This window comes from Sceloporus occidentalis, unplaced genomic scaffold (assembly GCF_023333645.1).
Source record: "Sceloporus occidentalis isolate IW3139 unplaced genomic scaffold, rSceOcc1.0.p SCAF_112, whole genome shotgun sequence".
Classification (NCBI taxonomy): domain Eukaryota; kingdom Metazoa; phylum Chordata; class Lepidosauria; order Squamata; family Phrynosomatidae; genus Sceloporus; species Sceloporus occidentalis.
The window spans coordinates 1,248,000-1,320,088 of record NW_028317092.1 but is presented as its reverse complement, the minus strand read 5'-3'; the positions used below and the strand labels follow the sequence as shown (position 1 = coordinate 1,320,088).

Genomic DNA, 72,089 nt, shown 5'->3' with positions numbered 1-72,089 from the left:
GCTTGAGATGGTTGTGTGTGTGAAAATCCCAGTAGATCAGCAGTTTTTGAAATACTCAGACCAGCAGGCCTAACACCAAGAACCATGCCACGTTCAAAGTCACTTAAATCCCCCATTCTGATGCTTGGTTTGAACTTCAGCAAGTTGTCTTGACCACGTCTACATGCCTAAATGCATTGAGTTGCTGCCATGTGATTGGCTGATTAGCTATTTGTGTTAACAAGCCATTGAACAGGTGTATCTAATAAAGTGGCCAGTGAGAGTATATACACACGTTGTCTAAAGCAGATTCTGTAACCCTGACAACAATTCTAGTGAGGAAGGTACTGCAGCCTTTTGTGTGTATTGCATGTAAAGATAAGGTAAGAATATTAATCAGTGACTGGATAGACTGACTTGACCTATTCTCTTTCATTAAAAGCAATGAAATAGGTGACCAACTTGTGCACATTGTACACAAAGCCAATAAGTGACTTAAGAGCCCAATTAATTTTAAACAAGCCCGATAAACCTAATTGATATTTCCCAGTTTAAATATGCCACACACACGAGAGCTACAGACATGGACCAACAGGTCCGGACTGGCCATCTGACACAAAGGGCAAAAGCCAGGTCAGTCGTGGCAGATAGGGCTACATACTTATCAATGTTGCCGCTCTAACAGCAAATCAGGTCCTGCAGTCTGTTGCTGCATGCTACAAATGTAAAAAAAAAAAAATGTAACGTGCTGCTACATTTGTGTGCAGCCTGTGACCACATGTACATCATTTGGTGGCCAATGGTCCTAAAGTGTCAGGGCTCTGTGCGCTGATTTAGGGCCACAGACATGAATATATGTATACAATAATGACATATGTTTTAGAGCAGTCAAATGTTAAAAACCATCTCATCAGACATGTGTTAATCTGCATTGCTGCAGTGTGCATAAATTCCACTTTGACCTCTTAGCTAATCTGCATTCACTCAGAGGCTCTCTTTCCCTGATAGATTTGCTGTGTATGTATGTGTGTGTGTGTGTGTGTGTGTTTCCCCTGCTTCTCCTTGCCTTTTTTTTTCCTCCAATCCCTCTGCTTTCTCTTAGCTTTCAGAAGCAGTGCGGGCGCTCAAGCTGTCAGACACTGGATCTGCTGCCTCAATACACGTAAAACGGATCTCATTTCTTAAATATTAATTCTTCCAGCCTGGCGGAATGTATCAGTACAGTCAATGTACCTGGTAGGGGGTGGGGAGGGGGGCACGACGGGACTATTCCATTTGCAACAAAGAGAACGGTGGAGGGGGGAAATCGGAGATGTGTTCGCCAAAGAAGCCAAATTTTGGAAAAAATACCTTATTCCATGTACCATTTTTACACCACAAAATGATCGTGTGGATACTCCTGCTTTTCTCCATCATCCAATGGTAAGGTCGCCGTGCTACATTTAATTATTGTTTGCATTGTATATGCGAGAATGTGTGTGCGATCTTGTGTGTCTGTGTGTATTAAGGGTATATGTATATATAAATACATGTGTATGTAATTTGTTATTTTCAGATTCCATGTTGCACAGTGTGTAGTTTTAGAATCCAGTGTCAATGGCATTTTGGGGATTTTTTTTTTAGACGTCTAGGATCATTTTCACCCTAAAACAATATCCGTTTATTCATTCATTACGTGTCAATGCAGTGGGCACATTTAATGAAGGATCATGAAAGCCCCAGGTGGAAAAATATCACAGCTGCATATGGGGGGAAAAAATGGGATCCTTGCCTTAGACATAGTCTTTCACATCATAGCTTTTTCATATCATTCGGTTGTTTACCGTGATGAAAAAAAAAAGGAATTTGCAACCGATTCGTATCTAGTCTATTGGAAACGTACGGGGGAAACGGAATGAGCGATTCAGCACCTTGGATACGGTACCTGATTCCACTAGAAATGATGGGATACGTTCACATTTCTCTCGTGTAATTCTACAACCAGTTATGCACTGTGTGTATTTTTTTTTGTAATATACTTTGTTTTCTATAGAAAATGAAGCTGCACACATCTAGCTTTGAATTGTGCCTCATTATTTCCCACACCTATTCCGTGTGGCTGGATGCAGTAATGATGCTGATGCTGAAGCAGCCCTCCTTAGTGAATCACTATGGAGGGAGAAACACTTGAATAGGCAGAATATGCCATGGAGAATGATTGCACTGCTAGGCCATACATAAGCTGATCTCAGCTTTTGTTTATTAACGCTGACCTTTTTTTTATTTTTGCATATGCTCGGTGGACGTATGTCTCACATTTATTTTGACAATATATTGATGAAGAATTGGAGTGATCGCATTTTCTTTAGCAAACCATTAAGCACTGCCATGTTGAAATGTGCTCGCTACGGATATGAGAACACAATTTCCAGTGGGTTTCCAGTGGTTGTGTCTGTTTCTGCAATGATCCCTGGGATATCTGGCTTGCATTTGAAATCATCACCAACATAGAGCACTGTGTCCTATACGCAAGAGCAATAAATAAAATAATAAATAATAATCATTTTAAGAATGTAATAATTATGCTGAATTTAAGGACACACTTGTAGAATATAGTTTGTGTAGCACTATTGTATCACTATGGACATGTCACAAAGCTGATTAAGTTTGTAAACTTTTACAGTTTTTAGCGGTGCTGTCTCAATTTCCCATTAATGTATTAGTATTTAAGGTAACACCGGTTCTGAATTGAAAAGGCTTTTAAACTATAAAAAGGTAATATTTCATTGCTATTTTAATTGAAGTAGTGCATTATAAACTATAGGCAGGGTTGTAGACATTTACTACAACCTATGGGATTGCTTAGGCCTGCAGTAGGTAGCTGTAGGTAAAGGGAACTGATTTATTTATCACATTGATATTGTATCCGCTACAGAATGCCTAGTCATAAATCTATGCACCACAGAGATATAGACACACATTTATAGACTCCCCGTCTTCTTCTGGGGCACTGGCTTCTAAAACAAATATTTTTTACAAATATACATTTTGCTATCCTTAAGTTTTTATGCTTTAACGTTTGAAATATGTAATTAACAAAATTAAGAAAGAAAGGCACTGTTTATTTTTGTTGTTGCGCGCAAACGAACAAATCTGTAGTGTATTTCAGTAAAAAGGTGTATATTTTTTCCCCCTTATTTTCCAAATTATAGCTTTGTGGTGCAGATGTACCCAGACTGGCCATCCGACACACTGGGCAAATACCTGAGCCACTGTTCGACAGCGCCCCAAACTCAAGGGGCAGATAGAGTCCTGTAGTATGCGGCAACCAGTTGGATACTCCCAGCTGCCCTTTACAGGAGCATAAAAATGCTATGTACGACCTTAACCCCTTGGCGACCAAGGAAGTAGGGGATATATCACAAAAACATCTGGTCCTTAAGGACCAAAGACGGATGCCCTAGTTCATGGTAATTTTGCACTGGCAGGGCTAAATTTCTTCCAGGAGAATGAGATATAAGGCTTCCAAATGATAGCCTGGTCTCTCCTCTAACAGCTGGGGCCAAAATTTGTGGCCCCAAACTGTCAGATTGAGTGTAATGCTGCTCAATTAGTGTGGCATTACATTCAGCAGGGATTTAAATGCCTGAACTGGAGTTCGGGTAATTCATTTTGGCAACGTCATTGCTGACTTCGGGGAATCCCAGTAATGGGGCAGGGACTTGCACGGTTTGTAGAGACCCCAGTTGAGTACCCTGCCATTGTAACTAACTGATCGCATACTGTGCTTCCTCCCTATGACAGAGCTGCCACATGGCTTCCTACTTTGCAATCAAAGGGGTCCCTGTAGTATTCCACCGGCTGAGAGAGGGAAACTCCAGAGGGGGAACTTTGCTGTACAGGGGATCCCTACAGGGAACCCCCAGTGACATCACAAGAGTTCCCCTGTGCTAATAGAGATCCCTGGGATCATAAAAGATGCCAAAGTGGATCTCTATATAGAGAACAGTGTAAACATATAAAAAAGGTAAAAGCATATTTTAAAAAAAGGTAAACAAAATTCTCTCATAACTATCCCTATCACAAGTTGAAAAAATTCCATCCCCTACAATGCTCCCCAGTTCTCTCAAGTAAATAAAATACATATAATAAAAAATGCCAAGTACAGATACTATTTTTATTTATATACTTTCTTGTCTAGAATATCAGCATGTGGTGATACATTAAACCTCTTTTTTTCTCTTTTCTGAGAAAAGGTCGCATCAGTTATACATTGGTTCAATGTATAATTAAATGATTCACACACTGCTTGTAATTACAATATGTGGCTGCCATTTGCATTAATCCTTGATTTAAAAAAATGTAAACATTATAAATATAAAATTAAATTTAGCTATCTATATTTCAGATCTTCACATAAAATGTACAGTACATAATCCATATATTGACCCCATTATGTAACAGCGTTAGCCTTCTCTCAACTAACCTGAATGTAGTTATTTGATATTTAAAATAAACAGTTGATTCCCCATATATGTTTTTACTTAATCTGTGACAGTACACGATGCTATGTAATATTTGTAATAATCCATCAACAACATCTAAGTGTTCTTGATGCCATTCTTTCAATTAAGGAGGTAACCTATGTGACCTATTTGGTTCCAATGTCAGTTATAGATTCTACTATCTAAGGTTCATTGGCTTGAGATTTGCAGAGCTGTTAGGAAATCAGTAAACAATAAATTAACAGTTGTTATAATCTCAACCCCAGTGCAAAACATGTTTAAAATAAATCATGGAATGAATATTGTCATAATAGCTGTATTCAAAAAAGATGTCTGCTTCCATCAGATGCCTCTAGACAGCCAGATATGGTGTGCTAGTGCTTTACATATGTCCAGGGCATATAGTTATACACATATTGAAAGGGTTATTTCCTACTGTTAACCATCAGTGCTAGGGTATCTGATAATGTTGGCTTTAATTTAAAGCAGCAAGACAGTAACTACTTGGCTGACATTTTTATCAGGAAAATAAAAACATAGCTCTTTCCAAGTTCCAGCTAAACTGTTAGTACACTCTTTAAATAACTAATAATTGTTAATATTTCTATAGTTTCATATACAGTAGCTACCAAACCTTTGGGTGCGCTATGTACAAAATGTAAGGTAATAAAATTTATATTTCACTAAGATTATTTGTGATTGTGTTGCACCACTGCCCAGCTCCCAAGGTGCAGGAGTTTTCAGAAAGATTCTGTTATTTAAATCTTGGTACTAAGTGTTAACATGTAAGTGGGTTAAATCCAGAAAACTTACATAAGGACAATATTACCCATTCAGCTATGAAATTTTAAAAACTATTTTTATACTAGAAACTGGAACACAAGGTCTCAATGGCAAACATTTCACAGATGGAGAATAAGAATATGTTAACGTAAATTTCTTTTATTTAAAGGGGACAGAGGGTTCTTGCTTTTGTTCCGGTCTTTGTTCACTTAGGATTGTATTTTCCGAATTAGATTTTTAGCTATTTATAATTGTATCCTAAGAAAAAAATGAGCCGACATGGCTGATGGAAAAGTATGGCAGAAAACAAGCAACTAGTTATTATGTTTTGAATAATTCCCAGAATGAGATTCTAAAGCAAATGAACGTTACAACAGTGAGGTAAAAACCGATAATCAGGACAACAGAATGCTTCTATTGCAGTAAGAGCTCCGCTGACTCTGTATACTGCATAGTTAAGTCAGCAAAATCTCTTCAAATGGATCAGGAATTTTGCATTATCAAGGGCCAGCTCAGCTCTTCTTGCTGGAGGAACTTGCCAGTGCCTTTCATTTTGAATAGTGAAAACCAGTAAGTTAAAACCATACCTACGCTGCAAACTCTCATGACAAATCTCTCTTTAGTGAATAGGCTAGAGTTCCTTTATTTAAATGCTGTAGAAACATGTCAAAATACCACATTAACATACAGTGAAGGAAAATATTATTTGATCCCCTGTCAAAGATCTCACTGTCAAAGAGATGACCAGTCTATAATTTTAATGGTAGGTTTATTTGAACAGTGAGAGACAGAATAACAACAAAAAAATCCAGAATAATGCATTTCAAATAAGTTATAAATTGATTTGAAATAAGTATTTGACCCCTTTGCAAAACATGGCTTAGTACTTGGTGGCAAAACCCTTCTTGACAATCACGGAGGTCAGACGTTTCTTGTAGCTGGCCACCAGGTTTGCACACACATCTCGGGAGGGATTTTGTCCCACTCCTCTTTGCAGATCCTCTCCAAGTCATTAAGGTTTAGAGGCTGACGTTTGACAACTTGAACCTTCAACTCCCTCCGCAGATTTTCTATGGGATTAAGGTCTGGTCTAGGCCACTCCAGGACCTTAATGTGCCTCTTCTTGAGCCACTCCCTTGTTGCCTTGGCCGTGTGTATTGGGTCATTGTCATGCTGGAATACCCATCCCACCCAAGATTTGACAGTGAAGTTGTCCCTTAGCAGAAAAACACCTCCAAAGCATAATGTTTCCACCTCCATGTGTGATGTCGGGGATGGTGTTCTTGGGGTCATAGGTAGCATTCCTCCTCCAAACACGGCGAGTTGAGTTGATTCCAAAGAGCTCGATTTCTCTCTCATCTGACCACAACTTCTCGGAATCATTCAGATTTTCATTGGCAAACTTCAGACGGGCCTGTACATGTCCTTTAAGAAAGTGCTTCTAATTTCAGCTTGTTACCTGTATAAAAGACACCTGGGAGCCAGACATTTTGCTAATTGATAGGGGATCAAATACTTATTTCACCAAGTAAAATGCAAATCAATTTATAACTTATTTGAAATGCGTTATTTTTTGTTGTTATTCTGTTTCTCACTGTTCAAATAAACCTACCAATGAAAATCATAGACTAATCATGTCTTTGTCAGTGGTCAAATGAACAAAATCAGCAGGAGATCAAATAATTTTTTCTTTACTGTACACCTATGTCTCACTTTCACCCCTAAATTATTGACCATAAAACTGTTGGGCAAACTATAATCAAAGTTTTGTAAAACCTGCATTACATTTTCTAAAAACATCTAAACATTTAAGAGTATAGTCTACAAAAATAGAAGCAGGTGGGTGAAACATAATGATCATTAAATTCTATCACAGTTCCAGAAAACATTAACTTCATATAAAACAGCATAGCCCATGAAAGTTTATATAAGAATGTCAGGAATATTTGGGCATACAAATTATGATGGCCTCTAAATTGTGCATCACGAGAAATTGGAAAAGTATGGGAAACTGCACTTCTCAGATCCAACTCCAAGGCAGAATGAAAAGGGAATGAAGTAGAGGACTACGTTGAAAGTTTCGAGTCCCTTAGATTGACCGTGAGCATTAAGAACTAAGAAAACATAAATTTGTTAAGTGGCTTGAATAGATAATATGATATTTATTTGATGAGCCTGACCTTCCTTGAGAATCTTCCTCCTGTCAAGCAAAGGAATAGATTTTCTACAATGACCCGTTGTACTCTTAGCTTTCCAATCCTGTAAAATGTTTGATGGGGTGACTAACTGCTACCTATCAGTTTTATCTCTTAATTTACAGTATCTGCATGTAAATCAGCATGTAATATTGTTGATAAACATCCTATATGGACACCTCTGTTTGTATGTCTATGCTATTAAAAGAAATATATAAAAATTAATATTATCTAATAAATGACGTATGTAAATTAGTAGTGTGTATGAATGGAAATGGGTTTTGGTGTTGTAATTTGCCTACAAGTACCGTATTGGCCCGAATATAGGCTGCACTTTTTCCCCCCACTTTAAGTCTTTAAAGTGGGGGTGCGGCCTATATTCGGGGACATGCAGTCCCGTGCGCCGGGCAGGCAGAGGGGTTAGGATACAGATCCCCCGCAGCGGTGCAGGGGACATGTATCCTACTCTCTGATACGCTCAGACAGCCTCCCCTGCCGGCACTTTCCACGAGGGAAGTACCGGCACGAGAGGTTGTCTAAGCGCATCGCCGGTGAACGCCCCCCCCGGACTTACCAGAGCAGACTCCCGAGTGTCTTGCGGGGCCGGCGGAAGACATCTACGCAATACAACTTCCGGTGCCGGCACTTCCGCTGAGTGCCGGCACCGGGAGTTGCATACGCGATTTGCATAGATGTCCCCCTTCGGCCCCGCAAGACACCCGGGAGTCTGCTCTCGTAAGTCGGGGGGAGGACAGAGTGGCAGCATATCTCGGTGGGGGGGAAAGAGGACAGAGTGGCAGCATATCTCGGGAGGGGAGGACAGAGTGGCAGCATATCTCGGGGGGGACAGAGTGGCAGCATATCTCGGGGGGGAGGACAGTGGCAGCATATCTCGGGGGGGGAGAGGACAGAGTGGCAGCATGTTTTTTGGGTGCGGCCTATATACGAGGGCGGCCTATATCCGAGCCAATACGGTATATACTATAATTAATTACGTCATGTTTTTCACAGGACCACTGTTACAACCATTAAAAATGGTGTACTTAAGTTGTGACCAAATAAAAAGTGGTCAGCGGCCTCAAATATGCACACATGGGACAAATATAGGATGTGCGCTGCTATTAGTATTAAAGCCTTAATCATTTTAATATCAAAAATATTAATAGTCTATAAATATGATTTTTTAGATTTTATTTTTTTTAATACACCCCTAGCATCATGTGTTGACAAGTTACCATAAACATTTATGTAAAACATGCCTTATGTTTTAACATTAACTTAAACAAGCAATTGAGCACTTATGCATGTATTGTTAATTATTCAACTTTACTAACTAAATATGGATATTATTTTTAACAGAGTATAGGCTTCCTTTTTAGTCTTATTAAGGCCATGGCTCACTATAGGGCTTAAAGGGAAAAGCCTCATTGGGCCATAGGGTCTGGAAGGTCTACCGGGACGCGGCCAGGAGTACCCACTGATGTCAGCGGGCTGTCCCGTTGACGTCGGGGGCAGTTCCCATGTATGGCTATAAATGGCAATATCATTTTTTTGTCCAAACTTATTAATTGGAGTTCGCCAGTATCTGACACTTTCTGAGTGCTACTACAAAAAATCCTGGTGAGCAGGGTTGCCATTTTGGGTAATAATGACTAATAAATACTCAAAAGAAAGCAAGAATTGAGTGCATACACAGGGATTTAAATAACACCTATCTAAGGCATAGCATAAATATTGGAGAATATATGACCATATGTTGCTTAGCCCACCACTACAAATTTGCCAAACTTGGGATGCTCTGACGTAATGGTGGGCTTAACAATATATGGTCTTATAGTGTGACAGAATTCCCAATATTTATTCCTTAGATATGTGTTTTTGAATGGTATTCATTGGTTATACACTGTATTTTTGTATGCTCGACATAAATTGAACATTCTGTATGATCTTCTCAAATATAGACTGTAGACTGTATATAGACTGTATGCTTTTCATACTCCCAACCTACTGTATGCTATGTACAGATTTAGCTTCCTTTATAGTCTGCAAAAACTGGGGTGTCTGTTATTCTCTGCTAAGACCTGATCTTCTGTATGCAATCAATCACTACTAAAGATTGAAATCTCCATTAAAACCCAGCAGTGGCAGTTTGCAAACAATTGGGGCAGGAATGAGATATTCATAAAAATTATAGTCTTTGACAAAAGCTTTTATTTACATTATTTATTGAGACTCAAGAGCCTTCATCTTAGTATGTATGTTCTTCACTTAGAGTTTCTATTGTTTTTCTCTTTGTGGTCTGCAGTCCCTTATGCTTAATGGCCTTGATGACATCAGAATTAAAAGCTTTTTTATTGGTGCAAAATTCCCACTATTTGCTAAATCTAGGCCATTGTACAGATCTAAATACCAGCTGTTATCCAGATGTAGTATGTCAAAGTGATAAGCTTACAATCATCTAATGCATTAAATTCTTACAGAGCAGAGAAGCCATTTTATATAATGTTACCAAGCACAAAATGCATTAGCTACTTTCATGCTGGCTTTGGAAGGGTTAAATTGGTTACTACAGACAAAAATCTTACAATGGACGCTTTCACTGATGCTGTCACTTGAAATATACTCATTAAAACGAACAAATATTGTAATTTAGTAAACACTTCTATAAGACTGCCTTACAAGGTGAAGTACTGTAGGTTAAAGAGACATTCTTATTTAGACTATTAGTTTATCTAAGCAGGAATAATTTTACATACTAATGTAGGTTAAAAAAAAAAACACAAGTACATCAAGTTCAACCACACTCGGGGGACTGAGACCATCAACCCCCAGGCAACAAAAAGTCATGGCCCCCCATGGTGACGCCATTTCCTTAGCCATGCCCTATGTGGTTTTCATAGTCCATCTCAAAAATATAATTCTTATTAAATACTGTGTATTGAATAATATGGGCCGCTATTGAGAAATACAACAATATTGCACAAGTAATCTTAAATACATAAATATATAAATACAGAAACTCAATATAAAAAAATACAAAAGTAAATATATTTACTATCACTGTACACAAAAACTAAAAAAGAAATGCAAAGGCTCTTGAAAACATACTAAAAATTTGACACAAAGTAGGTCTTATCAAACAACCAGACTAAATGAGTGTGATTCCCGCATTAACTTTGAAGAAGCTGTGGAGTACAACGAAACATGTAAGGTATTACAGAGGACTCTATTCATTGTGTACCCTGTGAGTGGTGGTCTCTGTGAATACTGGGTCCTGATTTCTTCCTTCCGACGAACTGAAGGTGGTATCCGAGAACTTCTGGAGCAGTGCCACAGGTTTTTATGATGTTTTATATGACTGGGCACTTGAGCCGGTCACAGTGCCTCACCTGGATGTAAGTGTATATAATAAAGTGTGCAGATGAATTCATCTGCAGGTCTATGCTATATATTTTTTTTCTTTCTCCAAATATTATTAATTTTGTTTATCCATTTAAAGTGGAATTTCTCTAATTTTTTATGGTCTTTCAAAATAGAAATGTTTTATCAAATATGAGTCCCTCAACTATTATAAATATGAATGTTTCCCCTAAAACTTGAAGAACAGTAGATTGGTTTGGCTTATGTTTTGGCATACAAGTTATAGATGGAGCAAAGAGCTGAGTTCAAGGGGTAAGTGGACTGAATTCTCTTCAATAACTCACATTGAAGTGATTTCCAATTGTGCATTACTGGATCAACGAACTATTACTAATCATGTCTTTATGATCAGTTATAATCGTGTAAATTATTTGCTGAAAAAATTCTGAGGCTCCCCTGACTTTTTGGCTTTGTGTTTTTTGACCGGGCTTCTGAATTAATCCTTTGGACTTTGTCAACCCTTGGGGCTCAACCCCTGCAATTAGGAACCTCCCTGTTATTACCAGCCATCACATTCTAGGGGAAGTTTGTGACAGATTTATTGATGTTTCATGTGTCAAAATATAACAGACAAGATTATTTCCTTAAGTGTCAGACTTGTTTACACAGTATAGTAGTAATTTAAGGGTTATTCTCAAAAAATATTTTTCCACACATGATTATGCCTTTGTATAAAGCCATAGTAGCACAATTTGCTATGGAATACACTCATTGTGATACAAACAAATGTTTAACTTCATTTTAGGTTAGTATATGTCCCTAGAATAAAGAACAGCCCCTTTAGCAAATATCTGTATTGAAAAATATTTTTTTTCCACTAGCAATAAGGTATTTAAAGCTCATGAGATTCAATATAAGTTTACACTAATATTGGCATCATATAACAGGAAGAACTTCAGCCTGACCAAATCATCCATGGTTAACATCAATAAAACAAAGCCTGGCATCTAGAGCAGTGTTAATTAGCTGCAAAAGGTCTGCAGAAATAGCTGGTTAATCAGCCCACATTTTTTAAACCTAAAATAGAACAGTTGATAAAGATAGAAACAGATTTTCAGCAAACATTTAGTTCTGCAAAAGTGACTCAGTACGTAGCAAACTCTGGTTTTTACCGATATATAAAGGCTTATATATTTTTTTGTAATGGTACAAAAACGTAATGTACAAATGTTATTTTCTGTGTGAAAATACAATCAATGTATTTTAGTCGATGACAAAATGAAGTGGAAATTGATTTGATGAGAATTCAGTTAGTGCTAAATTTGTATCCAAGATGCCTCCTAAGGGCAAGCATTAAAATATGAGCATCTTCAACTGGTCTCCAGCAATGATAGATAAAATATATCACTATAGGCAAATACATTTTTGTTATGTATAATGGATTAATGTTTTAATTTTATTGAGACATAAAGCACATGTTACACAGTAAATTTGATAATGATTTAGATACCATCTAAAGAAGAAACCTCCAAGGGTACCAAAAATGGATGTTACTATTTTTTCTTTGTTGGCCCATTAAGAGGTCAATATTGACCAAAGACTCTGTCCACTCTTGTGCACAAATACACTATAATAATAATTTTTTAAGACACATTAATATAATACATATATTATTTATACATCTACCCATACTCCATTCCTCGTTTAACTTGTCAGATCTACATTATATTTTTAAAAATTAGTATACATTATTTTTTGGCATACTGTCAAGACCAAATTTTATATATGAAAACCCTAAGCTCTTTGCACAGAGGTTTGCACAATTGTAGGAACGTAAGTGTTTTTTACTCAGCATATCTTCAGACAGAAAAGATTAAATGATACCAGTATTTTATCTTGGGGTTGATGTTTGTTGAGGAAAAGTTGCCCGAATTGCTTTTAAATCTTAGCAAAAGCTGCGGGGGTGCAGGTGGGACATATAGTGGGCAAATGCCTGGTAGGCTGGTGCTACCCATGCTTATCCAGGATGCAGTCACACGCTACAAAAGTGTGGGGTATGGCCATAGGCAATTAATTTAGGTGGCCACTGTCCTTAAAGTGCTGGGGCCAATTTGTTTTGCTCTACTTTGGTACTATTGGGCTGGAACTCAGGGAGAGAGTAGAAAGACATAAAGAGTGAGCACATCAGGTATACTTCAAACCCAATCGCTTTCTGTTAGACTTGTGTGCAATGGTATCTGTAATGAACAGGAACGTACAGTGATGCTGGTATGTATTTGCAAATGAACTAAGGCTGTGGACAGTTTTCTTCCAGTCTGTTGTTTGTGTTATTATTTCCAGATGGTGAGGAGAAGCAAGTTCTTTTCTAAGCTGACATGTGGGTTTTAGGAATTTGATTATTTTAAATGACAACCTGGTTTTAGGAAAACTAAACTTTTACTTAACAAGAAACTCTAATATTATTCCAAAAATTCAATTTTAAAAGTGAAAAAAAATGTACATGTTGTCACGCACAGCGTAAGATAGAACCTGTAATCAGGTAGAACAGCGTGTGCAAGTCCAAATAGACAGATACCAGAGTCCAGTACAGAATAGCCAATGAGCAAGCCAAGGTCAGGAAGCCAGAAGTCAGGATCGTTGCAGGGTAAGCCGAGGTCAGGAAGCCAGAGGTCAGAATCGTCGTGAGGAAAGCCAGAGTCAAACACCAGGGAATCGGTAACAGGAACAAGCCGGGTCGGTAACGGGAAATCAACAGGAACGCGTACTGAGAAGACACTATGCAAGATAGGTACAACCATCAGAAGGCAAAGCTGGAAGGTTTCTGAGGCTCTTAAATAGGAAGAGGAAGTCTGGACCTCAATTAGTGTTTTCCCGCCATAATTTCAAAATCCCGTTATGTCACTTCCGGTCCGCGGCCATCTTGGGATTGGCGAGGTCTCAAATTCTTAAAAAGACCTGTAGTACCGGCTGGCGCCACTAGGTGGCATGAGGAACGAGTACACGCGGCAGGTCCGGACCGGTTTCCAATAGACGGCGGCCGCCGTGTGGAGCTGCGGGGTCTTCCCCGTCCTCGCGGCGGCAGAAGCTGTCTTGCGGAGGAGGGAGGTCTTCCTCTCCTCCGCGGCGGCTGAAGCTGCTGTGGCAGGGCGGGGGGTCTCCCCCTTCTCCGTGGAGGTCGCTGCGGCAAGGTGGGGGGTCTCCCCCTCCTCCGTGGCGGCTGATGCCGTTGCGGTGAAGCCGGCGGTCTCCCTCCTCTCCGCAGCGGCTGAAGATCCGCGGACCCAGAGGAACCGGCAGCCAGGTACGTAACAGTACCCCCCCTCGAAGGGGCGACCACCGGGCGACCCCTGGCAAGACCCACACGTCTCCTAGCGAGGAAGGCACGTACCAGACGGGGGGCGTTGAGACGAGCGGCGGGAACCCAGGAACGACTCTCTGGACCAAGTCCTCTCCAGTGAATCAAGTACTGTACACTCCCTTGTTGTCTGCGAGTAGCCAAAATCATTTGAGGACAACGTCGAGGGGAATCTGCGACAGAGGTGCCCGCCGGTGGTGGTCTAACGGTGGTAAAACGATTGCACACCAGAGGTTTCAGGAGGGAGACGTGGAAAACTCGAGGAATCCGGAGTGTTCGGGGTAACAGGAGTTCATAGGCTACCGGATTGATCCGGCGAATTATAGGGAAGGGACCAATGAAACGCGGAGCCAACTTCATAGATGGCACCCTTAGCTTGAGGTATCTGGTGGATAACCAAACCCTGTCTCCAGGCAAATAAGCAGGAGGGCGGGAACGTTTCTTATTAGCTTGAAGTTCCTGTCGCCTGCCCGCGAGTCGTAGTGTCTCTTGTACAGACGACCAAGTAGCCCGGATGGCAACCAGCCTTTCTTGTAGGGCCGGAACCGTAGAGACGGGAAATGCCCCAGGGAAAGGCTGAGGGTGAAAACCGTATAGGCAGTAGAAGGAGGATACCCCTGTAGACTCCTGCACGGAGTTGTTACGGGCAAATTCAGCAAAGGGTAGTAGATCAACCCAGTTGTCTTGGTGGTTGTTAATGAACAGGCGTAGATATTGCTCCAGATGCTGGTTAGCCCTTTCAGCTGCCCCATTAGATTGGGGATGGTATGCAGACGAGAAGGCCAGAGTAATGCCCAAGGCTTTGGTGAATTCACGCCAGAAGCGTGCTATGAACTGTGAGCCTCGGTCTGAAACAATCTCGGTAGGTAGTCCATGGAGCCGGACGATCTCGCGTATGAAGACATCAGCCAATGTAGCAGCAGAAGGTAATTTCTTCAATGGAATCATGTGAGCCATTTTGGAAAAACGATCCACCACCATGAGTATGACTGTATGCCCTCTGGAGTTAGGCAAGTCGACAATGAAATCCATAGCAATGTGTGTCCATGGTGCTGAGGGAAGTGGCAGAGGGCGGAGCAACCCGGCAGGCGCTCTCCTGGAGGACTTGTTAGCTGCACACTTAGTACAGGATCGGACAAACAACACCACGTCCTTGGCCCAACCTGGCCACCAAAAAGTTCTGGAAACGAGATCCCTCGTGCGTGTAACCCCCGGGTGTCCTGCCGTTCTGGAGCCATGGGACAAACGGAGAACACGAGACCTAAAACGAACCGGAACGAACAGCTTGCCCGTAGGTAGAGATCCCGGAGCTTGAGACTGTAACCTGGCAATACGATCCACGAGAGGAGTGAGACAGGTGAGGTGGGTAGCAGCCAAGACCTTTGTTGTGGGTACAATACTCTCGGGTTCGTGATTCTCCTCATCAGGAAAGGTATGCATCCGCGAGAGTGCGTCGGCCTTGGCATTCTTGGACCCCGGGCGGTAGGTCAATACGAAGGGAAACCGGGACAGGAACAGGGACCACCTGGCTTGTCGAGGGTTCAGACATTTCGCGGACTCTATATATTGTAAGTTCTTATGGTCTGTCAGGATCAAGGTAGGAACTTGTACACCCTCCAGAAGATGTCGCCACTCCTCTAAGGCCAAAATGACAGCCAAGAGTTCCTTGTTGCCGATATCGTAATTTCTCTCTGCCGGAGAAAATCTCCTAGAAAAGTAACCGCATGGGTGTAGTGGCCCACTGTAGGAGGCTCGTTGAGAGAGGATAGCCCCCACCCCAGTCTCCGATGCATCTACCTCCAGGACAAAAGGTAGTAGGGGATCCGGATGTCGGAGCACAGGAGCTGTGGTGAACCTCTCCCTTAACTGATTGAATGCAGAAACCGCGGCCGGCGGCCATACCATCGTGTCAGCCCCTCTCTTAGTGAGAGCCGTTAGGGGCGCCGCGATCTTAGAATAGTCTCTGATAAAACGCCTGTAGTAGTTGGCAAACCCCAAAAAGCGTTGTAGTGGTTTCAGACCCACAGGTTGCGGCCAGTCTCTGATAGCACGTACTTTAGCAGGGTCCATTTCAAACCCCTCCGGGGTAATGACGTACCCTAAGAATAGCACCTTGCAAACCTCGAACTCGCACTTCTCCAGCTTGGCGTAGAGCCCGTGTTGCCGTAACCGGTCTAGTACTTGAGCGACTTGCGTGCGATGGGTGGAAAGGTCTGAGGAGTAAATCAAGATGTCATCCAGATATACTACGACGAACTGTTGCAGAAAATCCCTGAGGCAATCGTTAATGAACTCCTGGAAGACAGCTGGGGCATTGCATAGCCCGAACGGCATAACCGTGTATTCATAATGTCCTGATCGTGTGTTAAATGCCGTCTTCCATTCATCGTCCTCGCGAATTCGAACAAGGTTGTAAGCACCCCGCAGATCCAGCTTAGTATAGATAGTAGCTCCACGCAGTCTGTCGAAGAGCTCGGAAATTAAAGGAATGGGGTACGTGTTGCGTCTGGTGATTCTGTTCAATCCTCTGTAATCGATGCAAGGGCGAAGTCCCCCATCCTTCTTTTTGACAAAAAAAAACCCCGCTCCAGCGGGTGACGTGGAGCGGCGAATAAATCCCCGACGAAGATTCTCCTCAATATACTCTTCCATTGCTTTAGTCTCTGGGACCGAAAGTGGATAGGTCCGACCCCTGGGTGGCATGGTACCAGGGAGTAGATCAATGGGACAGTCATACGGTCGGTGTGGAGGTAATTTCTCCGCCTCCTTCTTGTTGAACACATCCGCGAAACAACGATACTGATCTGGCAGCACTGAGGTTCCAATGGAGCTTAGTGTCACAGGAACAGTCTTTACAGGTGAGAGGCAGTGGTCCATACAAGTGCTGCTCCAAGCCGTAATCTGGTTCGTAAACCAATCAATCGTAGGGTTGTGATTGCGCAACCATGGGAACCCCAAAATAATCGGAACAGAAGGAGAGCTGATGACCAATAACTGTACTGACTCGCTGTGAACCACTCCTACCAAGAGGGTAAGAGGCGATGTGTGAAGAGTGATGTGCTCCTGAAGGAGCGGTCTCCCGTCGATAGCCTCCACAGACAACGGGTTGGGTAAGGGAAGGGTGGGAACCAGGAACCGTTTACAAAAATCAGAGTCAATAAAGTTGCCGGCGGCGCCGGAATCCAGGAAGGCCACGGTGTCCACGGAGCCCCTAGCCCAGACTATACGAACCGGAACTGTCATACGGGTGATTTTGGTTTCAGGGGATGGTCGAATCACACCTATAGTAGGTCCCCTCAGCCTACCTAGGTGCGAGCGTTTCCCGGCCTCTTAGAACAGCTCCTCAGGAAATGCCCCGAAAGGCCGCAATACAGGCATAACCCCTCCCTTCTTCTCCTGCTCCTCTCCTGTTCCGTGAGTCTAGCCGCCCCTAGCTGCATGGGTTCCTCCACGGAGTCAGGCATAGTGGACGGGGACGGAGCTTGAGAAAACTGACGTACGGTGTCCCTCGTTCCTCTCTCCTGTCGTCTCAGTCTCTCCCGTTGAGTTTGTCTTTCACGAAGACGCAAATCCACCTGGGAGACGTACTGAATTACCGCATCCAGATCCGAAGGAAGATCTCTAGCCGCAATCTCATCCTTGAGGGATTCGGATAGTCCATTAAGAAATGCGGCGACTAGTGCCTCGTTGGTCCAGTTGACCTCAGCCATCAGGGTACGGCATTCAATAGAATACTCCTGGAGAGAACGGGAACCTTGGCGGATGGAGAACAGTGATGCGGATGCCGTACTCCTCCTTCCAGGAACGTCAAACACCGAGCGCAGGGTTGAGACAAACTCAGAGTAGGACCGAACCGGAGGAGCATTTCTTTCCCAAAGTGGAGAGGCCCAAGCCAGTGCCTTGTCAGTGAGCAAAGAAATTACATAGCCCACCTTGGCCCGTTCAGTAGGGAAGGCATAAGGCGAAAGTTCAAAATGGATCTCACACTGATTCAGGAACCCTCTGCATGCTGCAGGCTCGCCACCATAACGTTGAGGAGGAGGTAGATGAGCAGGTACAGAGTGGACCGGTTCCGGTGGGGGTGGATGAACCGCAATTGCCTGAGGACCTTGTAGTGCTGGGTCGGTGCGTTGCAATAACGTCTGGAGAGCTTGGGCAAACTGATCCAGACGGTGGTCCATCCCATCCAAACGATCCTCCGTGGAGCTCTGCTGTCCCACCGATGCAGGTCTCATGTTGGCCTTCTGATTCTGTCACGCACAGCGTAAGATAGAACCTGTAATCAGGTAGAACAGCGTGTGCAAGTCCAAATAGACAGATACCAGAGTCCAGTACAGAATAGCCAATGAGCAAGCCAAGGTCAGGAAGCCAGAAGTCAGGATCGTTGCAGGGTAAGCCGAGGTCAGGAAGCCAGAGGTCAGAATCGTCGTGAGGAAAGCCAGAGTCAAACACCAGGGAATCGGTAACAGGAACAAGCCGGGTCGGTAACGGGAAATCAACAGGAACGCGTACTGAGAAGACACTATGCAAGATAGGTACAACCATCAGAAGGCAAAGCTGGAAGGTTTCTGAGGCTCTTAAATAGGAAGAGGAAGTCTGGACCTCAATTAGTGTTTTCCCGCCATAATTTCAAAATCCCGTTATGTCACTTCCGGTCCGCGGCCATCTTGGGATTGGCGAGGTCTCAAATTCTTAAAAAGACCTGTAGTACCGGCTGGCGCCACTAGGTGGCATGAGGAACGAGTACACGCGGCAGGTCCGGACCGGTTTCCAATAGACGGCGGCCGCCGTGTGGAGCTGCGGGGTCTTCCCCGTCCTCGCGGCGGCAGAAGCTGTCTTGCGGAGGAGGGAGGTCTTCCTCTCCTCCGCGGCGGCTGAAGCTGCTGTGGCAGGGCGGGGGGTCTCCCCCTTCTCCGTGGAGGTCGCTGCGGCAAGGTGGGGGGTCTCCCCCTCCTCCGTGGCGGCTGATGCCGTTGCGGTGAAGCCGGCGGTCTCCCTCCTCTCCGCAGCGGCTGAAGATCCGCGGACCCAGAGGAACCGGCAGCCAGGTACGTAACACATGTATATCTTAACATGCAAATAAAAGTTTAAAATTGCTACACAAAATAATTATTTTATACTGTAAGTATTCATCTGAAAGTGAATAATGTTAAATATAGGGTGACGGTAGCCTAAAAACTATTACATTCAGTGAATTTGTCAATTATTTTTTTACACCGCAGGCCTAGTGTGACCTATAAACCTAGCAGTTTATGCGTAAAGCTACTGAAACTAAGTATGACACAAAGGTTTTAATTATCTTTTATTATGTTACATGTTATCCTATTGTTGTGGTCGTGGCCTGTTTTATGCAAAATTATGCTAATATTTAAATACACAATTTAGACAAAACACATCTAACAATACAACAATAAATTTGATTCAGGAATACAGTTAAACTATGTAAAGACAAATACCAACAGATGTTATGATATATAATGATATACTTTATTAATACCTCTAGCGGTAAAAACAATATATCGAAAAAGGTTACCATAACAAAGTTACAGACAGTCAACAATTATATTCTAATAACATTGTAATAACATATGTACTTAACTTCAGAGAGTATCAGCATATCAAATGACTCCTTTGGTGTTCAGTTTCCAAAATGGCTCTAGATACCAGGATCATATAGAAGACTTTAAAGGATTCTTTCAGTAGTTGTTTTCTAATTCTTAGTTACAATACTAGGCACGTAACTAGTCCTAGCTTCTTGGCACTTAACTAGCCCAAGATGGAAGAGCAGCTTTCTATTTCATACTTTTTCTCTGGCAAACTTTCACAGCTCCCTTAGCTTCTGCCATGCTGCTTCCTTCCTGTCCTTCCAGTCTCCTCTGCTCCTCGCCCTTCTTCCTGTTGTTCCTGATATCCCATTGTTCCTGGCATAGCCCACATGGCTTTTCATGTAGGTAGCCATTATCTATGGTCTTAGATAAACAATAGATGTACACATCACTCACTCTCTAGTGCTACCTGGTGGTAGAGGTAAGGCACTTCTTAAACAATAGAACTAATTGGTATTGTGATGTATGCCACAGTTAGGGGAGTGGTTTATCCAAAGGGAGATACAGATATTGCGTCTGTGACGTGAATCACTAATAATGGACAATGCAATCCATGTCCACAACACCTATTAACGTGCATTAAACAGAATATGCAAGAATATTATACCTCTGTGCAAAACATTATGCCTTAATTAAAATGTGACTTATTAAGAAATATGAAGAATCACAAAATTTAAAAAGGAGCAGCTCCATTTCAGCTACAGAGAAAGTACATTTTACTTGCGCTAGAAAGAGGCACCAAAAGTAGCCTCATTACAATGTACTAATACATTTGAGACCCATATAAGCTATTTTGTCCACACGCACAGCAGATAACAAGAGATCATTTATTATGATTAGAGATACTGTGCCTAAATAAAAAAAAGGACATTCCTCCCAGAATTGTTTTTGTTTTATAAAGTATGCAGTCAGAACAAATGTAAGACTTAATACCAAAGGCAAATTAAAATACACTTAAGTCATTATAGGGATGTCTACAACGTTTCTCTTCTGAATTAAAAAATATGTAAACCTTCCAATAAGATAAAGATAGGGTCACAAGGGTCCCGATTCAATCAGTCATAAAACCTATGTCTAAATGTATACTCACTAGTTAGCAATTAAACTTCTAGGAGGTAAAATAAAATAAAAAATATTGCCATAAAATATTTCTAAATCCTTGTTAATTAATGTTTTTAAAAGTTATTAGTCAAATATGGGACAAAACATCTCGATGTCCCTTACTAGGCTTACATTCATCACCCCACTTCATACATTGGAATTACTGATCCCTGGTCTACTTATATCTCATTGGACTCGACCTAATTTTAGGATTCTGAGCGATCTTCACACTGACAATATCTTGTCCTCCTTTACACATATCTCTTCCACACATGGCATCCCACATCATGATTTCTTTAAATACCTACAAATTGGCCACCTGCTTCACTCACTTCCGAATTCAATCTCTCACAACTCCCGTGACCTCCATTCAGTGAGTTCCTTATGTAATCTGGCCCCAAGGTTTACAGGGGCGATTTCGATTTGGTATTCTCTGTTAATTTCTCACTTTTCTACCTGCAAACTTCCCCATATGACAGCATGGGAAAAAGAATTACATCTTAAGTTCCCACTGGCTTGAGTCAGAGGATATGATGAGAGGGGTGTCCCACTGCACTAATAATCCTGAATTACAAAAAAGCTTAGCTATTGCTGGTACCTCACTCCTGTTCGACTGTCTTTTATGCTAAGGTCCCAGTCTAGGCTCTGTTGGAGAGGTTGCGGACAAGACGGTTCTATGGTTCACATGTGGTGGAGCTGTCCAGTACTGAAACCACTTCCTTTCGTCCTATTTTTCACCTTGAATTTGATTTTCTCCCTGAAATTGTCCATGTTTCCGGACCCTATCCCTAACCCTGTGAGGAAATTAATTATACATATTTTTTTTGGCAACTAAATTATGTATAGCCAGGAAATGGAAAAGTACATCTCCTCCTAGTTACACTGAAGTTGTCTCTACTCATTGACGATGATTCGTTCCACCCCCTTGGCTCATAGCTATGTGCAGAGAGTGGTGCCGCACCTGACCGGCGCCTGCCATTCCCATTTGTTATCTATGCATGCTTGTTACTGACCGAACATGTTTTTCCATGCCATATGGTTAATTTTGCACTGTTTCGGCAAAATACGATGTATTGCTGCTACATGTCTAGATGAGACTAGCTATTTTCCCCACTCGTATTATTTTGTTTTCTTTTCTTTTTGTGTTACAAATTGTTTTTTCGAAGAAAAAAAAAAACCTCTCAGATCTGAGCTCTCACCAAGCTACTATATTCCTCTCTGCTTGGCATTCACAAGGTAACCTAATGATCTTTTATTGTGGTAACCACCTTCTGAGCTCCCTACCTCCATTTTACACGATTGAGGTCATGCTTTTTCAGCTCACCATACCTATGTTTTTTTCTTTTGTCTGTATCACATGACACCTCTAACTGCCAGTTTGATACTGTATCCATTTGTTCTCAGTGTTGTAACATTGTTGGAGTATGTTTATGTACATCACTTTATTACCTACTTTTTCCATACATGGTGTTTACTTTACATATGAGCTGTGTCTCGGATCTGAATAAAAAAATGTAATCATAAAAAAAAAACTATTAGTCTATTAGAAAACACAGTAATTATGTAAAGATTTTAAAATTATAATTTCAATTACATTTACTTATACCGATTGGTGAGGATTATATGATTTCACCAACATTAAAAGGTTTACATTTCGACATCAGGCATGCGAGTATCATATATTTGCCCCTAATATTGTTGACTAATGTAGAATTCAACTATTTATGGGCTTTTTGCCACAGAAGTGTCACTTCTCAATAAATTTAACCACATTAAATTTAATTAATTGAATTACCTGCTGCAAGTGTATATCTTTTAAGCTGCATAAATCCATGTTGTTTTTCATTTTGCAACCTAACCATTATTTAAAAAAAGCTTATAGTCATATATTACGAGCTGGGTTTTTTTGTTTGGATTTTTACAACAGCACTATGTATGAAAAATACCAGGATATTCAGGCAAGATGCTACAACTTGTTCAGGAAAACGTTTAATAAAAGATATGTAAATATATCTTAAACCATAGAGAAAATGCTGAAATGAAATCCTGCCTCTTTTTAAATGCTTTTACTTCCATACTCATGTTATATGATGCTAATCATATATGTTTTCTATCAAATATACAATATATGTAAGGCTAAAGAAAAGGCCAACGAGTTCCAGGCATCTCACCTGCCAATAAAACAGGACCGGAGAGGCGGGTGCAGCAGAAATGAAGTCTCCCTTCTGTCACACAATAAATAAATGTAGGCCAAGCAGATAAGCAGCGCAGTCACTGTTATCTGCTTGGCCTTCATTTATTAATATATGTAAGGCTGTCCGTTTAAAAGGGAATCTTATGTTTAGTTTATACGTGAAATATTTTTCCAGATTAAAAAAAGTTGATATTTTTTTGATGAAGCCCCTCCATAAACATGTTATGTGCACTATATAGTTTTATATAATAATTGCATAAGCGAAATATTTAGGAAAAATATTCCAGCTGTGAATCATACATGAATATAATTGAAATATATTCTTTTTTTGGCATTTTCTCCACAAAACCGGTTTTTAGAAGTATCTAAGTATCTCTTTTTTTAGGTAGCATACGTAAAGAAGTAACCATTCACTCATTCTTCCAATTTTCATATGAAATGTGATAGAATCCTTTTATATGACAAATAATAAATAAGGCTTTTGTGCATTGGCAAATACAGTTTTTTCTGGCCTTTAATTTACTGATTAAATCAAGAACATAGAACAGTACATATTCTTTACCTGTCAATATGTTTATTAAGAACAAGCAAATATTGAGAAAATGAATTGATGTGTCAAATGTGAGGTAATGATCTTTTTGATATTGTTATAATTTAAGTAAAGACAGATAATATCATGATTAATTAAATCTTCAGATAATTATAAAGCAAATTAAAAAAAATGTTTTAGCACAAAATATTTAATTCCCACAGACACATTGCAATGTCATACGTGTGAATGTAATTAGTAATATTAATTGATATATTATTGTCATTCCTTCTATTGGAAGTCATACATTATAAGTTATTAACCTTTTTTTGATTATTTTGATTAGTCTAATTGTTAAGAACAACAGGGTATTTTCTGAATTTCTGATGTTTTCTGCTGTATTATAAGCCAAAGAACAAAAAAAATGACATTATATTTGTTCTTTGTACAGAAATACATTAAGGCCCAGCAAGAAAATGCTGGCATGACAAGAATCATAGAACAAAATATAATTTAAGCTGCATTAATATGCAAACCTTACTTCATATTAATTATTAAATAGAAAGGTTTGCCTGTTGGAAATGGGGTTTGTGGTGAGAATGTCATACGGATTCTAATATTTTTTAAGTGCTATAAAGCAAACGTAACCTACCATTTGTATTTTCAATCACAGCAGGTGTATTGTTAGGTGGCAGAACAAGAAATGTAACTGTGGAAAATGATAAAATGCAAATATGGTCTTTATCCATTTGGTTTAGCCATGGAGTAGAATTGGTAAATGGTTCTTTGAGACATCCACTACATACAATTTCCCTTATTTATATAGTATGTAAATAATTATGTATTGAAAATGTACTGCTCTTGTTAGAAATTAATCCTGGGGCCCATATAAAAATCTAATTTTTATTTCAAATGCCACTTATGGATTTATAATGATGAATATTGTGTATTTTACTCATAGATATTCTGACCAAACATTTTATATTAATCAGCAAATGCCTTGGGTGCCATTCTACATGTTAAGCAGTTATTCTGTGTTTTTTCAGTCAATAATCTCTAGTCAGTCACTAGACAATATTAAACACATACCTGTTACTCACCTGTCCTCGGTTCCTACGTTGCCGCAACAGCCGCCGCGGAGGAGAGGGAGACCCCCCTCCAACGCACGGTCACCTCCACAGCAGCCACCACGGAGGAGAGGGAGACCCCCCCTCCAACGCACGGCCACCTCCACAGCAGCCGCCACGGAGGAGAGGGAGACCCCCCTCCACCGCACGGCCACTTCCGCTGATGTCCTCCGAGGTGCCGCGCAGGAGAGGCAGACCTCCAGGTTCACGGCGTCCGGCTACTGCGCTCGCGCGCCCTCTAGTGGAGAACTCCCTAACTGCAGGCCTTTATGAAGGGAGACTTCGCCACACTCAAAATGGTCGCGATTCACGGACACCGGAAGTGATGTCATGAGGGGCTGATGGGAGATTCTGACTTCCTCCGCGGTTCTCCATTTAAACCCCTCAGACCTGTTACACCTTGCCTTCTGATGGTCGTCTATGCCTTGTGCTAGCACCCAGATAGCGTTTACTGTCCTGATTCCTGTGTTTGACCTCGGCTCGCCTGACTACGTTGATTTCCTGTATCCTGACCTCGGCTTGTTTATCGTTTATCCTGATCTCCTGAATCCTGACCTCGGCTACGTTTATCGGCTATCCTGCTCTCCGGAATCCTGACCTCGGCTTGTCTGAACTTGTTCTGTCTTGGAGTCCTACCTGACTACAGTGTCTCCTATTTACTTGTACGTGACAGAATCTGAAGGCCATCATGAGACCTGCTTCGGTGGGACTTCAAGGTCCGTGTGAGGCTCGGCTGGATGAGATGGATCATCGTCTGGATCAGTTTACCCAGGCATTCCAGATCCTCCTTCAGCGCACTGATCCCGGATTACCAGCGCATTCTCCAGTAGTAGAATCTCCCATCAGCCCCTCATGACATCACTTCCGGTGTCCGTGAATCGCGACCATTTTGAGTGTGGCGAAGTCTCCCTTCATAAAGGCCTGCAGTTAGGGAGTTCGCCACTAGAGGGCGCGCGAGCGCAGTAGCCGGACGCCGTGAACCAGGAGGTCTGCCTCTCCTGCGCGGCACCTTGGAGGACGTCAGCGGAAGTGGCCGTGCGGTGGAGGGGGTCTCCCTCTCCCTCGTGGCGGCTGCTGCGCAGGTGGCCGAGCGTTGGAGGGGGGTCTCCCTCTCCTCCGTGGCGGCTGCTGTGGAGGTGGCCGTGCGTTGGAGGGGGGTCTCCCTCTCCTCCGTGGTGGCTGCTGTGGAGGTGGCCGCGCGTTGGAGGGGGGTCTCCCTCTCCTCCGTGGTGGCTGCTGTGGAGGTGGCCGTGCGTTGGAGGGGGGTCTCCCTCTCCTCCGCGGCGGCTGTTGCGGCAACGTGGGAACCGAGGACAGGTGAGTAACAATACCCTTTAATACTTGAAAGTGGCAAACAATAAATCTATTGCAATTTTAAAAGCATCACTTTAACACTAAATAATTTCCATTAGAACTGTGTAATAATGTTACCTTGATCGTATTTTGTTGGTCTGTTCTTGTGGTGTCTTTAAGAGTGTAATTAAGTCAACTGGTCAGCTTACCCACCTTCAGTAGTTTTTTATATTTTATTTTCATTTTATATATAAGATAAACATGGTTATGAAGCTCTGCTAACATTTCAGGTTCAATTGAAAGGTGAGGAGAGTAAACTCTGTCTCAAAGTTAAATTTTAATGTTTTCATCCCTTCTGTTTGTCTTTGAAATATAATTCTAATTACATATATTACACATTTTCACAGCAGAGTTGGACGCTTTTTAACCATTCTTTTAGTATGTCATAATATCAGCTACTAAGCTTGTTTTTTTAATGCAGCATTTATATATGTACTAAAAGTATACCTAATGTTTTTTCTTAGTTCAGTTCAAAAGGAGGATGAAGATTATGAAGATGCTCCATCAAATAAGACATGGCTTCTGACACGGAAATTTCATGATAATGATGTCACATCTATTTTAAATGGTCTTTTGAAGGGGTACGATAACAAGTTGAGGCCCGATATTGGAGGTATGTGTGGCTTAAGCATGTTTTAATTTAAAAGAGTTAATGAAGTTGTCTAACAATAGGTAAAATTACAATGTTATTTTAAGTGAAAATGGCACACTTATACATATGTTTATATCCAACTGAATAACATATACAATATGACCAAAAGTAGACACCTGACCATTACACTTATATTTACTAGTTGGACATCCCATTACAAAACCACGGGCATTAATATGGAGTAACCCTCCCTGGTTTCCACTCTTCTTGAAAGGCGTTATCCTAAAGAGCTTGTCTTACAATGAGCATTCCAATTCATCTCAAACATGTTCAGTTGGGTTAAGAGCAAGACTGTATGTAAGGTGCTCAAGCTCCTTCTCACCAAACTGGTAAAAAAGTGTCTTTATTTACCTTGCCTTGTGCACAGGGGCACAGTTATGCTGGAACAGGAAAGGGCTTTCTCCCAACTAGTGCTAAAAAAAATGACAGCATACAATTGTTTGAAATGTCTTTTGTAGCTTTAACACTACCCTTCAATGGAACTAAGGGGCCTCATCCAATCCCTGAAGAACAGCCCCAGACAATTACCCCCCCCCCCACACCAAATGCATTCCGGTAGTTAGCATTTTCCTGGCATACGCTAAACCCAGGTCCCTCCATCAGCTTTCAAGATACTGAAATGTGATTCATCACTCCAGAGAACACGCTTCCACTGCTCCAGAGTCCACTGGTGGTGTGCTCTACACCACTCCAGCTTGGTATTACACATTGCTACAGAAAACAAAAGATTTTTACCTGCTACGTACTTCAGCACTTGGCATCCCCACTAAATTTGCATGTTCTACCACTTTGTGGCTGAGCCGCTGTTACTCCTAGACACTTTCTCTTCACAATAACAGAACAGACATTTTACAGACTGACTCATGGCAAAGGTAGCATCATCTACTGAGGTCTTCTGTACAACCCATTCCACTGCCAACGTGTGTCTATGGAGATCACATGTCTATAAATGTTTACCCTTGTTAGCAATAGGTGAGCCTAAAACACCCACCCAGATTCAATCATTAGGAGTGGTGTCTACATACTTTTAGTCATATAATATAGATAACCATAGATAACTCATTGCTTCACACATTTCTTTAGTCTGCCTTCTAAATTATCATCTTAACTTCATCCATTAGTCATATTTATCTCAGGTCATTCCCCACAGGTGCTGTCATTATGTCAAATCATTACTTTTAACTCACCTGTAATATTGCTAAACAGGCACGGTACAGTACAGGGAATAGATGTAGATCACACAACTTGTGGGTATTGTAACTGGACTGGCCCACCGGGATACCAGGAAGTTTCCCAGTGGGCCGGCCGGTCCGTACGCCGGTCGCCGGCAGACCAACATTTAAGGCGCCTAGTGAAATTAAAGTGGCCGGCGTGCACGCAACTTACCTGCACGTTGGCCACACAGTGTGCGATCACACTGCTATCATGCCCAGTGGGATTTAAATAACAATATTACTTTTATATATATTAATATTGTTATTAATATTCTTATTGCTCTGAAAAATATAATAACGCTATAAGATATATCTTATAATAACACAAAGATCCAGATCCCCCGCAGCGCTGCAGGGAACCCAGATCCTCCTCTCTGACAGCCGAAGGGTGTCTGTCCGTTGCGCGCAGGCATCCTCCGCTACTGTTTTCCACTTCTGCCAGAGCTTCTATGATGATGCACCAAGGTGACGTGACCTTCCGGTGCTCCCCCATATAAGCTCTGGCGGAAGTAACGGCCAGCACAGTGGAGGTGGTCTGTGCGCACTGCGCAACGTTCGCCGGCTCATTCTCTCTGGCCGCTGGTGTGCGATGCGCGCAGACATCCTCCGCTACTGCTGGCACTTCCACTGGGGCTTCTATGATGGAGCACCGGTGTCACAGAAGCTCCAGAGCAAGTGTCGGACACCAGCAGAGGTTGTCTATGCGCATCGTGCAGACGTTCACCGGCTGCCACTACTAGACACCAAGGAGTCTATGAGGATAAGTCTGGGGGGACATATTCAGGGGTATAAGGCATATCATGGGGGCAGAGGGGCATTTTGGGGATTATAAGGCATATCAGGGGGCACCGTGGGATATACGGGGTATAAGGCATACCCTGGGGCAAAATGGCATATCAGAGGGCACTGGCATATGCGGGATATAAGGCATATCTGGGGGAGGACAGAGTGGCATATCAGAGGGCACAGTGGCATATCTGGAGGATATAAGGCATACAGAGGGTATAAGGCATACAGGGGGTATAAGGCATATCTGGGAGGCAGTGTTGGAAGCCTGGGCCTGCTGTTTGTTTTTAACATCCTGTTTATTAAATGAAAAATGTAAAAAAAATTTAATCGATTAATCGGAAAAAAAAAATCGGCCAACTAATCAATTATGAAAATAATCGTTAGTTGCAGCCCTAATATATATATATATATATATATATATATATATATATATATATATATATATATATATATATATATATATATATATATACACACACATACATATATACATACAAGAATGGCCTAGTAAGGATGGATGGAGAGAAAATGTGTAGTCCCATAACATCCGCATAGAGCTGGTGATAAACAGTGGTGGACCTAACCACCATATAGGTCATAATCCCAGTGAAGTTAACTGAAATATGAAATAATGTAAGCATGACATAAGCATACTTAGAAAGGGCCCCCTTTTTAGCGACAGGAATTTTATATTGAATACATAATTTTATAAAGTCATGTAGATCATCACTGAAGAGCATTTTGTTATAGTCATAAAATTGTCAGAAACCTTATCTGGAGACTAAGACATCACCATATTAGGCAGCTATATGTTATTACTGATTGTGTATTAAATGTGACATAGCATAGGGAAACACTAATTTGTTTTAGTATGGATTGTTCCTATTCCTAGTGATAGTTCATGCTTGTTTTTATGGTCTAATGTCATAACATTTGCATGTGATTTGAGCCAAAAAGATTCTTGGGAGATGTAATCATTTAGGTTTAGACTCCATGTTAAATATATATATATATATATATATATATATGTGTGTGTGTGCTGCTTGCAATATACATTTTTGATTAACTAGAGAAAGAGAGTGTCACTTACTGTTTATAATTTACATAATGTTGCGTTTAAAAACTGTATGTTTGCAATCAATTCATGTATGTAACTCTTCAATGAGCATGTAAATGATCCACCAGATGGAATTATGTATACTACACACTTAGAGTATATTGTGTTACTAAGAATAAAACCTGAAAAGAAAACCATAGGTTTTGTTTATCATATTATAAAAGACAAAGGAACATTGGTATAGTGAATAAAAGCACAAGGAATATGAATAATACCTATAGTTAAAAACATATTCTACAATCAACTGTAATTGAAATATTACTATTATGTAATAATATTAGATGGATATGTATAAACAGTTTTATTGGAACAACATAAAACCAAAAATAGAAATGCATTTTTCATAATTTTACCAAGGAGATACAATCATATCATAAGTAATGTCATTGGTGGCATTATTCAGACCTTAATGGAATAGGTAGCAAATATAAACCAACACTCTTCTAATAGTTCTCTTTTAATAGGATTATAAATCAGACGTTAATTGGGAAAGAGGTTAAATGCATTGCATTTCTATTCTACACTACTTATCTGTAATTATGTTCAATAATTACACAAACAAAACAATGAAGACAAATATCTGTAGATATTTGTTTTACTTTTACCTGGTAGTATATCTCATTAATTAGGCTCAAAGGCTTGTTATCTGGCAAAATAAGTTTATTTGCTACAAGAACATCTGCTAGAGATCTTGGTTGTCCAGCTGGGAGCCATGCACACTACATGTCGTCTACACTGGCATTCATTATGTCCTTAGCATCCCTTAAAGCCAATATGTTTTATCATCTCAGGGCACTGAGTTAGCCTAGTGCAAGAAAAGTGCAAATTTGAAGTTTGGTAATTAAAATAAAAATGCAAGCATACAAAAATGTAAATAAAAAAAATTCCCATAACAGAGAATTGTATTACCACACTATTTGATATATACTATTTTGAAAAAGTAGTTTAGATGTAATGTAAGGAACTATCATTTCATTAATAAGGCAGTAAGGTGTAAGTAAAGCAGTAAGTGTAGCACCATTTGAGCAGAAGTGGTATAGGTTAATGCAGGTCAGGCATGTAATAGGCATAACACTATCCTGTAAATCAGACCAAGAAACAAAAGGGGTTGAGGTTTTTAAGACAAAAAAGATCTAGGAGGGCTGAATGGTATCTTATCAAAAGTCTATGTTTCTGTAGTCAACTTTGTGCTAAAGCACATTTCTACTTTTTAGAAATTTTATTGAATTTATTATTGAATTTTCAAAGATAAAAACAAAAACAAGGAAACCAGAGTACAACATAATAAGAAACAAGTGGCATTGCAAAATGACACAGTACCCCAGTAACATCCCCCAAATGACCATCGAATGAGAATATAAAGAAAAGAACACTGTGTCTAGCAAGAAAACTCTAAACTGTAATTCCCTCCCCGCAAACATTGACTTGCAACATGGTTATCAAGAACAAAGATAAATTCAATTATGTAGTCACACTCTGTCCGTTGTCAAGTAAACCATTGAATGTCTTATAGAGCAACTCTACACTAAACCAAGACGTATGCTGGAATGTTTGTCATATCTGACGTTTCAATATAATGTCTAGTGTGTAAAAAAACCTAAAAATCGATTTGGTGTCTTTCTTTGTTCAATGATGTGTCTAACCAGTCCATTCTAAACAGGAATAATAATTTTGTACGTAACAGAAGCAATAAGGGTGGTTCAGGGTGTATCCACTGATATAGTATGGTATTTCTGGCCACAGCCAGGTCGATACATGTAAGAGAAACATGTGTTGTATCAGGTAATGACAAAAGCCCAAGAATCGCAGCCTCTGGAGTGATTTGAAGATCACTGCCACTTAGGGTGGAAAGAAAAGTTCATATACTACACCAGAAAGAGCGTATCGGGGGACACGACCAGAAGTTATGATAAAGGTCTGCTTCTTCCAGACCACACTTGGGGAGAGAATCTGAGGGCAGTATTCCCATAAGAAATTGGCAAAGGGGAGAGAGAGATGCCTGATGAACAATCTTTAACTGCATTTCAACATAGGTGCTGGCCCGAAGTATCCTACACGTGGATATTGTAGATCTGATTAAATCTGACCTATTAACATCCGAGCAGTGAGTCATCCACGCCTTTAGAAATGCGGGCACTACCATAAACAAATTTAGTGGTGATAAGCTTCGAGGAAGGCAATCAAAGTTGTGTATCCAGAGGATTAGTCCATTCCACCCGTTCAAAAAACGTCAGTTGGGAAATAGCAAAACTACATACCTGTAAGTAGGTAAACCATGAGACACTAACCATATAAAGACTATCCCTACAAGCTGAAAAAGACAATAGAACAAATTTATGAGAATCAAGAAAAGGAATCAAATTTTGAGCACCGTGGTTTGCCCAACCATCGTAGGGATCAGATGCCACCCCCCTCTAAAAAATAGGATTATTGCAAAATGGCTGAAACAAGGAAACCTTCCACTGGAGTCCCTGTCTTATTCTTACCACTTTCTACACCCGTATAGTGGCACGAAGAAGTGGGTTGTCACACAAAAAATGATGGAAGTTGTGGTGAGGGAATGTGTAAAAGGGCTGGAAGCACTATATCTAGGCTAAAGCACATTTCTTATTGTCACCGATAGTAAAATAAGTAAAAATGAGATGAGACTTTTTCGTACTATATGTTTTGATAATTAACCTTCAAATTACATTTAGTGTTTACACATGTTTTCTGTTTTTCTTTTTGCTCTTTTTAACAGTAAAGCCAACAGTAATTCACACAGACATGTATGTAAACAGCATTGGGCCAGTAAATGCTATCAATATGGTGAGTATAATTTTAAGGTTACACTATAATTGATATATGTCCCGCTTGTTGTTTTAGGTCATTCCTCTCAGTCTTTCAAGTTAAGGAGTAGGAGGGAATTTTTTAAGATAATGGAAAGGGAAGCATGGGCCAGGAAAGATGTTGTGATGTTAAGGAGAGGCAGGCATGAGGCAGGACGGATGTTGTAACATTTATGGAGAATAAATGTATAAGCAATAGAAAGAGAGGGAAGGAGATAGAACATGGCAAGAGGGAAAAGGGGAGAGAGAGCGAGAAGGGAAAGAGATTTTTTAAGGCCTGTAAGTTTAATGACTCTATTATTAATACATTTTTTCTGGTTCCGTTTCTTATTATATAGAGCTGCATCAGGGTCCAAAATTTATATATTAAAAAGCAAAGGATTTTTAAAACATAAAAGTGGAAAACAAATGGTTCAACTGCATATTGTTACTTACATTTCTAACTATCATTATTTGGAAACAGTAAATAAGACAATTGACAAATAACATTCATTAATCCCCAGAATAATGATAAAGTCAAAACTAGGAGGTGAACATAATTGTCAGACTGACAGACATCTTTGAACCCTTATATTTTTTAAATCCATTTGAATGTTTTGTAATGATTTTATTGTCTGAATGTAAGTTGTAAGGAAAAAGTATTTTTCTTATAGGACAAATCTTTTTACATTTTGCTCCATGAAACTGATTGAATTAGAAAGTTTTTCTGGGCAGCTCCCATTGAAATTAGCGGGATTAACAGCAGATTTAAAAATCATTGTTTTGATAACATGCATGTCTTTGGATGCTGCAACACCTATTGATTTCAAGGGAAGCTAAGATCATTAAATGTGTAGTGCTGCTAAACATGTGCAAGAAGTTTACATATAAATGCTTCCTTCTTTCAGCGGAGACAGCCTAGGGAGCGGGTAACTTAAGTTTTATTTTCAAACGCCAATAACTAAAGAATACCTGCAGCATTTGAATTTAGTAAAATACATGGTGTCCATTGCAAATTTACACCATTACGCATTTGACATTAAAATAGGGCTAGAGTAGGGTGTAGACCTTTAACTCAAATATGCAACATTGGAGGTACATTGGAACAGTTAATAATATAATTTCTATACTTTTGGATCCACAAAGCAAGAATTTCATATTTATCATCACAGAATAATGAAAATTCTGTAATCGCCAATTGAATGTATTATTTCACACATTATTAATGTTTTACAGAGAAAATTGTAAGCAAGGCTCAGATTGATGCAAGTTAGATTTTCATTTCTGCATATGATAAACAAATAAATCGAATCTGCTTAATTATATCAAAAAACCCTATTTAAAAAAACCTGACAAATCAAACATTATTTTAGATATAATAATTGTAAGTTTATATGGACTGTTTTAAAATGTAACCAGGAAATTGTTTCTTTGCACACATGTCATGCTATGCAATTTGGTTTTTAAAAAGTAAAAAAAATGTGTGATATTATATTGATTTTCAACTTCAATTTATTTATTTTCTTACACAGGAGTATACCATTGACATATTTTTTGCGCAAACCTGGTATGACAGACGTCTAAAATTCAATAGCACAATAAAGGTACTCCGGCTGAATAGTAATATGGTTGGTAAGATCTGGATACCTGACACATTTTTTCGGAACTCAAAAAAAGCAGATGCACACTGGATAACAACACCTAACCGAATGTTGCGGATATGGAATGATGGAAGAGTTCTTTACACTCTTAGGTATATAGATGTATTTGGAATTATTTATTTTCTGACAATGATCTTCAGGTTCTAAATACTTTAGTAGTACAAATCTTCTTCAGGGTGCAATAAATCAAGTGGTTCACATTGTCTGACCTTTAGACTGAAAGTCTGTAATCTACGGATAGCTGTTCCGAAGAAAGTAAAATACTAGCCAGTTGATATCCACTATAACAAACTACAAGGTTTGCGACAAAAAAAGACAAGTTGGACTTCTCACGGAAGCCTCTGTGCCCTGGGCTCCTGGAGGAACCTAAGGGGCCAGCAACCTCCCTACAGACTATGGCTCCTGGCCTTGTAAGGGTTTTGTTTTTGGGGAGGTGGGTACAGAGTACCATGTTTCCCTAATTAACAGAGTCTTTAAAGACTTTGGAGCTCAGACACAGAGTTGGGGTACCTCCATTTTGGTGTGTGGTGTGTTACTCATCATCAGGTCAGGACTTACAGGACAGAGACCTCTATGGCCAGTATTTGCACCAAGATCTGATATCCAGCCGGTTTTGGCCAGATGTCAGGGAACCGCCTGTGTTTACCATCTTCCCCACAGACTAGAATAGCGACCCCTTACTGGGCTGATGGGGACTGAATGCAAATACTGTGTGCAAAGAAGGCCCTGATTGAGAAATATGTGTGTTTGGCTGTTACTATTGTATGTAAAGTACCCCTGTGTAAAAATACCCTTGTGTTTTCTATGAAACTGAGTTCATTATTTTACCCTCAAGCATCTAGTCTCGGCTGATGTTTCATGAGGCGAAGACAGTAGCCTGGCCAATAATAAGCTTGAGGTTCAGCGGTCGGAGTAGCAGAGGAAGCCGACTTTAGCGGTTATGCCCATTCCGTTACAGGACTCACCACTGTTTTCTAGACTTCTGGCAAATATGTATCTAAAATTATATTCTTGCCAGCATCGGGGGATTCAGAATATTCAAAGATTTACAGGCACATACAAATTTTATATATATAAGAAAACTTTATATAAAAATTGCAGTTTCACTAAAGTTACTAACTCACCAGCACAGCTAAATTATAGCAATTTATGATGGCAAATGCACTCTAAATTGACTTAGGTATACAGTGAGTTTAAAAAGCCCCAAAATGTGAAGAGAAGGGTAGAGAAAATATACATAATTTTATATAATTTTGTCTCAGAGAGGTTAGTAAAAAAATCATTCCCCAGTTTTCATTAAATGTATTAATATTTTTCTGTATCCTGGCATATGAAATTATAAATTTAACTTTGGATTTTATTTGAACGGTGTGAAGCTTTTCATTTTTGTTATTATGGCAATAAGGAGTACAACACTAAAGCACACTGAAATCCTGCAAAGCATAATATTTTTAAAAAAAAATTATTTATCGTTATATGTCCAACAAAAATAAATTGCTGCATATTTGTGAAAAAGGAGAACTTTCGTCCAGGAAGTTTTCCCTAATACAGCTGAACATTGTCACGCACAGCGAGGTAGGAGACAGAGGTGCAGGTAGGACACAAGGTACGGATAAGTACAAGGTCAGGTTCAAGCCGAGGTCGGGGTACCAGAGATCACGAAATATGAATGACAAGCCGAGGTCAGGAATCCAGAGGTCAGGAGAAACGAATAACAAGCCGGGGTCAATAACAGAAAACACGAACCAGAACACGCACTGAGGAGTAACACTATAGGAATAGGTACGACCATCAGAGGGCAAGGTCTGAATGTCCACTGGGAGTTTATAAAGGAAGAGGAAGTGACTAGGCACCAATTGGAGCAATTGGGGCCAAAATTTGAACAGGCTGATGTCACTTCCTGTTTGGTGGAATCCGGCAGCCATCTTGAGTGTGGCTAGACCTTAGCCTATAAGTATAGGTGCCTGCGGTTCTGGGTCTAACCACCAGAGTGCGTGCGGAGGTAGATGGAGGTCTTCCTCTCCTCCGTGGAGGTTGCTGTGGCTGGTAGCTAGCAGAAGGGGGTCTCCCTCTCCTCCTTGGAGGCTGCTGTGGCTGATGGCTGACAGAGGGAGGTCTCCCTCTCCTCCGCGGAGGCTGCTGTGGCTGCAGGCTGGCAGAGGACGGTCTCCCTCTCCTCCGTGGAGGCTGCTGTGGCTGCAGGCTGGCAGAGGGTGGTCTCCCTCTCCTCCGTGTAGGCTGGGGTGGCTGCAGGCTGGCAGAGGGCGGTCTCCCTCTCCTCCGTGGAGGCAGCTGTGGCTGGAGACTGGCAGAAGGTGGTCTCCCTCTCCTTCGTACCAGCGGGCGCTGATCCAGGTTGGTGGCACACATGTTGTATTGTTATGACATTTTTTTTATTTATTTGCTTGAGATGGAAATTAAACTTCTTCATATTTGTTTTAAAATCCTCTAATCTGAAGCAATAATAAAATAGAAGAAAACAAACAATCTCCTCACACCTGTACCAACATTACGTAACAATAAATGCCATGCTACAATATGTAATAATTCTGTTGCAGGCCAACGTTTCAGTCTTTATTTTTTTTTTTGCAATAAACGTTTATTGACCATACAAATTGGAACAGCATGAAGATCATCCAGTTACAATGGGAGCATATCACGAAAAAAGAAAAATACAAACTTTCTAAAAGGCAGCCAAAGATGTAATAGGCGCACATTGTATAGTAATGAGGACAATATCACAGTACAATAATTCTGTAAAAACACAAATGCTAATAATTTAAATATGTTTTATCCACAGACTTACTATAGATGCAGAGTGTCAATTGCAGTTACACAACTTTCCAATGGATGAACATTCTTGTCCCTTGGAGTTTTCTAGCTGTATGTATGTTTATATATTTTCAGTTATATACAATTAATTGCTTCTAGTCTTTTGACCAACATTGTGTGTAGCCAGATGGAATAAATGAAGGTCAAATAATCCAAAATCTACATTCCGTCCTGTCAATTAGATGTTCATACATAACCAAATTTAGCTAAAGAGAAAGTAAAATGCGTTTCCAACTACAATTGTCATAACAAATAAGACACAAACATGCAAAAATGAATACCTGCAGACAAATATGTATATGCAATTTACTTAAAATAATACTCTCCCATAACTCTTAGAGACAACTCTCTCATAACTCGAGAGAACAACCAGTCTACAGCACGTGCGTATTACAGTTTCACCTCTTTGATTTCACTTTACATTATGAACAACTAACCCTGCTGAGTTTCTGTTGCAAGAATAGCTTGGAGGGACACACATAAAAAATATTTATATCAGTGAGATTTCTTGAATGTCACTTCATTGAATTATACATTATGCAGGGTCAGCTCAACTCTATATAATTATATATCTCCTATAAAAAACTACCTCCATCTGCATCACAATCATTATAACAAATTATGTAAATCAATATTGTAACAAAAAAAACATGCCCATAAAGCTCAGATAATCATTATGGACCTGAGTTGTACCGTCTGTGCTCCATTGCATATACTCAGAAGTGACTATTCATAAACGGTAATAAAGAAAACACCAAAATTAGGATAATGAAATGTGTTAATATATTTAATATTTAAAGCCACTTTCCTCCACACCATCAATATTGTCACAATATCTCAGATAATTACTATGGGCCCTTCTCTTCACTTACCACATCCAAAAGAAAACACCAACATTGGAATAATAAGTGTAATAAAAGAAATATCCCCACAAACCTACAATAGTTCTAACATACTAACAGGGCGGGACTAGGGATGACTAAGTGTCCTTAGTGTGCCCATATGTACCCAGCTGCACACTGCAGTACCCAATCTGCCATTGGAGAAACAGTATGGCCCACCAGGCACCAAATGGCCTGCATACCGAGCTTCCTGTCACACATTGTATCAGATTACTATTTAAGTAATAAGGTATCCATGCAAACATGTGGCTTGTGTAAGGTTAATGAAGACATTGAACTTGCTAGTAGTCTCTTGAGTAAGCGTAATATGTGTAAATAGGGCCATAAGCTATAAATTAGCTTTTTATTGGTGCATAATTTGGCGCATTGACAGATGTTTATAGAAGGAGTGAAACCACAAAAGAAAATGTGCTTTTCCAGCCTTAAAAACAATATTTTTTCTATTTCTATATATATAATTATTTTTTATTTCATTGAAGATGGGTATCCAAAAGAAGAGATTATTTACCAATGGAAACGCAGTTCTGTTGAGGTTGGAGATGTCAGGTCATGGAGACTTTATCAGTTTTCATTTGTTGGTCTAAGAAATACAACAGAAGAAGTGAAGACAACTTCAGGTAGGCTAATAACACTTTATAATTAGGGACTTTTAACAAGGCAGTTTCTGTGAAAATATTGAATTGTCTGCGTTTGATTAGCGCATGTTAGTAAGTGACAATTTAGCACTAGTTCTTTTTTTCAAAGACCAGCAAATAGGGTTTATATTCTATAAAAAAAAAAACAGCAAACACTTTATGAGTACCCTTGCAAATTGTCTCAAAGAGGACATGACTCATGAATATGACAATTGTCTCATGGATCTCTAGGCATAACTCTAGTCTGCCTAGTAGATAATCCAGCTCTCATTGTTAAAGTTGATAAGCATTTGAATGCCAATGATCATGGCTACAGAAGTAGCAGGTTAATGCATTTCTTATTCTTTTAAATTAACTTTGTCATAAACTAATATAATGCCAAAGTATTATTTGATTCTTGTGGAAAGATAAAATATGCTTTTTGTGCTCTGACATTTATTATCTTTCCAATTTGTATATATCTTTTAATATAGAAGGAGAATGCAAATTTAGCTCTAGAGAGCAGTACGATATTTGTAACAGAGGAAAATAGCACTAATGGAATTAGCGCAATCTGGTTTTCATTATGTAGACACTGATATATATAATTAAATGATGTGTAGGAAGTTGATTGCATACACAAACAGGTTTTAAAAAGAAATAGTAAGTGTTATCTATTAATAAAAGTATACTCTATGAAAGTGCAATTGTCAGTCTGGACATTTGTTCTCTGCCTTTCCTCTAATGCCATTTTAAAATTACTTTCAACAGATTTTATGTAATTGCAGTCAACTTCTGAATACAGATTAAAATAAAAAGTTTTTTGTCCTTGTTGGTTTTGTTTCTGAAAACAAAGGATATAAACGATTTACAGATTAAAATTTTAAAACTGTGTTCAACACTAACCGAAAAACAAAAAAATGTGTGGTTAGGGCTCTGAGTTATGCTGCTGCAAATCTTTATTTAAGGTGAACAGGTTGGAGGTTGTTTGGAGCAGGGCCGGACCAACCATATAGTACACCAGACAAATGCCCGATCTCCCGATCTAGCAGTTAGCCTGGTTTGAAGATACATTTAAAAACTTGTTTGAATATGACAGAAACATTTAAATTTAACTTTTTATCATATACAAAATGTCTGTCCTAGAAAAACATGTTTCGTAGCCCTTCTCTAAACTCTCTCTAAAGTATCTCTATCCTTCTGGAGATACGGTCTCCAGTACTGTAAGGTCTTAGAAGTGCTCTCTACAGCGGCATGAGCACTTCCCTCTTTCTACTGCTAATATCTCTCCCTATACAACCAAGCATTATGCTAGCATTACCTGCTGTTCTATTACATTTAATACCTTCAAGTCCTCTGGAATAATTACTTCTAAATTCCTTTCCTCAGATGTCGAGGTTAGGACTGTATCAAATTTTATGTACTCTGTCCTTGGGTTTGTATGCCCTAGGTGCATACTATTGCATTTATCCACATTAAAGGTGAGTTGCCAGAGCTCTGACAATTTTCTAGTTTACCTAAGGCATTTGCCTTTTGGCTTATCCCCCCATTAGCAAAAAGACATACCTTACCTTCAAGACATTCTGCAGTATCACTGATTAAAATATTACAGAGAATGGGTCCAAGTATCAATCCCTGTGTTACCTTAATGGTAACAAGACCTTGCTCCCAATATACTCCATTGACTACAACCAACTCTTATCTGTCATCCAGGCACTGTCTAATCAACAGTATTGGAATCCAAAAAGATTGCAGTTTATTGATAAGTCTCCTATGTGGGACATTGTCAAAAGCCTTACGGAAATCTAGATAAGCAATGATTTGTTAACCTTTTTTTCCCAACTGAGGCCCCTTTCCTGAGGCCCCTTTCCTTAATTATATATATATATATATATATATATATATTAAACAAAAATATTTAAAGAGGGAGCCCGCTAGCTCTTTTATCTCTTCTACGTCTTTGGGTTTTAACCCAACTAACTAAATTGCCTAATGCAATTTCTGTTGCCTTCAATAATTCAACTTTTAAATAATCCAATTTCTCGTGGACTCCATTTAAACCACTCCAGTCATAATGACTCCTTTACACATATTTTCACCTATTATAATATCTGATACCAGATCTCCATTTGTGAACACTAAATCTAATTTGGCCTCCTTATGAGTTGGCTTCTTTCCAACTACTTGAAAATTCCAGTAGAGCATGATTAGAACTTTCCCCTATAATGTCACTGTATACATTTCCTCTATTAATAGATTATCTAACTCTTCTATTTGTTCATGGGTCTATAAATCACACATAGACTAGATACTCTATGATGGAGCACCAGAAAGTCACGCCGACGCTCTACCATAGAAGCCCCGGCGGAAGTGCTGGCAGCAGTGAAGGTTGTCTACACGCATCGTGCGGATGTTCACCGGCTGCCAGAGAGGAGCATCTCCCGCAGCGCTGCAGGGGACCTGGATCTTCCTTTCTGGCAGCCGGGAGGCGTCTGTGCGATGTGCGCAGACAATCTCTACTACTGCCCTCCACCTCCCCTGGGGCTTCTATGATGGCGCACCGGCACCACATGACCTTCCGGTGCTCAGTCGTAGAAGCTCCAGCAAAAGTGCCGGCAGCAGAGGTTTGTCTACGCGCATTGTGCAAACCTTCACCCACTAGACACCAGGGAGTCTGGTGCACAGGGCAAGTCTTGCGGGGGCAGACTAGCATATCAGGGAGGCAAGTCAGGGGGGCAGAGTGCCATACCAGCAGGGCATGTGGCATATCTGGAGGTATAAGGCAAAGCAGGGAGCACAGTGGCATATCTGGAGGTATAATGCATATCAGGGGCACAGTGGCATATAGAGGGGGTATAAGGCATATCAGGGGGCACAGTGGCATATAGGGAGGTATAGGGCATATCTGGGGGACAGAGTGGCATATAGGGGGGTATAAGGCATATCTGGAGGGTGGAGTGGCATATCAGGGGGTATAAGGCATAGCAGGGGGGCAGAGTGGCATATAGGGGCCGAAGGCATAGCTGGGGGGTGTAAGTCATAGCTGGGGGGGCAGAGTGGCATAAAGGGGGCATAAGGCATTTCTGGGGGTATAAGACATATGGAGGGTATAAGGCATATCTGGGGGCAGAGTGGCAAGCCTGGAGGCAGATGTGCCTAACCGTGAGACAGGTTGGAAAATAAAAGGAAATAAAAACAAGAAATGCATGTTTTTCAATCATAGTTATTATTAAATATGAAAAAATAGTTTACATGTAAATTAATATTTACTAGTAATACTTCTTAGGTAATAAAACCTAGCTTGAGAAATATTATGTTTGGGTTCTTGTACCTTAAAGTATAGCTTTTATTATTATGTCAGTAAATAGGAAGGTGATTAGAAAAATGTCTTTGTGATAATGAAATACAATGACATGTTAATGTTCATTTTAAGTTTTTAATTCTGATGTTTGTTTGCAACACCCAGTTTGTTCATTAAATTATTTTAAGAAAACAAACAATTAGCATATTGTTTTTTTTATCCGATTAATGGAAAAAATAATCGGCCAACTAATTGATTATGAAAATAATTGTTAGTTGCAGCCCTAGATTTAATATTATTTATTGTTTTATATAGCAATAATTTGACTTCATAGATGCCACTTACGCACCATAGTATGTTCATATTGCTTTAATCTCATGTTCACTTTGAACCAATGTTCCCTCTAATTTTGTGCGCACAATATGCTTCTGCGAATGTAAAATTTAAATCGTTATTGTCACGCTACCGACAGGGAGATCCTCCGGTTCCCCCGGTCGGCAACGGCAGCCACCGCGAGGTAGGGGGAGACCCCCCGCTTCGGTCCGGCAGCTGCAGCTGCCGCAAAGAAGAGGGAGACCCCCCGCTTCTGAGCGGCAGCCGCCGCGAGGTAGGGGGAGACCCCCCGCTTCAGCACGGCAACCACAGCCGTAGCCACCGCACAGAAGGGGGAGACCCCCCGCTTCTGCACAGCAGACGCAGCCGCCGCGAAGAAGGGGGAGACCCCCCGCTTCTGCACAGCAGACGCAGCTGCCGCGAAGAAGGGGGAGACCCCCCGCTTCTGCACAGCGGAGGCAGCAACTGCAACTTGAAGGAGGACTTACCTCATCCACGCCGGGTTCCCAGTAGCTTCGGCCGGAGTACAGGTCCGGCGCTGGTGTCCGGACACGTTCTTCTTCACGCCACCTAGTGGCGCCGGCAGATACTACATCGACCTATATTGGGAGATTACGTGAACGCCACACACAAGATGGCCGCGCAGGAAGTGACGTATCGGCAGTTTGAAAAGTTGGCGGGAAATCCCTAATTAGTGCCCTAACTCCCGGGCCTATTTAAGAGACGCTCTAACACTCAGACTTTGCCTTCTGATGGTCGTGCCTATCTCGGTAGTGCCTTCCCAGTACGCGTTCCTGTTGTTTCCTGTTATTTGACCTCGGCTATTCCTACGACGATCCTGCTCTCCGGTATCCTGACCTCTGCTCTCTGGACCATCCTTTGCCGGTCCTACCTGACTTCGGTGTCTCCTCTGTACGCTGTGTCGTGACAGTTATTCTATATTTTTGGTATAGCGCGCTCATGGTTAATAACACTACATTATAGTGTGATAATGTAGTATTAGTTACACAACAGTATTACTTAGTGTAATTTTTTTTAAAGGTGAAATTCTCACTGCATAAGTAAATTATGAGCGAATCACGAGTGGAGGCTCCAGGCCACATAAAGGATAAAAAAAAAATTGCAGGGGCGTACCTAGAGTATTTGGCACCTGGGGTGGATCCTGTACGTGGGACCCCTACACACACACATTAAAACTGCAAAGCTTCTATCATTAGGCAAACATTGACAGGGGTACAGCATAACTGTTATCATTATTTACTAAGGCAGACATAGACGGTGGTACAACATAACACATCACTATATACTGAGGCAGATATTGATGGTGTTACAGCATAACTGCTATCATTATATACTGAGGCAAACATTGACGGTGGTACAGCATAACTGCTATCATTATATACTGAGGCATGCACTGACGGTGGTACAGCATAACACCTATCACTATATACAGAGGCACACATTGACCATGGTACAACATAACACCTATCACTATACATTGAGCCAGACATTGACAATAATGCAGCATAATCCCAATCACTATATACTAAGCCAAACATTGATGTGGTGTAGGCCTACCACTTTAGTCTCTGGCCTAGTATCTATCTATCTATATATATATATATATATATATATATATATATATATATATATATATATATATATATATATATATATATATATATATATATATATATATATATACACACTATATATATCTATATAGGGGTGCACCGAAATGAAAATTCTGGACCTGGAAATTTAGCATTCACTTGACTGAAACCGAAAATGACCCCCCCCACACCTTGAAAAACAAAACAAAAAAGTTAACACCAAAACAATTAAAAGTAACACACCAAAATTAGACAAAAAAATCAATAACAATATATATATATATATATATATATATATATATATATATATATATATATATATATATATATATACATATATATGATTAACAGCAATCACACTCCTATCATGCCCAGGTTCTAGCATGTACTGGTTGCTCGGGCATGATAGAAGTGGGATTGCTGTTAGCAATCATATATATATATTAATATTGTTATCGAATTTTTCTGTCCAATTTTGGTGTGTTACTTACTTTAAATAAAGGTGTGGTTAACACAACAAAATTGAACAAAAAAATATATAATTGCTAACAGCAATCCTATCATGCTCAGGCAGCCAGTACATGCTGGAACCTGAGCATGATAGGAATATGATTACAGCCTCCCTATGCCATGCTATCCCCCCCCCACACACACTTACACATCCATGCTATCACACACACACTCATTCACAAACATTCAGTTTAAACTACAGCATAACACCCATCACTCTCACACACTTACTAATTCACTCTCACAGAATGTTTTCCTACCTGTCACTTTTCCTCCTCTTCGTTCTTCCTCTTCAGTGTCCTCTCCTTCCTTTGCAGTGGAGGCGGTGGGCGTGGCTTCAGTGCTGTGCTCCGGCATATGACATCAAATCCCGACGCACAGCATCAGTTGCCGCGCGCATCGAAAGGGAGCAGGATCGGAGGTCTGCATTAACAGACCTCCAGCTCCCTTGATTTTTTTTAAAGATGGTTAGAGGGAGATCCTTGATCTCCCAAACCGAACTTGCTCCTCTAGCGGTGGACATTACTGTCCGTCTCTGGAGGGGTGCCGTGTGCACAACCAGTAGCGGACCCCCCCCCCCCCCCCGGTACGCTACTGGTTGTGCGCACAATTTTTATTCGTGTGCACTCCCTCTGAAATCTATGTGCGTGCGTGCGCACAGCTTAGAGGGAACACTGCTTTCAACCTTTAAAAATAATCGTGCTCAAACTTGTTATCATACTCATGCTCAGTAACCAAAAATATCTGTGTTACCGATATATGACCATCTGGAAAGCATAAGCATCAATTTCTGGAATATATACATATTGAATATGTGTATGGATATATGCATTCTTTACCTATTTACTTAATAAATATATCCAATTTTATTACAAAGAAATGGTTGAAATATGTTTTAAAATAGTTATATAATTAGTATGTTTTTTCTACATTAGATGAAAACAATGGCACTGTCACTTGATATATGGCCCAAAATACTAAATTTTCTAGAAAATTCTGCTTGCTTATTATCACACCTGGAACTTTCTAAATTAGTTTACCCTGATATTCTTGAAACCCTTTGATAAACAACCATGGATATTCTATTTAGCTACTCGCCAAATGTGTTACCGTAATGGCCCTCATGGAAAGCAGTCACCTGCATTCAAACATGGATATCAACCATGACATACTGGCAGCCAAAGCATCAATTAGGAGTGCTCCCATCAGTATAGAATAGGAAAGAGTAAGCTCTAGACTGTGTAACCCTCAGAATCTGCTCCTTCACTTTGAGATTGAGGTCAAGCCCTGAGACTTCCCAGGTAAGTTTATTAATTTTCATTTGCAAATGTATTAAGCATGGCCTTTGAAATTCAACATGCCTCTGAAGAATAAATCTGAATAGAAATTAGGTTTTTCTGTGCACTGATGTGTTAAATGCTCTTTCACAGCAGGTGCACCAAGAGTGTTCATATTTAAAATTCTACTTAACCCAAAACGATATACATTAAACCCCTTTCTGCTTGCTTTCAAAATACGTTAACACATTCAGTTAGTAGCTACAAAATCAGTCCAAACTGTCTGTTGTTTGCCCTACAAGCTGAGTTAAATGATGCACAATGTTGACACAAGTGAAATATTGTTTGTCAAAGAAATACCATATTTGCTTGATTATAAGATAACCCTGATTATAAGACAACCCCCCAAAATCTGAATATTAATTTAGGAAAAAAGAAAAAGCCTGAATATAAGACTACCCTATAGGGAAAAAGTTTTACTAGTAAATATTAATTCATGTAAACATTTTTTTCATATTTAATAAAAGCTATGATTGAGATTTTTTGGGGGGGTTTATTTCCTTTTATTTGCCAACCTGCCTCCCCAGTTATGCACATCTTCTCCCAGGCTTGCCACTCTGCCCCCAGAAATGCCTTATTCCCCCCCATATGCCACTGTGCTCCATGATATGCCTTGTAACCCCCTAGGGCATATAGGGGGTTAAAAGGCATATCATGGGGCAGAGTAGCATATAGACGGTTAAAAGGCATTTCTGGAGACATATATATATATACATATATGATTGCTAACAGCAATCATACTCCTATAATGCCCAGGCAGCCAGTACATAGGAGTGTGATTACAGCCTCTCTGTGCCATGCTACCGCCCCCCTCCTTACACATCCATGCTATCACACACACACACACACACTCATTCACAAACATTCAAATACTCATTCATTCCCTCAATCACGCATACTTGTTCATAAACCCTCACCCACCCCATACCTGAACTGCAGATCTCTAACTTGCAGGGGCCCGGCTTCTTCCCTCTGCAACTTCTCTTGTCCTGTCCCCAGAGGAAGAAGGAGGGGCCATATTAGATTTTGTGTCCACAAATAGAGATTTGGTATCAGATATTAATGTAGATGATCATCGGTCTGTGTGGTTTAAAATAAAAACAACAACAGACTCAAACCACATAAAAACAAGTTTCAGATTTTATAAAATTACCATATGTGTAAAGGAGTCATTATCAGGCTGAAGTGGTATAATATAAATAGAGTCCAGGAGAAATGGGATTATTTAAAAGTCGAATTATTGAAGGAAATAAAATTGTATTAGGCTTGTCAGTAAAAGCAAACAATTTAAGAAACCACTGCGGTATTCTGCAGTGAGAAACATAGAGCAAACCACAAGAAAATAGTCCAGTCAGTAAAAAAGGGAGTTAAAACATAAACGAGAGAAGGGAAGTAAAACACAAATAAGGATAAATATTTCTGTTCAGTTTTTACAGATGAAGATGAAAGAAAGGGACCTCAGATAGGAAAAAAGACTAATGAATCATTTGATACATGTGATTTTATAGGGGTTCTACTTCAGCTGTCTAAATAAAGACTAATAAGTTATATTGAGGGATACACTCAACGTTATTTAAAGAGCTTGGTCTTCTACTAACAAAACCGTTACTGGATTTATTTTACCAGTCATTGTTAACAAGAATATTGGAAATGTTGTGCCATTTACAAGACAAGCAGTAAGGAGAAGTGTGGCAATTACTGTATAGGGCAGTAAGTCTTATATCAGTAGTGTAGAAATTAATGGAAATGTATCCCTGTTCTTGAGGGATAAGCCAAATGACAAATGATTTAGGTAATCTGGAAAAAGATGTGACAACTGTCATTTAATGTGAATATGTGCAAAATAATGCACCTAGGGTAGAGTATATATTATTTAATATAGTCCTAATCTCAACATCTGAAGGAAGGGATTTAGGGGTAATTATTCCAGAAGACCTAAAAGTACAAGTGCCAAAACAACCTAAAAGATGCATTGACTGTTGTACTCCCTGCTAGGGACTAGGGTTTTTGCTCTGGCCTCTCGTGCACCCCTAGCAACTCCCGAGCTAACAGTACTTTAAGTCTGATCCTCCCACATATTCTAGTACACTGTTGATGCCATCATTCTTCTCATTAAAACAGTACAAACATATATAGAATGTTTTTGTTGGCAAGTGATTTTTTTTTTAATTCAGTACTAGTATTAGTCAATGGAACATATTCATTTAGCATTTTATTTCTGGAAAAGCTAACAGTTGCAAAAATCACTAATATTTAGTACAACTAGTTTTTTGGTTTTTTTACAAAAACATGTATTGGAAACCAAATATATATATATATTGCATTTTCCAAACGCCTTCATTGTCTAGAACAAATGAATTGGTATGACATTTGCAAGGTTAGTGGGATTGTAAATAAATGGCAACACAGAGCTGATGTATGTTATTTAGAACAAGGCAAAAGCACTTTTTAATACGAGCATATAAATAATTTGTGTCAAGCTAGGTCTAAGAACATCTGCTTCAAACTTGGCAGGAGACGAGTCACACATTTTGACAAAGCAGCAAAATGTATTTCATGTTTCCTTTTCTGTCCTCTCAACCTGCTCATGTTATTCTTTTTAACATGTAATTATTTTCACCTGTTGAATCATATAATAAGAATTTCTACTAAAACAAGTTAATACAGTTATATTCAGAAGAACAGTGAGTATGTTTGCTAAGATAGTGTTGGTTTGTTCTTAGCATTATTGTTTACCAGACAAGCATACGGATATGAAAATCAGTGGTATATTCAGGTAGGATTTGCCATAGGCCCAACCCAGCTTCATGCTGCTGTCCTCTCTGCTGATGTCATATCCTGGCACTTTGCCTCTTAAGAAAACTCTGTACAGATACTACATGCTATGGTGTGCTGGCTAGTCCTAGCCTCTGTAGAGAAAATGGACCAGATCTCCCCACATGGCCAATTAAATAAGTTCTGCCCCAATTGTGCTCTAGACGGGCTGCGCTAGGCTAGAGTTCACCAATGGTGACAGTTTATTTATGTCAATTATATCACAATTTGTGTTATACAAGTTTGCTATGTGTCAGGAACCGGGCAAGCAGGTCAGTAGGAGCACAGTAGCAGGGGATACTTGGGGGTCTGTCTGTATCCCACGATGCTTCGTAGCTGAGGGATGATACAGACAGGCGCAAAAGAAGACACCAGAGGCAGAATACTGGGAAATAGTCTATATTGAGGAAACTGGCAGGACAAATACAGGTAATAAGTCTCTTTGGTTGGAAGCCCGATGGCAGGGCTGACGGCAGGAAGCCCACCGGAAGGGTTGATGGCGGGAGGCCCGCCGGCAGGCCTGATGGCGCGAGGCCCACTGGCAGGCCTGACCACAGGAAGCCCGATGGCAGGGCGCACGACAGGAAGCTCAATGGCAGGGCTGGCTGTAGGAAGCCAGCTGGAAGGGCTGATGGCGGGAGGCCCACTGGCAGGGCTGACGGCAGGAAGCCCACTGGAAGGGCTGAAGCCCACTGGAAGGGCTGGAGGCAGGAAGCCCGTCGGAAGGGCTGACGGCGGGAGGCCCACTGGAAGGGCTGACGGCAGGAACAATACAGGGTCAGGTACAAGGCCAGAGCAAAGCGGTCCTCCAATGTTAATGCCAAGGCCCTGACTGAAGGGCAGGGCAGGTTTATATAAGCAGGCTAATCCAGGAAACCAGGCACAGCTGCTAGCAATAATGAGGTCTGGGTGCTCCAGAGAGTGAAGGGTGGCCACTAGTGGTTGCTGATAATCCTTGAGGGTATAGAATCACAGCATGGTCCAGGCCGAGTAGGTTGGCACCTGACACTATGTGAAACAATGTTGTGTAACATTTTGGCCCCATTTAAAATGTATTTTGAAGGATTTCGTAATCATGTTAGAATTGGCAATTTCATAATCAAATTTTGTTTTCGGTAAAATATTTTCATAAAAATGGCATTTGTCATTTCAGCGGGAGAAGACATCTTATCAATTTCCAAGGACTCTATCTTCTGTTGGACTGATATAGCTACTGTATATCTAATTTAACTTGTAAAATTAAATTAAAAATGTGTTGAATGGGGAAAATATCATACTTTAGCGGAATGCATTTTCTGCTATTGTCATTAAAAATCTTAAGAAAACTAAACAAATCTTTGTGAATTTGTGTTTTAACTATATTTTTACTCCTACATACAGGAGATTATGTTGTGATGGCAGTGTACTTTGATCTGAGCAGGCGAATGGGTTACTTTACTATTCAGACCTATATTCCTTGCACCCTTATTGTTGTTCTGTCATGGGTATCTTTTTGGATTAATAAGGATGCTGTGCCAGCTCGAACATCATTGGGTAAGCTTTTTCTTTTTTCTTTTTTTTTGTTAACATGCATTATACATAACTATTATAACCCTCTACCTTGTTCTTGATGCTTGAAGAAACAATAGGAATCACATTCTTAAAATGTACTAAAAATTAACTAACAAACATAAAATAAAATAAACATAATCTTGAGTAATTATATTTAGGATATGTCCAATTTTTTTACTATCTTTATTATGTGTGTCATTATGTATGGTATGCGTTTTTTGTGTAAAGAACTAAAAACATGACAGGAAATGCAGTTAGCTACAACTAACAACTAAAAATTGCAGTACTGTAAACAAGGAGATGCTATGTGATTATTTTAAGTACAATTTTTTTTTAAGTAGTTTTTATTGGTAGAGGAGATGATTTCCAAAGATGCAGGATATACATCATTTTAAGTACAATTTTTAGCAGTTCCTACACTTCAGCTTTCTTTTCTCACCAGGTATTACAACTGTATTGACAATGACCACTCTGAGTACGATTGCTCGTAAATCTCTACCTAAGGTCTCTTATGTGACAGCAATGGATCTCTTCGTGTCAGTCTGCTTTATTTTTGTATTTGCTGCTTTGATGGAATACGGAACCCTTCATTATTTTGTTAGTAACAGGAAACCAAGCAAGGACAAAGAAAAGAAGAAGAAAAATCCAGTGAGTATATTGTTATAAGCAATACATGGAGTCGTTTCATATAACCAATGCATGTAACCATTAATGAAATAGGATCACATACCATGCAATAAATACATCCAACAAAACAGTAAAAAAAGTGGACAATGATAAGAAAATGAGGAACTCACTTTATAAAACACAGTGAATATATATCATCACCATCACAAAGTATACTATGGAGAGAACATCACCTGTTTATCAAAAAAAAACATGATTTAAGTGTTATTGGAATTAATACCTATAATCTTGCAAATACTGCTAAAAAAGCAGATTCTTTAACCAGAGTTGGAAAGGAAGATTATCATTTCCCACAGCTCTTCTTCTTCTCTTGCCTCTTCTTGTTCTTCTGTCTCTTTCTTTGTCCACATCTCCCAGGTATCAGCTCCGTTAACCAGGAATGGGGGAGAGGCTGTTCCCATGATGCGTGATGTGGCTCTGCTCTTTTAGGGAAATACTCCCAAGAGGCCAGAATAAGGCAGAGGTGCAGACATGTATACAAGATGAATGCTATGGAGGCTGTGCTGGCTAGACACAAACTGTCATAGTGTAACTTGACTGGTTACAAGAGATATATATGATCTTCCCAACCAGTCCTGTATATACTGTATGTGTAATAGCATTTCTGTATTGTTTTAGCCATTAGTAAATTACATATATGACAATAAGGCCCTCTGGATTAGTTTCTCCTAGCCATGTGTCAATTAAATGAAGTGTCTACAACTTGATTAAATTTAAAGGAGGTAAAAAATAAATATTTAGCAGTTGAATGGCCTATATAAAAACAAAGTTTTCATTCATATAATCTAGGCTATGACTGCTAGCCTACAGTGAAAGGTAACGGAAAAACATTTTAGTCAGATTTTCTAGATGAACAAAAATCATGTATAGAATTTTGTAGACAGGTCTAAACTTATTGTATGCACTGTTGACATGGAAAAGCATCACTGAGCACATTCAGTGTATATATATACACTCACTGGCCACTTTATTCGGTACACCTTGCTAGTACCGGGTTGGACACCCTTATGCCTTCAGAACTGCCTTTATTCTTTGTGGCATACTTTCTACAAGGTGCTGGAAACATTCATCAGAGATTTTGGTCCATATGGACATGATGGCATCACGCAGTTGCTGCACAATTGTCGGCTGCACATCCATGATGCAAATCTCTCGTTCCACCACAGCCCAAAGGGCTGGTGACTATAGAGGCAATTGGAGTACAGTGAACTCATTGACATATTCATGAAACCACTGTGAGATGATGTAAGCTTTGTGATATCGTGCATTATCCTGCTGGAAGTAGCCATCAGAAGATGGGTACACTGTGGTCATAAAAGGATAGACATGGTCAGCAGGTTGTTGCGTTTAAACGATGATCAATCGGAATTAAAGGGCCCCACACCATTGCACCACCACCAGCCTGAACCGTTGGATTCATGCTTTCATGTTGTTTACGCCAAAGTCTGACCCTGCCATCTAAATGTCCAGCTGTAATCGAGACTCATAAGAACAGGCAACATTCTTCCAGTCTTCCACTGTCCAATTTTGGTGACCCTGCGCAAATTGTAGCCTTAGTTTCCTGTTCTTATCTGGCAGGAGTGGAACCTGGTGTGGTCTTCTGCTGCTGTAGCTCATCTGCTTCAAGGTTCGACGTGTTGTGCGTTCAGAGATGGTATTCTGTATACCTTGATTGTAACAAGTGGTTATTTGAGTTACTGTTGCCTTTCTGTCATCTTAAACTAGCCTTTCCATTGTCTTTTGACATCAACAAGGCATTTACATCCACACAACTGCCACTCACTGGATATTTTCTCTTTTTTCTCGTTTTTGGACCATTCCCCATTCTGATGCTCGGTTTGAACAAGTTGTCCTGACCACGTCTACATGCCTAAATGCATTGAATTGTTGCCATGTGATTGGCTGATTAGCTATTTTGTTAACAAGCAATTGAACAGGTGTACCTAATAAAGTGGCCAGAGGGTGTGTGTATATTATATATTAAAAAACCAAGAGTTATATCTCAGATTCTACAGGCCTCAGTTAGCATGGTAAATGTTAAAATTCATGACAGTAAAATTAAAAAAAGTATGGCAAACCACAAAACTTCTGGAACAATGACAAGACCAAAGTGGAAATGTTTGGCTATGATGCACAGTGCCATGTTTGTTGAAAACCAAACATAGCATGTAAGCACAAACACTTCACATCAACTGTCAAGTATGGAGATGGAGGGGTGGTGATTTGGGTTTGTTTTGCACCCACAAGACCTAAGAACTTGGCAGCCATTGAGTCGACTATGAGCTCCTCTCTATTCCAAAGTATTCTAGAGTCAAACATGAGGTCATCTGTCTGACAGCTAAAGCTATGTTAGACAGTGGGGTGAACTGTGATTTTCACAGTATATCCTCCTAGTGATCAAAGGGTGGACATGGGTAAGTAGGGCTTTTTCATGTTTTCATGGGATGTGCTCCTTCAAAGGCATCTTAAGATGGTATTCAATATATTTGAATCCCCCATCCCCAATTATAATAGTATGGGGAGAGGGGGACGCCTTTCTTATTTATGTACCTAACCTGGGGGGATCCAGAGCCTGACTCGGGGGGGGGCACTCACTTTACAGATAACACACACACCCAGATATGCACACAACCACATACTCACACTAATATACCCAGAAACTCAGACTACCACAACCAGACACTTGCAGTACCATACACACACACAGACACACCTACACAATAGCACACACGTAGACACTCACACTAACACAACCAGACAGACCAACTAACACATATACCCAGACAGTCACACTAGCATAGCTACACACACACTAGTACACCCAACACATGCACGTAATAACATACCGAGACACATACAACAACATACTCAGACACATACACAAGCATACCCAGTCACATCCACTAGCATGCTCAGACACACAAACACAACCAGATAAAAACACATACACCAACATAACCAGACACAAACATGGGGGCACACAGTGCATCATTCCGTGACCCTGTTGAACCATGTCTCCTCCTTGAAATTTGGGAGATAAAGAGGTAAGCCAGGACTTGGGAATTGCCCTGTTTTACCTACTCCACTAATGTACTGCCATGTTCTCGGGAGAGGTTTTGCCCCGTTGCCCCCCTGGATCCTCCCATGTACATAACACATGTTGTACAATTTGTTTGCTGACCAATCACTACTTCACTAAATCCTGCACTGTTGCACTGCTCTTTGTAAAGACCACCTGTAGTTATTATTGGACTCGATGCATTTATATATGGTTCATACTCCCATAGGGAGTCTCAAGTGTAAAATATCCTGTGTCCTTAAGAAGTTATTAATTAATGATTTGGTTCATCATAGTTAATTCTTGTAAAGCTCGATGTTATCTAAAATTATTGTCTGGGGAAGAAAAATGATGACGAATGTAGTGTTGTACGGTCTCCACTGTCCTCTTTGGCTGCATATAGCCACGTTTGGCTGCCTAGTTTAGTTGTTATTACGGATAAACTTGCATTAAATCAGGTAAATTTAAAAAAATGGCCCCTAAAGGCTATTTATGTAAACCTCACATTAGCTTTGGAACACATTTTAGAATAAACTTTTTTAAGACACTTCACATTTACATTATGTATTTATTCATGCATACAATATATAATTCTGGCACATACATGATTTATGGTAATACCTTACTTTTTAGATTGGATATACCGATTTTACCTCACCTGATATAAAGCATTTAATTTTTTTTTTACATTTGGTTTATTTTAAAATGCTATGCTTTTTATTTCAATTATTTTATATGTGTTTATAAATTCCTTTTTCTTTAAAATCTTACTTTCTTTTCCTATCTATACAACAAAAGCTTCTCTGGATGTTTTCCTTCAAGGTATACTATTACTGGAATGGACATTTGCTGCATGTATCTGCTGAATTCAACTATCAGTTCTGAAATTCAGTACCTTTGATTGGTTGTGACAGTCTAAATGCTAAATTGAAAAAATATATAAAAAAGGCAAACAATGTGTTGATTCAGCAGCATTTACACAATATCACTGTTCTGTCTGATCTTGAAAAAGTTATTGGTAATTAACTGAAAGCACAAGCGAATATTTCATCTCATTCCATATCACACAAAACTATGCTTTTAAACAAACAATGTAAAAGTTGTGTCATGGATCTAACATATGCAGGATAATATTTTCACTAATTTGTCTTTGTGTTGAATTTGCAGATATTAGCTGTTAATGCTCACTATAGCTGCAATGCATCCTGTACACTACGTTCATTTTGTTGTCTGTCTCTATGGACAAATTCTTACTTGTTAAGTAAGGGTTAGCTCCTGCATCAATATATATACATGTGTTTATTTAAAAAAATTCTGGCATGTAAACAGTGGTTCGAGTGCATGTGTATAATCCTGGGCTATACTTTTTGCTAATTGTCAAACTGATTCTTGACTTTATTCGTAAAATACTTATTGGTGTCAGATATTTTTTTTAAAAGTGCAATTCACCTATCAGTTGCAATTCCTAAAGCAATAGCCCATTCCCTACTATTATTTTTTATTGAATAAAATGCTTGCATTTCTTAAATATTAAGTATAATCTATAATGTCTACTAGTACAAAAACAAAAAGCAAACATCTGAGTGCATGCATGTCAGTTAAACTTACGCAATAACACATGTTATGTCTTGGCTGAAGGCTTGTGCCTGCACAGCACCGGGTCTCCTACCTCAAGTGGCTCCATCCAGGTTCCCTCATAGTCCTGATGTGGCCGCGCAGTTGAAAAATAGGCTGCATCCCCGGCCTCAAGTTAGATGTGCAGCACGATCGAGGAATAGGCCAAATCTGAATCCTCAAGTTATGTATACGCCGTGTATGCGGAGTAGGCCGTATTCATGGCCTAGAATACCTTAGACGCCATATGTGAACTGCAGCTGGCAGGGGGCATGTCCTAATGTCATAGGAGCATCCTCATTGGCGGGGATACTAGAAGGAGCATACCTGGACAATGCTGCTCTGAAGGAGTTAATTACCTGTAACGAGCTGGTTACCTGCAGCCCTATATAAACTATGCTGACCCTTTACTCATTGCTTGAGTATTACCAAGCTGTGGTCTTTGTCTTGTACAGTCACCATTCCCTGGTGTTCTTGATATAGCTTGTTTATCCCAACCTGATCCTGCTTGACCTTGTTTGACCTCTTTTGAAGGCTTTTGACTTTTTGCTTACTTCCTGGATTATCCTGCCTGTCTTCTGAACCTTGACCAAGGCTTGTTAACCCGTTGTGACCCTGTGCTACCTGCCTAGTCTCTCTGGACTGTTTATTGACTTTTGCTATTAGTGTGTGGACTGCCTGCTTCTAGGTTTCTACACCTCCAGCTCCTAACCCTGTCCTGACGCGTTATGTATAGCCCTTGCTTAGTATTTGTACATTCCCCTTGCAAATATCACAAATTGGGTTTAAATGTTCGTTAAAGGGACAGACTTATGTCCCTGACACCCTCTCTAAAGAAGAACATTAAAAAAGGAACTTACTTGACATAGCATTTGGAGCCATTTTGCAGCCGCTGCCCTTCTCCTCCACGGTCCTACATGTGTTGCCACTAATTGGCTGCAAAACTCTCCTATTAAAATCAATGCAAAAGCTTGAGACTCATGGGGCCCCCACCCGTAGGCTTGGAACTGACTGGAGGTGAGTATATAACATTCATGGAGATGTATTCGACCAAAAGCATATCCTGCTCTGCATTTAGCTGGGGAGTGGCAAATGTATGGTGGATTCTTCAGACTCCTGGAAATTTAAAGGGGCCATTCATTTATCATATACATTAAAGGGTACATGATGACTGGGATTTCTCTTTACATTATCTGGGGTTTTTTTGTAATAAAACAAATGATCTCATCAAACTTTAAACAAATTTAAGTTCTAAGTGTTGATTACTGAAGTTGATTCATTTAAATCATAGCAAAGGAAAAAAAACAATTATACAAAAAAAAAATTGCTATTTTTCTCCTTTTGTAGAGAAGCATTTGACCTGACTATTACACCAACAGGGCTTTTATGACATATGCAAATATTTGGACATAAATACAAATAAATACAAAGTTAGTCCCCACGTTGGTGCTATAACAGCTTCCATTCTTCTGGGAAGGCTTTCCACAAGATTTTGGAGTGTTTCTTTGGGATTTTTGCCCAATCATCCAATGGAGCGTTTGTGAGGTCAGGCACTGATGTAGGACAAGAAGGCTTGGCTCGCAATCTCTGATCCAGTTCATCCCTAAGATGTTAGATGGGGTTGAGGTCAGGGCTCTGTGCGGCCGGTCAAGTTCTTCCACACCAAACTCACCCAACTATGTCTTTATGGACCTTGCTGTGTGCACTGGGGCACAGTCTTGCTGGAATAGAAAGGGGCCTTCTCTAGACAGTTCACACAAAGTTTGAAGCATAGAAAATGTCTTGGTATGTTATATAGCGTTACTTTGTAATTTTTTCCTTGATTCAAAAATCTAAATGCTAATTTGGTAGTACAGAAGTTATGATATAATAAAAACATGTTTATTCAAATTATTATCAATGTCTACTAAAGTTAAATTATGTTGGTGTTTTTAATGTTCTTTTACTTGTGATTATTTATTAGGCCCCAACAATTGATATCCGTCCACGTTCAGCAACTATTCAAATGAATAATGCCACACACCTACAAGAAAGAGATGAAGAATATGGATATGAATGCCTAGATGGAAAAGATTGTGCAAGCTTCTTCTGCTGTTTTGAAGATTGCCGAACTGGTGCATGGAGACATGGAAGAATACATATTCGTGTTGCAAAAATTGACTCCTATTCTCGGATTTTCTTCCCAACAGCCTTCTGCTTGTTTAATTTGGTATACTGGGTATCATACCTCTACCTTTAAAATAGAGAAAAAAATATAATGCATATAGTAAAGTGATACGGGCCTTATAAAACTTATTTAATTTCTTTTGAATATGAATTTCTTTATTTAGTCATATGGGATGTGTTTCCAAACACTATACGTTTTGTCTCAAATTTACAGAGTGCCATAGCTTAGTATTTCAATTACCATATATGGAAAAACTTGTTTACAGAACAAATGTTAAGTCAAATATTAAATAGTATGTGATGTTAAAGGAACATGGAGGTTGATCTTAATAGGAATGATGAAGTTTGTTAAAGAAGTAATGAATTCAATTTATTAATTAAAGACACCATCCTCTTCTTCTTTAAAAATTATTTTCTACTCTATTACATTTATGTAATTAAATCTTTTACTCATGTGTCTATTCTTTTAAAGCAGGAGAAAAAAATCTTTTTTATAAAATAGCAAAAACCTTACAGCAACTAGTTATTGCGCATATGTACAATTCTGTAAATAATTTTATTAATTTAAATCATGTATTCTATAGGAAAAAAACAGTTAATGCATGCATCAATTAAGGTCAACCCGCATATGTTCTGTACCACCAGTTTTACATTTTCCTGCTTTGTCAGCCTGTGCTGTGTTAGATATGACAATGGATTGACTCCATATTTTCCCTTGACCTTAACTACCTAAGCTATCATGCATGAAAATTAATATATTCTGCACTTTTTTTTTAACTACCATCCTTTAATGCCTTAAGGATATCAAAGTATGAAACAATCTGCTTTTTTACTCCTTCTCCCCATTTAGTTTTTTAAACGCTTGCCAAAGGGAACAGAGGAAAATGATTGCAAATGTCTACTGTTTGTCTTTTGCATTTTATATTTCTATTTAGCTATGTAGATATTTTCTTTTCCTTTAGGTTGCAAATGCATTTCCTCATGTAATACAATGGTCACAGCACCTTGTTGCTAAAAGTAATCAAGTCCGATTATATTTCTTACACGTTATATTATTAAAACAACAAAAAGTCCACTAGGGGGCGCTCGTGTGTTCCATTCAATGAAAAATAAAACAGAGAAAAAAAAAAAAATATATAGTGTAGGAGTAAAACAGTGTGTAATGCCCTGCGTATCGCAGATTTCCCACTCACAGTGTGTTGATGGGGTTCAGTGCGTCGTAGAGATGGCCTTGAGGTCCGTATACAGGGATATATTATTATGCATTACAAAATGACCTGGAATTTAATAAGTCAATGTCACATTACTAACATTATTCAAACATATTTGGAGAATCATGAGAAAATGAATGAGGAATACCATTTACTTGACAAAAAAATATTAGTCCAACCCGTTTGTGCACAACAGTCCAAATAATTATGTTATGTTCTAGATTGCATCACAGACCTCAGATTCGATTCTTCTATACTCATTTGTATTAAAAACAAAAATATCAAAGAATACCGATCAATTCCAGTGATTGAGGAACAAGCTTCATTTTTATACCCCTATCTAGATGTCCTCCTTTTTTGACACTCAAAACAGTTGGTCACTAATATTATAAATTGTACCATAAACATGTAAACATTTTATACATTTAATATAATATGCACGTTTTAACCTGCGCATTTTTACATCAGGGAAAACATGATCCAACAATGGTTTGTATTGCATGAAGGGCCCGATGACACTCATGAGCTAAATTTAGATCAGCAAGAAGAAGCATTCAGTTGGTTGCTACACTGATTTCACAGCATTTCACATGTTGGCTTAACATTAATAAAGTAGGACATGTTCCCAAATTATCAGCTTAAAGGCATGTATTAACTATGTTGCCTAAAAACATGATAGGCTGTGCAATGTAAGCCAATGCTCTGTGTACAGAATGAGAGGATGGTGAAGGACAGGTATTTGAAGTCTACTTCTATAGACTTTTTATGAATGAGTACAGCACCATCTTCTAATATCAAAGTAAGTGTTCTAGAAAACAGCCATTGTGATAATGATTGCCGCTATAAAACAATTATTCGTGCCTGCACTGAAAAGCCAAATCATTTAGGGCATATTAATCCTAAATGTAATCCTACATTTATTTGAACATGTGGCTATAGTGTACTGTGTCATCTATTCACCTCTGTGACAAACTCAACATGGATATTGTAAAAATAAACCTACTAAGGGCCAGGTTTACTGTTTTTTGTTATTTACCAGTTGCCCACATTTTAAGTAAAACATACATGATACGTTTCCTTACATATTCCACATAATTCATAATTCTATATATGTCCATTGATAACTCACACTGTACATTCTGGCCATCTTTACTAATAGTGCATTACACTGCTGAAGTGCCAATATTACTGTTTAGGAAGTAAAACACGGTGGATTTAGGACTTTACTACTCCACCAAAGTGCACTAACTAGAGTTCATTTAGGTCAGTGATTCTCATACTAGACCAGCAATGATTCTCCTCTATATCAATACTGGAACACAATATTCCTACTATCTAATAATATAGTTATAATATAATAATTATATAATATAAATCATTATTATTGTTTAAATTACATTGTTTTATTTCTTTTATCTTTATTTATTTGCTTTTCATCAATGACCTTGATAAAATTAGAACACATTTGGAAATCATATAAGTATTGTTTAGTATTTTAGGGGAGGTTGGATTCAACAGAGTTATGTTTTACAAGGAAATGTGATATTATATACACTAAGATTCCTAAGAACGTTCAAAGCTTTGCTTGCCTTCTGCAGAGCGTAATGCTTTTGCAAGGCATAATGCCTTGATAAACTTGTACCAATACAATTTCTCTGATTTTTTTGATGAAATGAAAAGATCAGAAGGTCAGAGAGCTACTGTAATGTAAAAACTTTTGTTTTTCATTCCCATAAAGAGTATTTTGTCCTATCTTGTGTTATTTGTAAATAGATCTAATATGTGTCTAAGCATTTGTTGAGTAAGTAAATATTAATTTAAATTTTTAAGAATGTCTGATAAAAGCAAATTATAAACTTATGGTAAGTGTTAGTTATGTGTTATATGTGATATTTCTGGTGTAAAAAAGAGCAATATTCTGAAATGCTGCTTTTGTTTGAAAGCAAATGTTAACAACATTGTTAATTCATTACATTTAGTCATCTTATAGCAAGTTAACACTATGTAAGAGTTAATGGTGGAGCATTTATCACTGATTTGATGTTAGGGGAACATAACCACATACTTTTAAAACCTATTGTATATTTTTATTAATTGATTTTACCTTAAACTAATGAATATTAAATGTTTCTATAAGGTCATGCAACTTGGATTTTAATTATGTTATTTACTTTTAAATGTTGAGAAGTATCTTGTCACTGGTGCTGTCAAATCGCCACATTGTATTTTTGTTACTGTTCTTTGTTTACTAAATAATTGGACAGTTTTAAATCAAGAGATTAAATGTATGATTTACACAAATCAAATAGGTATATTTATGTTATTTATATTAAGTTATTTAAATGGGGTAGTATAAACACAAATTTAAAAAATAGCTTGTGGTGGAGTGCTTTTTGCAGGAGTATTATTACAGTATTTTGCCGACTATTTGATCTTACTATTAGGTAATGATTACCCCAAAATGTAGCCATCATAAACTCCTGCTCAGTACATTTAACACAATGAGCTTTCGGCTTAATGGTTGTGATTTTACATTCATTGTCTTTGTCTGTAAAATCAGTGTAGAAGCCACTTTGTCATCATAGAAATGTATGATACTAATTGTGGTGATACATTTTTTCCTTTAAGAGTATTAATCCATTAATTTTAATTGAAGAGACAAAATTATTTTATTTAATCAAATTTTCAGAAAAGCAAAGTATAAGAAGCTCTAAATATGTTAGTTGCAATGAAGCAATCACATTTAAAACATTTAAAATTACTTAGATTTAATTATCATTAATCCCATTTAAACTTAATTACAACCTAGGCAGGAAAACATTTTGCAACAGTACTTCTTTAAAACAAATGTGAAGACATGAGAATCCCATTTATTGCATCAGTTGTATTTTTATAGTAAATAGAGGTACTTTTTACATTATACTTGTGTGGTTATTTTCCATCTAAAATCATTTTAGTAAATGTAAACCATATAAACTGCAATCTTACATTGAATTAAGTATTATGTCTATTAGGTATAATAACTTGCCAAATCAGTTCAAAGCTTTAAAGATATTATGTTTGCATACAATTCTAAAAGGATGCAGCTAAAAAAAAACAGTTTTCATTGTTAGAACATCAAAAAAACATTTAGGGGTGGGTTGCATGCATTAATAAATTTATTATGTGGTGTTGCTTTGATTAACTGGACTTAACGGTAAGAGGAGGTAATTTTCTAGTTTCGGCATACTGAAGAATATGTACAATTTACAACTTTATTCTCAGAATTTTTTCTCTGTCCAATGAGTTTCAAAAACTTCCAAAAACTGCACACCTGTTGACTTTTTAATAAAATCAATGCACAATACTGTTAAGTTTGCTTTTTCTTTTTATAAGATCAGAAGAGGTTGGAGAAGACACCAAATAAACATAGAGATGTTTTTATTAAGGGATTATTTTTCTTACCATTTCAAAATTATGGAACAAATATTAAAGCTTTAATTCAGTATGCATATCAATTTGAAGGATGAGAGATTATCCAATATAATATAATTATACCAGACTGGATGTAATATGATCTTGGGAGAAAAACTCTTAAATATACACGTCCTGGCTTTAGGAGTATCCATTTTGTGTATGTATTATTGAAGAATTAAAGTAAACATTTGTTTGATGTATAATTAAACTGTAGGATGTTATTTACTTACTACAAAGGGTGCTATTTTATATTTTCCACTGAGACAGTTTTAACCAATTTGTACCAGTCAGCTTTAACTCAAACCCTAAAAAAATGAGTGATTTACCCATACATTGACATTTTATAGTTATTTATATTAATAGTTATATATCTGCTGGGACATTTTAGGTTTATTTGTTTAAAGGTTGGATTGGAAAGGTCAAAGAGCACCCTGCTAACTGGCCCTGTAAAATTAAAAGGAAAGGGTATGGGCTACCTTACATGACATGCTTCCTCACTTTGTACTGTGCGATAAGAAGGTGTGTAACATCACCAGTCTGAATCACCAGGTGGGAACAAGTATAAATAAACGAAATGGCAAGTATAAGTAAACAAAAGTGTGAAAATAGAATTTTAAAAATAATTTCAATTCTGGGAAAAAGTTGGTTAGAAAAGAGTGAGACTGAAAAGTAGAAGTTATCAGAAATATAGGCTACTGGAGAAAGACGGCCCTTACATTGGTCCCGGTGGGTTCATGGGACCTAGGGGGCACTTTGACAGGCGTTCTTTTGACCACTAGTATGCGTTCAGTGTGCTGTATGCACACCGAACTATGTCATTATCATACTTGGGAGCTGCAGGCGCCGTGAGAGGTAAGCGAGGGTGGGCTGGTGGGATATATGTATATGTGTTTTTATATATGTATGTATGTGGTCATGGATTTGTAATTGTGTTTGTGGTTATGAATGTGTAATTATGTGTGTGTCAGCATGCATGTGTAATTATGTGTGTCAGCATGGATGTGTAATTGTGTGTATGACCAGAAACTCAATGCATTTAGGCATGTAGACATGATGAAGACAACTTGCTAAAGTTTAATTTGAGCATCTGAACGGGGACGACAGGGGATTGAAGTGACTTTGAACTTGGCATGGTTGTTGCTGCCAGACAGGCTGGTCTGAGTATTTCAGAAACTGCTGATTTACTGTGATTTTCATGCACAACCATCTCTAGGGTTTACAGATAATGGTCCGAAAAAGAGGAAATATCCAGTGAGCGGCAGTTGTGTGGACGAAAATACCTTGTTGATGTCAGAAGTAAGAGGAGAATGGGCAGACTGGTTCAAGATGACAGAAAGGCAACAGTAACTCAAATAACCACACGTTACAACCAAGGTATGCAGAATATCATCTCTGAATGCACAACACGTCGATCCTTGAAGCAGATGAGCTAGAGCAGCAGAAGACCACTCCGGGTGCCACTCCTGTCAGCTAAGAACAGGAAACTGAGGCTACAATTCGCACCGACTCACCAAAATTGGACAATGGAACACTGGAAGAACTTTACTTGGTCTAATGAGTCTTGATTCCAGCTGTGACATTCAGATGGCAGGGTCAGACTTAGGTGTAAACAACATGAAAGCATGGATCCATCCTGCCTTGTATCAACGGTTATGGCTGGTGGTGTAATGGCTTGGGGGACATTTTCTTGGCACACTTTGGGCCTCTTAGTACCAATTGAGCATTCTTTAAACCCGAATATTTTTGCTGACCATGTCCGTCTCTTTATTACCACAGTGTGCCCACGTTCTGATGGCTACTTACAGCAGGATAATGCACCATGTCACAAAGCTCACATCATCTCAAAGTGGTTTCTTGAACATGACAATGAGTTCACTGTACTCCAATGGCATCCACAGTCAACAGATCCAATAGCGCACCTTTGGGATGTGGTAGAAGGGGAGATTTGCATCATGGATGTGCATCCAACAAATCTGCAGCAACTGAGTGATGCCATCATGTCCATGTGGACCATGGGCCAAAGGAATGTTTCCAGCACCTTGTAGAAAGTTCTGTAGGCAAAAAGGGGTCCAACCTGGTACTAGCAAGGTGAACCTAATAAAGTTGCAAGTGAGTTTATACTTGTGTGTGTGATCATGGATGTGTAATTGTGTGTGAGAGCACAGATGTGTAATTGCATTTGTGTGAACATGGATGTGTAATTGTGTGACCACGGATGTGTAAGTGGGTTGAGATGGAGTGTGTGTAAGAATTAATGTATACGCGTGTGTTAGTGAGTATGAGTAAGTATGTGTAATTTGTGTAAGTGTTTTTGCATATGTGTGCCAGAGCGTTGGAACGGGGCAAAGAGGGCACAGACAAGTTGTTTGGGGCAATGATGGCACAGGCCAGCTGTGAAGTTGGGGGGCCCCGAGGCAATTTTTGCACCAGGGCCATGTCAACTCTAGAAACGCCCCTGAAAGCAGCAAATTAGAGAATTTAAATCAAAACTACAGAACATACAAATTCAAGTAACATAATTTATGATTTGGATCAAATACCGCTACCAGTGTAACAAGGCGAGTTCATTACTAGCTAAACAGCTAAGACAAGTAATAAAAAATATATATATATAACATTTAAAATCAGGTAAACAACGTAGGATACTATGTTGCATAAGCTCAAGTCAACACAACAGGCTTTCTATCAGAACCGTTTCATATCACAAATGGAACCTGTCAGGACTGCCCTCTATCCCCACTCATATTTGTGCTGTTACTTGAACCCCTAGCAATTCATATCAGACAAAATCAGGACATACAGGGCGTTGAAGTATCTTCTACCCTAACCTCATAATTAATCCCATTTGTGGACAGCATTGTCCTCACGCTGTCAAATCCATTAATCTCCCTGCCAAATTTACACAAATCCCTAATACATTGTGTACAACTAACATACATAAAGTGAATGTTACTTAATCTCAGGCTCTCCCAATTCACGTAGACCATACCAGCCTGGCTATACTTAAATCCACGTTCAGTTTTGACTGGGAGAATTCCTATGTTATCTACTTCGGGATACATATACCCACAAATCTAGAACAAATCCATGAATGCAGCTTTCTTAGGTTCTTCAACAAATTTAAGTAAGATATACAAAGATGATCTTAATTACCGACTACATGGCTAAGGAAAATCTCAAATATAACAGTCCAGCCGAAGTTCCTATATATTTTTTATGCGATTCCAGCAAGAATACTAAAGTCTAAATTAGACAGTGTGTAGTTAATTTTTTATGAATCGCCTGAAAGCTATGATCTATTTGAACCGGAATTAGCAAAAAATGATTTCTTATTTTCATAGCATTGCATTTATTGATATAGGTCCAGTTGATTGAAACATCCATTAACACATTCAAGATTTAATGCACATTTGGCACTGGTACATACTGATACAAAAGGAAAGTGGACCCTGCTCAAGCAATCTTACAATCTAGTCAGTGGTTGAAGGGCAAGTAAAAGCATAGGAGAAGACTGCTTCTATGGGGGATGAGTTGATTGAAACAAGGATGATCTGTAGAGGGTAATTATTTGTAGGTGATTGTTGATCATTCAGATTAATAATTAGGATGCTGGCTGAGAAAAGGTTGTAAGCTTCTCAAAAAAGCTGGGCTTTTAGAGAGCTTTTTAACTTTGCATACGAGGGGGAAAGTTACACATATAGTTACATAGTTATATAGGCTGAAAAAAGACATGCGTCCATCAAGTTCAGCCTTTCCTATATCGGTTAATTTGTTGCTGTTGATCCAAAAGAAGGCAAAAAAACCCAGTTTGGCTCTTTCCAATTTTGCACTAACCAGGGAAAAAAATCCTTCTTGACCCCAAAATGGCAGTCAGATTTCTCCTTGGATCAATAAGCTGTTTCCCCATAATTAAAGATTATATCCCCGAATATTATGTTTTTCCAAGTATCCATCCAGTTGCTGTTTAAACGTCTGTACAGACTCAGATAAAACTACCTCTGCAGGCAGAGAAGTCTGACAGAACATGGCAGGGAAATCCAGAGAAGGGGTGCAGCATGTGAGAAATCCTGAATAAGGGAGAGGAAAGAGGTAACCTCAGTAGAATAGAAATGTAAGTCACAAGAGGAACGAAGAGGGCAGTTAGGAGTGTATTTAGATGAGAGGGTAGAGATATAGGGGAGTTGTTAATGGCTCTGCATGTCAGGGTCAAAAGTTTGAATTTGATTCTGGAGGGCATGGGAGCCGATTGGCACAGTCCAGCAGCAGATGAGGAAAAGTGACAAAGAAAGATTATAGTGGTGAAAGGTGGGGGGAGGAGGAAACCAGTTCTTACTTGGAACACTTACAGTATATACAACTGAATTAATTTACTTCATAACCTACTTTTAACTATTAAATTAATTTGTCAAATAGTTTGTCAAATATATTTCACACGAATGTTCTTTAAATCTGATTAGCATTTTACTTTCATTTAGTGGAGTATATAAATGAATTTCAATGAAGTTGCTTTTGTGCTATACGGTCTATTGTTATGCAAATATTCTTTAGATCAGTATAATTGGATATGATATACACAGGCAATGGTTATCAAAGCATTATTATCATATTCTTAGATCAGTTGCGATCTAAGAATGTATCTATTTATCTATGAAAGAAATAATAGAACTAGATATATGCAAATTGTGGTGACGGCATCTCATAAAATTACAAGATAGTTAGAAAACCTGTATTAATTATGATTTATAAGTTAGCAGATGGCAGAATTGTCAGATTTCCTGTATGAGTCAGCTAAAGATGCACTTAACACCCTTTTATGTGGTTTTCTTTTTCTTGAGTATCTTATATCATGTTATGCTAATGCAGTGGAAATGGAAATTATAGACTGTTTATATCTCTCCACATTTAATGGCTGAACCTAACCGAATCACAAGCCCTAATAAAATTAAGATTTTGTAAGAAAATTATCTAATCAACTGATAGATTAAATGAAGTACTTAATATCATGATTAGTGGGAAGTATTGCACATAAATAAGTAAGAAAATATATTTTTGAAGTGTTAGCAAACAATAAAAATACCTTCTTTACCAGTTGTCAGTTGGACAGCTACAGAAAACAAGATGTATCTTTGTAAAAGCACCCCAACTGGACAAGAAAAAGTTTACTAACTATTTAAAGGATGAACACAGTCTCAGATTCTATTATGGTTGAAGAATTATTTTTTAAATCCAATCGCACAGTCTTCGGGCCCGCGAGCCCCGTGACTCTGGGTAGATAATGGGGATAGGGGGTAGATAATGAGAAGGTTGGGAGAGGGGGTAGATAGTGAGAAGGGAGGGAGAAGGGATAGAAAGTGAGAAGGGAGAGGGGGTAGATAGTGAGAAGGGGTAGACAGTGAGAAAGGGGGGAGAGGGGGTAGGTAGTGAGAAGGGAGGGAGAGGGTAGACATAAATGAAATAAATAAAGAGTGAGAATGAGTGAGAGAATGGATGAATTAATTAGAGTGTGGCTGAATTGTGTGAATGAGGGAGAGTAGGAATTAATGTGTGGGTGAATTGTGTGAATGAGGGAGAGTATGAATTAGTGTGTGGATGAATTGTGTGAATGAGTGAGAGAATGAAAGAATTAATGTGTGGATGAATTGTGTAAATGAGTGAGAGTATGAATTAGACTTGTGCATTCGTATTGGAAATCTTCATTCACTGAAATATTATGTTTTGGTTTATTTTTATATGAGTCTGAGCTTCTGGGAAGAATAGCAGATCACGAGGAGCAGCTAAGGCATCAAGAACAGCATTTATCTAACCTGAATAAGGAGCTGGTGATACTGCAGAAGACTCTATTGGTCGCTTGTACAAACTTTTAAAATCCTGGTGCCGTAACTTGGCCGGGAGAGACCACTGGTCTCCCTGCTCCAACAGTTAAAAGTCCGTATGAATGACCAATAAAGTCGCTTGTACGGATATTTAACTGATTGAGCAGAGAGACCAGTGGTCTCTGCCGGACAAGTTGCTGCATTAGGTTTTTAAAAGTCTGTACGAGTGAGCCAGTGATAATACCACAAAAAACTCAATGTCATCCATTGGTCCAAGCTGTGGGATGTCCCGTTAGCACTACTCTCCACCGATGCAGGGAAGGCCTTCGATAGGTCAAAATATGCAAACATCTTTGGCATGCCATAACGTAGGAATGCCTCATAAACAAACAGCTCAACTGAATATCACTTGCAAACCTGCATAGTGAGTATGGATCAAATAAGAAACATACAGATCAACAGAAATGCCTGTAAGCGTGCAGACAAAGATGACTCACCCAGGCAGCAGATAGAAGATTAAGTGGGAGATTCCAAAAGTCTGCTCATCAATGGATCTGTAGTGTTGTAGAAGTACAGCAGCGTGCAGCCCCGCCCGTCGTGTCAACAGACATCGCAGCCTATAGGCCACAACCTGCCTTGTGGTTTCAGAAGCACAGGATAGAGGTCTACTCACCAGAAGGAACCAAGACAGAGCTCTACATTACAGAGAACACCAGATGAATGGTGCCCTGTCCTCACAGTGGCTGATTATCTTGCAAGATCAAGAATATTCTTCAGCAAGTCAGCAGTCCTGCAGGAGAATCCTGCAGCTGCTCAATCTGCTACATATTCATCCAGAAGCCCCATTATCCAGTTCTGCAATTCACCTGGTGAGTAATTGGGGTACAGGTGTCACACACTGCGTAAGCAGGTTAGCGAGGGGCCTCGGTGCAGGGATAGCGTTGTGTGTACACTGCGATTCATGGTGCAAGGTAGACAGGCACACAGCAGACAGAAGTGCGAGACTGGAACTGGCAAGGCTGATGCTGAAATAGAAGCCCACCGGCAGGGCACACGACTGGAAGCTCACTGGCAGAGCACAGGACTGGACATGCTGCTGGAAGCCCTCAGGCTGGGCACACGACAGGAAACCCACTCGCAGGGCACACGACAAGAAGCCCACTCGCAGGGCTGAAGGCAGGAGCAATACAGAATCAGGTACAAAAGGAAGCCAGGACGGTGAATGGTTTCCTGTCCCAGCCGGTCACCCTGTCAAATGGCACCAGACAGGGATGCCCCCTGTCCCCACTTCTCTTCATACTAGGTATGGAACCTTTGGCCAACGCTATTAGGAGCAACCCTGCAGTTAAGGGGATAACTATCACTAACAGGGGGCACAAGCTCTCCTTATTCGCAGACGACATGCTGTGTCTTCTGTCTGACCCCCAGAACTCCTTACCTCATGTTCTTGCAGAACTTGACACCTTTCGGAAGTTCTCTAATTATAAGATAGGAAGCCTTTATACTGCAGGGCAGCAGGTAACGAGGCCAGGTGACAACAATAGGAGGAGAGCAGAAACATAGGCAGAGCGGCCACTAGAGGCTGAACAGGAACAGTCCAAAAACCTGAATGCACAATACAGGAGCCAGGAAACCAGGGCAGAATGTCACAACAGGGCTGTGGATGAGGAAATAGCTGAAGACGTTTTTGAGGATAGAGACACAGAGGGATAAGGTATAGGGGTGAATATAGTGGATAGTAGGTGATTGATTGTTGGGACCAAATCGGAGGTGCCTCATTTGCCCCTATAAGGCCAGCAGTGGCATGTCCCTAACTTCAGATGGGTTATTGGCTGCTCAATCAACAGCATGTGAGCTAGCCCCTGTCGGCATGCATGTGCCAGCAAAAGTGCGTGACAATATATGTAAAGGGGACTACGTGGATGTCCTTACCTTAGTACTACCTGACAAAGAGTCAGTGGACAGGCCAAAGAAGGGTGAGCTACGGGAGGGTGAAAAAGGTCGCTAGTTGTCACGTACTTTTGGCAACTGACTGCAGAGATTTGTGTCATGTGCAGGGATCATGTGTGAAAAGTTTCCTGAAAAGACCCTGTGGTTCATGTACTTTTTATTTAATTTTAGATTTAATTTGAGGATCTTAAAAAGTCGCTGCTGGTCAAAGCTAGTTTAAGTATGACTGGCTTCCAAAGATGTTGGCTAGCTCAGGGTTGTGCTTTGACATGCAGAATGGAAACTTATGGTTGTGAATTACTCCATCTTGCCTGCTGTCGTTTCACGGACGAGCACTGAATCTATACTTCCTTAAGGGGTTAAAGTATTGGTGTTCATTCTGTGAGGAAGCCCACCTGCCAGTCCGTTGTTTCAAGCTGGCAGGAGCTAAGCAGTTAGTAAGGAGGATTCTAGCAGAGGTGAGTACACCAGTGAGCCGTTCAGTTAAAGGAAGACATTGAAGATGATAGGATGATGAAGGAGGTTGTGACAGGTACACTTTCCCTACATCAACGTTTAACCTCTTGGTTTGATACCCAAGAAAGAGCTCGGAAAATATCACCTGATTCATCATTTATCATATTCCGGCGTCAGTTAATGATGGAATTGACCCACAAAGATTTGCAACAGGGTTGATGTTCCTGGAGGGATAAGCCAAATTGCAAATGATTTAGGTAAACTGGAAAGATGGCCAGAGCTGTGGCAACTGACATTTAATGTGGATAAATGCAAAATAACAAGGTGCGGGGTGTTGTTGTGGAAGGGGTATACATTCCCCCTCGATTTTGCAGGGTTTTATATGACATATAGGGCAGGCTGGTGCTCCACCCCGCAGTTTACATGCACCTGGACTGACACAGGATCCAGGCCAGGAGTTTAAACTGACTCCAATGCACTGGTCAGCTGCAAGTAATTAGCTGCACTGACTGCAATAAAGCCTGACCTGTTGGACAGAGGGAGAGGAGAGTGAGTTTGTTTGGAAGCAGCAGGGCTTGCTATGCACAAAAGAGACCATCAAAAAGGTTGGTGGGATTACGTTTTGTTTAGTTTTAGACCCTGAGTAGGGAGGGAGTTAGTAAGCGCTCAGACGAGCTAGGCTTTTGTTTGTAGGGAATTTGTGTACTATGTAATTCTGTAAATATCTTCATACGTGGACTACAAATAAATTGTGGTTGATTATCTAACTGAGATGTGGCGTTAATACCCTTGAGGACCGTGCTGTTTGGTACCCTGTGTGGGTGCAGGATCACATACTATATAGAATAGTTGATACTGTCCTAACTTCAACATCTAAGGAAAGGGATTTTGGGGTAATTATTCCAGAGGACTTAAAGGAGTAGCCTCGTGTCTCAGGCTATGCCATGCCCAATTAACCCCCAAAATAAAAAGACACACACCAATGTGGGAGGAAAAGGCCACAGCCGTTTTTTTTTTTGGTTTGTTTTTTTTAAAACAAGTTATTGCCATGCATCCTGTGAACATAAAGGGTCCGTTAACACGACAATGATCAAAAACCATTTACTTAGTAAACTGAGCACCCGTAAGCTTGTTAGGATCAACTGGGGGCAAAGCCCTGCCCAAATCCGAGGAGGTTCCCGCAAACACGCACAGCCAGAACCTCCCACCAATATTTTGCCAGTAGTGGCCAAATAACACCCTTATCTGGCAAGCTAGCGCCCCCAGGTGTGACAAAATACCTATAACAGAATAGAAAGAAAATATTAAACAGGAACACCAACCAGAAACATTGCAACAAGAAACAGCTCATAATAAATAAAGGGAGGGTGGGACAAATACAGGGCGTAAGCTGGCACAACAAAACAGCCCAGACCTCCCTTTTCCTAACCTATACCCTCTTCACTCCCCCTTCCATCTGAACTCTACATGACCCCCTGGTCTTAGCCATTAATGCCCTCGGACCGGCAGTCCGCATCAAATCCACCATGTGGTATAAGACACTGTGAACATGTTCTTGTCAATGT

At 39.6% G+C, this 72,089-nt stretch overlaps 1 protein-coding gene across 2 annotated transcripts; it reads left to right on the top strand.

Moving 5' to 3' along the window:
* Positions 1-26,537: 26,537 nt before the first annotated feature.
* LOC149282567 (gamma-aminobutyric acid receptor subunit gamma-2) lies at positions 26,538-57,711 on the top strand. Of its 2 annotated transcripts, XM_089498045.1 has the most exons (8): positions 26,538-26,679; positions 32,579-32,646; positions 34,178-34,398; positions 37,107-37,189; positions 38,520-38,657; positions 49,943-50,095; positions 50,556-50,761; positions 57,436-57,711. In XM_089498045.1, exons 2-8 carry the CDS (start codon positions 32,605-32,607, stop codon positions 57,709-57,711), a joined length of 1,119 nt encoding a protein of 372 aa, XP_089354171.1. In that variant the 5' UTR covers positions 26,538-26,679; positions 32,579-32,604. The 2 variants fall into 2 exon arrangements, with proteins under 2 accessions (XP_089354171.1, XP_089354170.1); XM_089498044.1 differs by lacking the exons at positions 26,538-26,679; positions 32,579-32,646 and adding an exon at positions 54,657-54,680 and having other exon boundaries at positions 34,271-34,398.
* The last annotated feature ends 14,378 nt before the right edge of the window (positions 57,712-72,089 follow it).

Coding starts and splice junctions, on each gene's coding strand:
- LOC149282567 (XM_089498045.1), top strand. CDS start 32,605: ATGTATGTAAACAGCATTGGGCCAGTAAATGCTATCAATATG. Junction 37,190..38,519: donor TCCCTTGGAGTTTTCTAGCT/GTATGTATGTTT, acceptor ATTTCATTGAAG/ATGGGTATCCAAAAGAAGAG. Junction 50,762..57,435: donor AAAAGAAGAAGAAAAATCCA/GTGAGTATATTG, acceptor ATTATTTATTAG/GCCCCAACAATTGATATCCG.